At 38.8% G+C, this 72,089-nt stretch overlaps 1 long non-coding RNA gene and 2 gene segments (V, D, J or C); 2 read left to right on the top strand and 1 right to left on the bottom strand.

Annotated features, from left to right (window-relative positions):
• Positions 1-31,239: 31,239 nt before the first annotated feature.
• LOC148005524 (uncharacterized) lies at positions 31,240-39,746 on the bottom strand. The gene is made up of 3 exons (XR_015622622.1): positions 37,815-39,746; positions 35,100-37,734; positions 31,240-31,527 (listed from the first exon to the last, which is right to left on the bottom strand). It is a non-coding gene; the product is annotated as an uncharacterized LOC148005524 (long non-coding RNA).
• Positions 39,747-41,462: 1,716 nt separating this feature from the next.
• Positions 41,463-43,559, top strand: LOC102547474 (Ig heavy chain V region 1-72-like). The segment is given in 2 exon segments: positions 41,463-41,553; positions 41,636-43,559. Coding segments are annotated over 2 exon segments (372 nt in total).
• Positions 43,560-71,050: 27,491 nt separating this feature from the next.
• On the top strand, positions 71,051-71,890 carry LOC299458 (Ig heavy chain variable gene segment). The segment is given in 2 exon segments: positions 71,051-71,141; positions 71,224-71,890. Coding segments are annotated over 2 exon segments (372 nt in total).
• The last annotated feature ends 199 nt before the right edge of the window (positions 71,891-72,089 follow it).

Here is a 72,089-nt window from a genome sequence, read left to right as displayed (position 1 = left end):
ATCTGTTGGTTGCCATTTTGTCCTATTGACAGTGTCCTTGGCCTTACAGAAACTTTTAAATTTTTATGTGTTCACATTTATCAATTATTGATCTTAGAGAATAAGCCATTGGTGTTCTCTTCAGTAAAATTTTCCCTGTGTTCATGTGATTGAAGTTTTACCCACTTTATCTTTTATTACCTTCAGTGTATCTGGCTTTGTGTGCAGGTCCTTGATCTGGTTGGATTTGAGCTTTGTACAGGGCAATGAGAATAGATCAGTTTGCATTCTTCTGCATGTTGAATCCCAGTTGAACGATCACCGTATGTTGAAAACGCTTTCTTTTTTCCACTGGATGATTTTAATTATGTCAAAGTTCAAGTGACTATTGATGTTTGGATTCATTTCTGGAGCTTCAATTCTATTCCATTGATCAACCTGCCATTTTCTGAACCAATGCCATGCAGTTTTTGTCACTATTGCTCTATAGTACAGCTTAGGGTCAAAGATGGTAATGCCTTCAGAAGTTCCTTAACTGTTCACAATAGTTTTTGTTATCCTTGGCTATTTGTTATTCCGTATGAATTTGACAATTGCTAATTCTAAGTCTATGAGGAATTGAGGTGTAATTCTGTTGGGGATTGCACTGAATTTGTACATTACTTTCAGTCAAATGACCATTTTTAAATATATTATCATGGCCAAGATATGAACATGGGGGATCTTTCCATCTAATCAGGTGCTCTTTGGTTTATCTCTTCAGAGATTTGAAGTTCTTGTCATACAGGTCTTTCACTCACCTGGTTAGAGTCACACCAATACATTTTATTTATTTGTTACTTTTGTGAAGGTTTTTGTTTCTCTAATCTCATTCTTGGCCCATTTATTCTTTGAGATAGAGGAAGGCTACTGATTTTTCTGACTTAATTTTATAACCAGCCACTGTGCTGGAGTTGTTTATTAGCTGTAGGAGCTCTCTGGTAGAAATTTGGGGTCACTTATGTATCTTACCATATCATCAGCAAATAGTGATATCTTAAATTCCTTCCTTCCAATTAGTATTTGGTTGATCTCCTTTGGGTTTCTAATTGCTCTGGCTAGTAGGTCGAGTACTATATTAAATAGATAGGGAGAGAGTGAGCAGCCTTGTGTTTTCCCTGATTTTAACAGTATTGCCTTGAGTTGCTCTCCGTTTAGTTTGATGTTGGCTACTATATTGCTTTCATTATATTTAGGTATGGACTTTGAATTCTTGATCTCTCCAGTACTTTTAACATGAAGGAGTGTTGAATTTTGTTAGAGGCTTTAAGCATCTAAAGAGATGACCATGTCATTTTTTCCTTTGAGTTTGTTTATTTAGTGAATTACATTAATGGTTTCGTGCATGTTGAAGCGTCCCTGAATTTCTTGGATGAGGCCTTCTTGATCATGGTGAATGATCTTTTTGATGTGTTTTTGGATTTGGTTTGTGAGAGTTTTATTGAATGTTTTTGCATTGATATTCATAATGTAATTTGTTCTTAACTTTTCTTTCTTTTTTATGTCTTTTTGTGGTCTAGGTATCAGTGTAACTCTGGCTTCATAGAAAGAATTGAGTATAGTTCCTTCTGTTTCTATTTTGTGCACTAGTATTAGAAGTATTCTTATTAGGTCTTTTTTGAAGGTCTGATAGAATTCTGCACCAAAACCCTCTGGCCCTGAGACTGTGCCTTTTTTTTTGAAACTTCTAGTCCCTTCCTCTATTTCTTTAGGGGTTATATGTTTGTTCATATGGCTTATTTGATCCTTATTTAACTTTGGCACCTCTTATGTGTCTAGAAAATCATATCTTTCATCCACGCGTTCCAGTGGATGTGTCCTCTTTTCCAATATCTTCAACTGAATACCTGTATTCAAGATTCATAAAATATTATTAATCTTTCTGAACTTTTCAAAATTTTATTTAAATGCTTTCATATGTCAGATTAATGTACATGTGTAAAAGTAAACTGAAATAAGTCCTTTCAGACTGTATTATAATTATGTAATATTGAGTCTGGCTTCTCTTTCATTGAGTAAGAAAGCTTTAAGAAAAATTATATATTTATTAGGTACTCCCACCAAGTTTGTGCCACCATCCCCTTATCATATTCTTAGGCAGGATAGATTTAAGATCAATAAATATTTTATGGCTGGGTGCTGTTTACATTTCTCTTTTGCTAGCCTCAGATGTAGCAAAAGCCACTGGAATCCATGTTCAATTAGTTGTGTGAATGTTTTCTTCTGCAATGGCTACATGTTCAGAGAACTAGGGTAAAATCAAATACTACTGGTAAAGTAAACACAGTAACATAATTTAATCCTAATTATATTTTACGCTTGACAAAGATTCGTGACTCTTTCAGGCATCAGCAAAAATCTTTCTTGAAGCAAATGTAAAAGTCAAGAGAGACCAACAGCTAGACACTAAGGGAAGAAAATCAGGAACACATAGATGTGAATGGGTTGAATTCATCAAAACCTACCCTTCAGAGCTCAAGGAACCTTGAGAAAGAGGAAGCAGAGAGTATAAGAGCCAGAAGGAATGGAAGACACTAGGATTTTCAGGCCTTAACTCAACAAAGACAGATTTTGCCAGCACCAGGCCACAGTCAGATCTACTGGCCCCTTGTAGGCACATATTTTTTGCAGCTTACCTTTAAAAAAATTCATCCTTTCCTCTGCCCCCCCCAATGGTGGAAATGGTAGAGATTATTTATTAGGTTATGGGGAAATTGAATCTGTTCAGCCATAGTTCTTTGGGGTTGAACTTTATCATTGGGAGCAGTTGAGTTCCATAGCAAACACCAAACACTCAGCAGTGGCAAACCAGTTCTGTAGGCCAGCAGACACCAGACACCTGTAGTTCCAACATGAAGAAATCAGTAGACTCTCCTGGTGGCCTGAGACTGCTGAGGCAGCAAGCAGTTCTTGGAGGCAAATTACTCTCAATGTCAGCGTTATCACAATTTGAGTTCCACAGTGTTATGGTTGGTGAACCAATACATGCCTATTGTTTGATAAGAATAATGATGTGGAGCAAACCAAACAAGGCCCAATGCTTGTCTTCCAATGGATTTGTGATCATGTTTGTACTTTTTCTTCAGAGGTCCTTTCACATGTTTGCTATAATGAAACATTCTTTCTCCTGTGTCTGCTGCAGCTAACCATTTTTTACCTGTGCCTGTTTAAGGAAAAGCTTTTTTTTTTCGTGTATAGTCTTTGTAGGAGTCCTTAGTGTATATGTTATACTTTACAGTTTAGTACTTTTCTGGGTCTCCTGTATGTTTGAACAAATGGGACTCTGACTCTTCTGCTTTTCCTTAGGAGTCTTTACTTTTGTTTATTTATCATATCTAATGTCAGTTTGATAGCTTTTTTTAAAAGCAAATTCTATTTTATTTTGCTCAGTTTTACTTTTGCTTCCTAGAAACTCATTCTTATGAAAGGCAGGAAGGATGTGTATCCATATAGCAGAAGATGTGGCAAGGAACAGAAAGAAGTAGAAATAGAGCAAATATAATAAGAATTTTAGTATATGAGCAAAGAACCTATTCTTAATTAAAAAGTAAAGTAAACAGTAAGAAAAACACACTGCTGTAAAGGGCCCCATATATTTATAGAGGTAGTGGTATAATTCTTTCCTATTTTCTTGCTTGGATTTTTCTTTTTATCTTGTCTAGTTATGCAAATCTCCTTGGCTTCAAACAAGGAGCTCACCACACAGGAGAAGGACCTGCAATTAATCATTTTGCTTTTCAAAATTATTCCAGACCTGATCCTGCAGCTCTGGCAGAGAAGCACTGCTCTGAATTTCCAGGTCCCATTGCTGAGTGATCAACACCAAACACAGACCATGCAATAAGAGGTTGATGTTAAGGTGACATTTTCTGATTCATTTTTATATTCCCTAATTAATTTATTTAGAGAATTTCATGTCAATATTGTCACAGAAGATGCTACATCTATAAATCTTTGTGGTTCCTAATGTTTGTGCCATGTGTTCTAGAAAAATAATCAGAAACTCAAACTGCATAGCTAGGCATGTTGTGAAAATACATGATAAAGTAGCTTACATCCTTGTGGTTCAAGAACAGGTTTCCCCCTTCTTGTTCCTCAACCTACTTAGTCTTATATTAAGAAGACACCAGCGGTTATGATACTGAAGAAGTGGAAGAGCATCCTGACTCCTCTTGCAGGAGTGGACATCATTCAGGAATCTTCCCAATATAACCAAAGAGCTAATTAGAGCAGAGCTGATATTGGTGATGGAGAGAAATTATCTGTATTTCAGGTTTCCCAAACAGTTATAACTCCTGGATTCGTGTGTCTCTGAGAAAGTGGGTGAATGTCATCCTTCCTGATATGATGGTTTTGAACTTACAGTAATCACATATTCTGAAATCCTCACCATATCAATATTCTAAGGAATTTGTTCTAACACCTGCAGGACAACATCAGTGATGATAAAGCAATGACTGTAGAGTTCCTGGACATCCCAAGCCCAAGTTCTCAGCACAAAAATGTTTTGTTTTGCCCATAGGGAGACGGGAAGGGAATATTGTCAGGAGATAAAGAGTTAGGGAGAAGGGGAAGGAAAAAAATGGAGAAGAATTTGTCTTCAAGTAGCAAAGGAAGGATTTCCTCTAGATAGGGAGGAAACAGATGGAACACACAGCAAAATGGCTTTTTAAGAATGTAAAATGGAAGAATTTTCTATTCAATTTTCTGAATATTTTTATTTTTATTGGGACATGTTACATTTGGAGATCTGAAAGACTTCTTTTCCATTTATTTATTTATTTATTTATTTATTTATTTATTTATTTACCTCTCCATTTCTTCATTCATCCATTAATTCATTTTTCTTATATCCTTGTTTGTTGCCCATCCCTCCTTGTTTCCCCTAAACAGTCACTCCTTCCGTTCTCCTCTCTTCTCCTCTAAGAGGATGATGGCATATTGGATATCCCCCAACACTGCTGCATCTATACTCTTCAGGCTTAGGGGGGATCGTTCCTACTGAGGCCATAGAATGCAGTCTAATCAGGGGAAACCATTCTACAAATTGGCAACAGTTCCAGGCACAACAACCACATCAGTTGTGTGGTAATCAAAGAAGACTGAACTGTATATGTGCTAAGTATGTGCTAGGGGCCTAGGTGCAGCCCATGTATGCACTTTGGTTGGTGTCTCAGGCTCTGAGAGCCACTGTGACGATCGACTGATTCTCATTGCAAATCACCAGGATTCACATCTTTTGTTTGATTGTTTCTTTTAATTTTCTCTAGTCAGAATTTTCAATAATTATCCATTCTTTTTTTTCTCTTTATTAACTTGGGTATTTCTTATTTACATTTCTATTGTTAGTCCCTTTCCTGGTTTATGGGCCAACATCCCCCTAACCCCTCCCCCCCTTCTCTATGAGTGTTCCCCTCCCTATCCTCCCCTCATTACCACCCTCTCCCCAACAATCACGTTCACTGGGGGTTCAGTCTTGGCAAGACCAAGGGCTTCCCCTTCCACTGGTGTTCTTACAAGGCTATTCATTTCCACCTATGAGGTTGGAGCCCAGGGTCAGTCCATGTATAGTCTTTAGGTAGTGGCTTAGTCCCTAGAAGCTCTGGTTGGTTGGCATTGTTGTTCATATGGGGTCTCAAGCCCCTTCAAGCTCTTCCAGTCCTTTCTCTGATTCCTTCAACGAGGATCCCATTCTCAGTTCAGAGGTTTGCTGCTGGCATTCACCTATGTATTTGCTGTATTCTGGGTGTGTCTCTCAGGAGAGATCTACATCCGATTCCTGTTGGCCTGCACTTCTTTGCTTCATCCATCTTATCTAATTGGGTGGCTGTATATGTATGGGCCACATGTGGGGTAGGCTCTGAATGGGTGTTCCTTCTGCATCTGTTCAAAACTTTGCCTCCCTATTCCCTCCCAAGGGTTTTCTTGTCCCCCTTTTAAAGAAGGAGTGAAGCATTCACATTTTGGTCAACCTTCTTGAGTTTCATGTGTTCTGTGCATCTAGGGTAATTCAAGCATTTGGGCTAATAGCTACTAATCACTGAGTGCATACCATGTGTGTTTTTCTGTGATTGGGTTACCTCATTCAGGATGATATTTTCCAGTTGCATCCATTTGCCTATGAATTTCATAAAGTCATTTTTTTTTGCTATCAGAGGAATATTCCTTTGTGTAGATGTACCACATTTTCTGTATCCATTCCTCTGTTGAAGGGCATCTGGGTTCTTTCCAGCTTCTGGCTATTATAAATAAGGCTGCTATGAACATAAAGGAACATGCTTGTTTGTTATATGTTGGGACATCTTTTGGGTATATGCCCAAGAGAGGTATAACTTGGTCCTCAGGTAGTTCAATGTCCAATTTTCTGAGGAACCTCCAGACTGATTTCCAGAGCGGTTTTAGCAGTTTGCAATACCACCAACAATGGAGGAGTATTCCTCTTTTTCCACATCCTCAGCAGCATCTGCTGTCATCGGAGTTTTTGAACTTAGCCATTCTGAATGGTGTGAGGTGAAATCTCAGGGGTGTTTTGATTTGGATTTCCCTGATGACTAAGGATGTTGAACATTTCTTCAGGTACTTCTCAGCCATTTTTCATTCTTCTGCTGAGAATTCTGTTTAGCTTTGTACCCCATTGTTTAGTAGGGTTATTTGGCTGTCTGGAGTTTAATGTCTTGAGTTCTTTGTATATTTTGGATATTATCTGTCTATCACATGTAGGATTGGTAAAGATCTTTCCCCAATATGTTGGTTGCTGTTCTGTCCTAATGACTGTGTCTTTTGCCTTACAGGAGCTTTGCAGTTTTATGAAGTCTCATTTGTGAATTACTGATCTTAGAGCAATCTTTGTATTCTTAAGTTAATAAAACAAATACTAAAAACACCCAAGTTTATGTGGATCCTAACACAATAATTCAGTACCCCACTCTTAAATTTAGATGGGTCTTCCAAACTAAAAACAAGAACATTCAGAGCTAAAATGTACTATGAATAACCTTAACTTGACAAATTTATAGAGAATATGCCACCCAATAGGTAGAGAATATACCTTTTTCTCACTTGGAACATTCTCAGTAACTTTCACATCATAGGATACGAGTTAACTCTCAACACATAGGCAGAATTAGGATAGGTCTTCTTTTGTCAGAAAATAATGGATGTTTAGATAGCTCCTCATCTCTCATACTTATATCATTCATCTAAGACTCACATAATACTGTCAAGTGCTAGGGTAGGTGGATGGGGAGAAAGGCTATAAAATGCTATTTTATAGCCATGACATAGAGATTGCAGTTGTGAATTCAATAGCTGTGATAGTTGTTTCCATTGGGACAGAATAGGAACTGATATTCAGTCTTGGATTTTGAAGAATTCAAGATGTCCTACTGTCTCCCTGCTGCACTAATGAATTCTTGTAGTGTCTAGGTAGACAGGGCATTATCTTAAGCTGTATGCTCACTGGTAAACTCTATAGGCTCCATTATAGTCTTACTCCCATTACATACTCCATTAGATAGTCTACTTATGTAGATGGACCTGGTTAGAGTCAGTGGGTCACAAAACAAAAGAAAATGAAATTAAATGAACATTAGACAGAGTCTAATATTTATAGAGGTCAAACCTCTAACCCTAACCTCAAGATGAGGTTTGACAGGGTTAGGAGGAAGCTAAAAGATGCAAGAGTCATCAGGTTATAATATATACACATACGGAATTGTGAAAAATGAAATTTGGTTAGTGAAAATCAAATGAATAAATAAGCAACTAAAATAATTCCTCTTTCAAAAAATTCTGTGATATTAATCCCCCCTGATATCTCAATCAGGGTCAAATCCCTAAAGTATTTGTCTCCCTCCCTGGCATTATCTTTTAACTCTGTAGTGCTGCTTTTTGGCGTTTGTGAGTAGAATGTGAACAAACATATTGTAATCTTAGAAGGCCTGTAGGTTATCTCTGTTTATTCATGAGGAGAAACATGAGGGTCTGGCATGTCTGATAGGGAAGTACTTACCCGTTTCCTCCCCTGGAACATCACCAGCCTGTTGATCCACATAATCCCGTGTGACTGCTGTTGACGTGAAATGGATCTACTGTCTCTATTACTTTACTCAGAACAAATCACTCCATGATGAATGAAATAGGTTCCTTCTCAGGGATTAGGAATGGAGGTGAACATGAGGCTGTGGACAGCAAGGAATAGGCCTTGTCCTTCACCTTTAGGGATATGGGAAAGGATTTAGACAACATAGCCACAAAGGCCAAAAGCCCTACATGCTCCTTTGTCGAAAGACTTTATTGCCATATATGGCCATGAATTTGGAATCATGAAGAGATACCTGTACTCTCTGACCTAACACCTACTGCATTAATTGGCCAGGACAAACTTGGAGACATCAATGATAGAGAGTTAAAATCGTCTCAAGATGAAAAGGGTTGTATTAAAAAAGAGGAATCTATAAAATAGAAGAAAATTTATTTTATAGACGGGAAGCTTGTATATATCCAAAAAGTATGTTGTATATAATTGTATATATCTAGAGAGCACCTTAGGCTATGGAATTGCTAGCATAAAGAAATAAAGCTTAGAGAATCAAAAGGTGATGCACAAGGATACAAAAAGTTTGTAGTTTGTTCTCCTAGTCACTTGTAGGATTGGCTATGACAATGACTAGAGAGATATTAGAGAGAGCTGGCTGCTTTACATGCATGAAATTAAAAACTTAAAAAAAGACATTTCAATGTTAGTAGTGGGTGTGTGACATTTATGTTCTTCCATGAAAATAGTTACTAAGGAATGCTCTCTGCTGTACCAGGAAACCAAAAGACATGTGCCAAGCTACCTGTGAAGAACAGGCTGTGTAAAACTTATAAGGAAATGTGCTTTTGCTTTGTGTTTAATTTCTGTTTTCAGGAAACAGGGGTTGTGATTAATGATCTGGGTTTCATGGAATTTATGTAAATTTAAGGATTTTCAAAAAATGATTATTAATAATGGTGAAAGCCTTAAAGTTGTAACTTTAGGAAATAAAAGACTAGATTCAGGCTCTCTGGTGTGGAGGAAGAAAGAATGAAAGGAGAGAAGGAAAAAGAATGAGAAAATGGGCGACGGCAGAAGCATGAAAGGAGAGGAAGGAAGAGTAATGAGAATCCTTGGGTAAACAGAGATTATTTGAACTGACAGCTTACATCCACTACTGAACCTGTGTCATTATTATATTAGACCCATTCCCATTCCTGCTTTACTTCAATACTCTCCTCAAGGTGAAACTGGACCTCTGCACTGTGTGATGCTGAATCATAAATGTTGGGAGGTGAGAGAGCCTCCTCATGGCTGTTCACCTTCAGGAAGAACTTACGTACCCTAAGAGAAAAGAGAATAAGGTTTGTATGAAGTTTGGAGACTTCCACGAAGAATCCATCTGAATGTCAGTTACTCATTCAAGAATAAGTTCATTCTGAAGCAGAAGTGTGGACAACTAAGACACTGCTTTGTGCTACTGTGCAGGAGACACAGTGAGCAGTTTCCCTGTATGCTCAGAAACAAACCTCTTTGAGGATGCTCAAGACCAGCAGGGGTGGTGTAGATCGAACTTTCATCAGGAGTGAAACAGTAACAGGTACAGAGAAACATCTGGATAGTGAGGAAGTCCTAAGAGACTCTGAGGCTTCCTTTCCTAACAACACACAACTTCAGAGACTAAACAATACATGAGATGTAGCTACGGTGACAAGACTACAAATTTAGCACTGTAAATGTTCTCAAGTAATTGAACATATGTTTTGTTAATTACATATTAACCTTATTTAAAGGACAGAAGGCAATTACATATCTAAATGAAAGAATGATAGAAAATTTCAGTCATGATGTGTTGAATGTTTGGACATCAGCATCAGCATCAGCTGTATCTGTAAATCTTTCTGAAACTTCTTTCCACGGATAGTAGCAAGTTTCTCAGTTGGAAAATATGATTGATTGTGACCTGGGAATACAGTCCTTGATGTTCCATCCTCAATGTTAAGCCCATGCAGTTCTGCTGGGAAAGTTTAGGGGATCTGGTCCTAATGCCATGCGATGCCCTCAGCACTTGTGATGGAGAGACGGAGTAGCTGTGTGTATTTTCAGTCTGACCTTCCTTACATACTTATTTTTATCACTCACTTTTCTTTATACTTTCCCCTAATTTTTTTAAACATTAGTAATATTAAGCACTAATATTTGCTTGTCTTTGACCTGGGGTAAAAGCACTCTGAAGGTAATGCATAGGTGACATCCATAACATACAAATACAAGTTACACATGAACATAGATAATGTTCCTAATAACATTTAGATGCTGAGGTCACCTGTCCCTGTTCAGCTCTGGCACCAGCTTCTTCACTCCCCTTTCTTTTGTTTAAGGGATGAGAGTCTTCAATCTGATGTGATTTTCCAGGTGTGTGCACTGCATTCATCCTCCTCTTCAGATTTACACTTAGGATGTTTTATTAGCCTGTCAAGTACCAGTTATACACTGTTAGAGTTTTAGAATTCCAGCCCACTGAGGATATACCTGGGATTCTTAAAATTTCTGATAAGAGATTCACTCTCTTTCCCCTGGCTGGATGCAATTTGCACCTCATGGGATTAGATCCTGCCTCTGGTAGCAAACTTTACACATCATCTTAAGGAATGTCTGGTTGCTATTTTACTCTGTGCATATCTAGAATCCTATTACTCATACCATCAACATGTAACATGCTATCCTCAAGTAAATTACATGGTAGTATCCTCATTTTCAATCTATGTGCTTGAGAGTTTCTGAAGGATAGATCGATACTTTCACCTTAGCTAATACATGTTCGGTCTGCAGTGCTTTTCTCCTTAAATGTCCGTTGGTGAACATGGAGACACTGCAATGCTTATGGCACTGATTAGAATTACACAAACACAATAGTTGTGTTGGAAATAGGCTCTCTAGCTGAGTATACCTGAGTACAGGAATCGTGAAAGCTGGAATGTTTATCAGTGAAATAAACTAAGTGTATGAGTTAGTGGGATCCACATTTAGAGTAATAAGTTCTAATTTTTGAGCCCTATGTGGCAGAGTGTTTTATATATAAATTTGTATAAAATCTTATTGATTATATTTATGTATTTTCATTTTTGTAACATATCGTTCACATCGCTGTGTGTACATTATGAACTTGGAACCAGAATTACTTCAAGTACATCTGAAAAACTCAGGGAAAATATCTTCATCCATTGAACTCATATCACAGACTTAAGATAACACTTCACTTTTATACCTTCTATGGACAAAACATCTGAAACGCAACATCTGTGTTCCTGGTTAGACTTAATGCACTGTCTTCTGGAGAGTCTGTTGTGTGACTTTTCAATATTCAGGAACCCAGCAATACTGTATCTCTGGCCCTCTGGTCCCTTCATCCAAACCTGGCAACTTAGCCTGGTCATCCATTCCAGGATATTTGCCTTCTTAAAGAGTCTTTCTCCTGCCTGATGAGAAAGTATATGATTATCTTTGAGTCTGTTGGAGACAATGTCAAAAATTCCTTTTCAAGATACACTATTAACTCATATATAAAGAGTCATTTTAACATTGACAGCCCCCTAGAAAAAGAACATAAGTATTATTGTAGGTCTAATTGCCCACTCAAACCTGAAGGTTCATAGCCACAGATGATACTCAACAGTCTGGGATTGTTTTCTCTTTCTTGTGTTGATATAAATTTGTGCTAAGATCTTATTTTGTGGTTTGGACATACCTGGACATTTTTACTTTTCACACATTTGAAAATATGAAGATGTTTTACTCATGTAAGGAACTGTATTGCTTTGGTATAGATTTATTTAATGGAATCAGATTTATAATCAAAATTTTCCACATTCATACCAAGAAACCACTGAATAAAGTTCACCAAACTTAGGAAAATCTTAGTCTCTCTAAGTTCTAAACCATCAATACTGATATGAACAAAGAAGGATACATTGTATTTTAACATTTCTGAAGGCAGCAAAAATAAATGCCCTAACCTTGTGTGCAGTACATTTCAGCATCCTCTGCCCACTGTGCCTTCTTCTAAGATCATCAGCATCTAAGAGAACTGAATAAATTTCTCCATGCTTAGAGTTTATTTTTTATGCTGTTCATTTTCAAGTTGTCACAAATAAAGATCAATATAAAGATGAAGCTCCTGATTGTGAAATAAATAGCAATTTCAAATATTTGAGGGAGGAACTTGACACATCAGTAATGTCAATGAAATCACACTCTTTCATGGAATTACAGTATTCATAATTGCCATCTTGAGATGGCATATACTCTTATACTATGCAAGTAGTCTACTATAACTTTACCAACTTTGTGGAAAATATGTACTGATAAGACTCACTCAGGCCATGAAACAGAATGTTAACAACATAGACACAAAATCTCCCTTTGACCTCTCCAGATATCCTCCATGCAGAAACACAGGGAAATTATTCCTAGATGAGTGAACAGAGTCATGACCCTTTAGTTAGAGTTTCTATCAATTCTAATGAAGCCCAACATGTTTTTGTGTGTTACCTACTCTCTCTGGGAAACAGATATGAACTCTTTTGAGGGCTCCTGTGTCTCCCATCATAGACTGATACCTCTTGAGTCCTAAACCTTAAGTATACCATCAGCACCTGATGTCAGAATGCAAATCTCTCCTGTGTCTGCCAACCTTGGGTGGAAAAGTCAAAGTTGGGCCTGTGCACTCACTGATGTGCAGCCATGGAGAGGCTTACTTCCTCATTCCTGCTGTTAACTGTTCCTGCACATGAGTCCAAGGCTTCCTAAGAGATTAACTTTTCTATCCTCACCTGTTCCAACCTTACCTTCTACCCTATCTTTTTCTCCACAGATGTACTCTCCTAGGTTACTATGATACATTCTGGCCCTGGGATATTACAGTCCTCCAAGACCCTCAGTTTGACTTTCTCTTTCTCTGGATTTTCACTGGACACTTCTGGTATGGGTGTGAGCTGGATTTGTGAACCTGTCTGGAGTGGCTGGCATACCTGTGGTGGAATGATGATAAGCGCTACAGCCCAACTCTGAAGAGCCAGCTCACAATCTCCAAGGACAACTCCAATATCTGAACATTCCTCAAGATCACCAGTGTGGACGTCTGCCCATCTTTGCCAATCAATCTCAGGAGGTTCGCCATCCAGATCTGCACCCAGATCTGAACTGCACTGGTCAACTAGCTCCCTGCACCTAATCCCTTAGTGGGGAGAGCTAGACCTTCTGAGGTGTAGACACTCCTGATAACTCTGCTCACTTTCCCGACTCAAGAGAAAAACACCTAGTGCCATCTGTGCCCCCCGCATACAGGGACTTAGAAGCAGTAGGATCAGAACCCCTCTGGTTGCTGCTCTCATGGAAAGCTGAAAGCCAGCCATCAGGAGTAACTACACACTTGAGAGCAGAGGTATGGCCAACTTTTTGCTCCAAGTGACCTTCTTGGTGGACTCAGGATACACAAAAGCAGAAGTCCTCTGAGACCAGAAACTTCACATTTCTGGCTGTGTCCCGATCTTCTCTGATCCAGACACAGAGCTCCCTGCTCCCAAGTTAAATGGGAGAGAGAGCTGAACACACAGGAGTATCAGCAATCCCACAAAAATCAAGGACTAGACAAGGCTGCCCACTCTCTCCATAATTATTCAATATAGAACTCAAAGTCCTGGCCAGAGTTATCAGAGAGTGAAGGGAGGTCAAATGGATACAAATTGGAAAGGAAGAAATCAAAATATCACTTATTTGCAGATGATAAGATAGTGTACTTATGTGACCCCAAAAGTTCCACCAGAGAACTACTTAACCTGATAAACAACTTCAGCAAAGTGTCAGGGTATAAAATTAACTCAAATCAGTAGCCTTCCTCTACTCAAAGGATATACAGGCTGAGAAAGAAATTAAGGAAACGACACCCTTCACAATAGTCCAAAATAATATAAAATACCTTGGTGTGACTTTAACCAAGCAAGTGAAAGATATGTGTGACAAGAACTTCAAGTCTCTGAAGAAAGAAATTCAGGAAGATCTCAGAAGATGGAAAGATCTTCCAGGCTCATGTATTGGCAGGAATAATATAGTAAAGATGGCCATTTTGCCAAAAGCAATCTACAGATTCAATGCAATCCCCATCAAAATTTCTACTCAATTATTTATAGAGATAGAAAGAGCATATTGTAATTCGTTTGGAATAACAAAATGCCCAGGATAGCAAAAACTATGCTCAACAATAAAAGAACTTCTTGGGAAATCACCATTCCTGACTTCAAGCAATATTACAGAGCAATAGTCACAAAGAATGTATGGTATTGATACAGAGACAGGCAGACTGATCAGTGGAACGGAACTGAAGACTCAGAAATTAACTCACACACCTATGGTCACTTGATCTTTGATAAAGGATCTAAAATCAACCAATGGAAGAAAGATAGCATTTTCAACAAATGGTGCTGTTTCAACTGGAGGTCAGCATGTAGAAGAGTGCAAATTGAACCATTCTTATCACCATGTACAGAGCTTAAGTCCAAGTGGATCAAGGACCTCCATATCAAGCAAGATACAGTCAGACTAATAGAAGAAAAAGTGGGGAAGACTCTTGAATACATGGGCAATGGGGAAAATTTCCTGAACAAAACATCAATGGTTCATGCTCTAAGATCAAGAATCGACAAATTGGACCTCATAAAACAGAAAAGCTTTTGGAAAGCAAAAGACACTGTCATTAGGACAAAACGGCAACCAACATATTGGGAAAGGTTCTTTACCAATCCTATATTTGATAAAGGATTAATTTACAAAATATACAAAGACCTCAAGAAGTTGCACTCCTGAGAGCCAAATAACCCTATTAAAATGGGTTAAAGAGCTAAAAAACTTATTCTCAGTTGAGGAATATTAAATGGCCAAAAAGCACCTAAAGAAATTGATCCTAGACACCGATGGGCCTTGTATGTAAAATCACAGAATCCTGATATTAGATGATCTTCCGGTGGTATAAAGTTTGCTATTCTGACTCCAGCAGGCTCATAATGCTCAGGGATGACCAGTTTTAACACGACCTAGTTATCTTGTGCTTAGTGTACAACCTCACCCTTAGTCATTTTGATACATAGCCAATATAAGTTCAACAACTCTTTTTCACAGTCAACACAATTTTCACCAGTTATTGCAGCTGAACTTTATATACATATTTCTCTAAGAAGAGACATAGAAACCAAGCATCACAAAAGGATCTGAAGATGTGAAAACATTCACATTTCAACAGATGAATAAAGTACAAGGAATAATATTTAAAAAAAATCTGCAACACAACCATCATCCAAGACACAATACCAACCTGCCCATTCCTATCTCAGAGAATTCAAAATTATGGAAAGAGAGGAAATGTCTCAGAAAATATTTGGAGTCTTAATATTCAAAAGAACTAACAATGACACTGGGGAGTCAAACAAATACACATAAATTAAGAGAATCTATTCATGATCTTGACAAGGCACTCTGCAAATTGTATGCAATAGTTAATAAATTGGAGGACAAAGCTCAGATTGTGGAGGAAAAAATAGAAAGGAGATTAAAACATTGGAAAATTGTCAAACAAATGTGCTTCATATGAAGGGGATGTGCATCCAAAAAAAATTACAACAGATGTTATCATTAAAACACAATATCAGGAAGAAGAATGAATCCCTTTGATGGAGGATGCAATTGAGAAAATAATGTAAACATATGTGCATAAGGAAAAAAAACAGTGGCAAGAATGATATTTCTAAGAACTCCAGGATATGTCCAAGAAGCTAAATCTAAGAATTTGCAGAGTAGAAGAAGAAGAGGCAAAATTGAATGAAAAGGATCAACTAATTAGAGAGATTACACCAAATTTACGGGGTGAAGTAAGTTTTCAAATACAAGAGGTATGTAGAACACCGAAAAGTCATGAGTATGGAATATTACAATCAGGATTTAAAATATTAAAAAAATAAACAATACTGAAAGAAGCATACAAAACACCAATTCACATAAAAAGACAGAAATAGCAGAATTATCTCAGACCCTTTCTTAGCAACCATAAAGACTGGAAACATGTAGAATGCAATATTTCATTCTCTGAAAGTGAGCAACTTTGAGCCAAGAATGCTATACCCTCCTAAGTTATCTTTCAAAATTGATGGAAAAAGCTGAAGGAGCTTGTAACACCATAAGAACAACAATGTCAACCATTCAGAGTTTAGAGGGACTAAACCACTACTGAAAGACTATACACGGAGGGATCCAGGGCTCCGACTGCATATGTATCAGAGAATAGACTTGTTGGGGCACCAGTGGAAGGGGAAGGACTTGGTATTGCCAAGATTGGACCCCAAATGCAGGGGAATGTCATGGGGTGGTATGGGTAATGGATGGGGAAAACACCCATATTGGGGAGGGGTGAGGGATTGGGGCTTATGGACAGGAAACCGGGAAAGGGAATACCATTTGAAATGTAAGTAAAGAAATACATCTAATAAAAATGGTCGAAAAATAAATGTATTTCAAGAAAGTACAATCTGACACAGCTCATGATGATCAAGTCAGCACTGAAGAAAGGTCTTAGTGGAATGTTTTATAGGAAGAAGATGAAAGGTAGCTTCAATGCTGATAAAAAACTCGACAATGAAGAGACAACCACAACCAAACACAGCAGCTAATCAAACTCTCAAAATCAGTATGGTAACAGGAAAATAAATAAACAATGCTGTGTGTGATTTTACAAACACACCTTCTGAGGTACTTGGCTTGTGCTGTGATCTCTTCTAGCTGCCTGGTTCTCTTTTTCCATCTGGTTTAGCACAGGATTGAACACAACCATTCTCCAACATGGTAATTATGTTTTCAACCCTTTGTATAGTTAGTGATACTTTTTTGCCTTTCTGAGTAGAATGTGAACAAACATAAGATAATCTTAACCAGCTCTATGAGTTATCTGTGTTGGTTCATGAGGGGAGACATGAGGGTCTGCCATGGCTGAATAGGGGAGTTCTCACCCAGTTTCTGCTCCTGGAACATCACCAGCCATTGATCCACATAATTCCCACGTGTGCTTATGACTGTTGTTGAAATGAAATCAATCTACTGTCTCTACTACTTTACTTACAATCTCTTTTTTTTTTTTTGTGGAATATACTTCCCCCCATTACTCATTGAGGAAGTAACTCTATAATAAATGAAACAGATGTCCTTCTCAGGGATAAGGAATGGAGGTGGTCATGAGGCTGTGGACAGCAAGGAACAGGCCTTCTCCTTGTCCTTTAGGGCCATGGGAAAGGATCTAGACAGCATAATCACAAAGGCCAAAAGCCTACATGCTCGTTTGTAGAAATTGTTCACTGCCAGAGATTGTCTTGAATTAGGAATCATAAGGAGATACATATACTCCCTGGGCCACTGCCTGCTTCATTAATTAACCAGGATAAACGTGGAGACATAGAGGGCAGAGAGTTAAAATGGTCTCAAGAAGAAAAAGGCATGGATTGAAAAGAGGAATCTATAAAATACAAGCAAAATTTAAATTTATATTATAAAAGGAAGACTTGTATATATCTAGAAAATATATTTGAAGGAGCGTTCTTTAGCCTATTGAATCACTAGGATGAGAATATAAAGATGAGAGAATTAAAAGGTGATGTACAAGATACAAAAAGTTTGTAGTTGGTTTTCCTATTCACTTGTAGGTTGGGCTATGACAATGCCCAGAGAGCTTTTAGAGAGAGATGACTGCTTAAATGCACAAAATTGAAAACTTCACAAAAATCATTTCAACCTTAGTAGTGAACGTGGACTTTCTGTTCTTACATGAAAACAGTTACTGAGGGCTGCTGACTGCTGTAGCAGGAAACGACTAGAGCTGTGCCCAGCTACCCATGAAGAACAGGCTGTGTAAACCTATAAGGAAATGGGCTTTGGCTCTGTGTTTAGTTTCTGTTTCAAAGAAGTAGGGGTTGGAATAAATGATCTGGGATTCATAGAACTTATGAAAATTTAAGTATTTTAAAAATAATTATTAATAATGACCAAAGACTTAAAGATGTAATTTTAGTAAATAAAAGACTGTGCTCAGGCTCTCTGGTTGGGAGAAAGAAAGAATGAAAGGAGAGAAGGAAAAAGAATGAGAAACTGGAAGGCATAGGCATGAAAGGAGAGGAAGAAAGAATGAGAATCCATGTGTTAAAGGAGAGCACTTGAACTGACAGCTTGCATCCAATATGACCCTGAGTCATTATTATGTTAGAACCACTCCCAATCCCGTCTTGCTTCCAGACCCTTCTGATGCTGAGCCTGGACCTCTTCATTGTGTGACAATGGCTCATGACTGTCGCAGGTTAGAGCCTCCTTGATGCTGTTCACCTTCAGAAAGAAGCTATGTGCCATGAAAGAAAATAGGATAAGGTCTGGATGGTGTGGAGCTGGAGCTATCCCTGAAGAATCAATCAGAATGTCAGTTTACCCATTCAAGAATGAGGTCACTCTGAAGAAGAGCTCCTCTGCCACTAAGAGACTTCTTTGTGTTGCTGTGCAGGAGACACAGTGAGTAGATTCACTGTGTGGTCAGAAAAAACCTCTTTAAGGATGCTAAAGACCAGCACTGGGTGGTGTCGATCTGTAGAGGGCTGCAATAACATTCGCCTCCACTAGATGGCGCTGGCTTCCACTGCGCCCCACGTGGAAGGCCAGGATAGCCTCCACCATTACAAGATGGCGCTAGCCTTTGCCGCGCCAGCCGGCCCCCTTTCAGGAAGTTAACTGTGCGCATGTGCAAGAGTGCCTTCTTGCCAGGTCTTTGCCCACTCTGGGGCATGCATTATGAGATCATGGGTAAACAACCAATCAGGTGTGGATGCGCCGCACTAGGGTGTTTATAAGCACGCCATGTTGGCCCGGGGCAGCCCCTTCCTCTTCTAAGAATAATGAAGTTGGTCACAGTAAGGATTTCTATGTACCCGCGTGTTTCCTTCCGGCGGGAAGTTGCGCGTGGGACATTTGGTGCCGAGAACCCAGGACACAAAAAAGCCACATCATCGCAGGTGCTACGAGAAGCCTTCGTTTCACGGAAGAAATTCAGAAGTTGTGGGATGCAGGTAAGACTCTGAGAGACTATGTTTAGCCTTGATCTGTTCCAGCTCAGTCCTCTGCCGGACGAGGCAGGAGCCACTATGGTTGCTCTGGCAGCCCTCGGGTTGTTTCTATTGACCTTTGAGTTTCTAGTTACCGCCAAATGGCGTCAGAGGTCGTGTGGGAACTGCCCAGCTGTAACAGCAAAGTGGAGAGTGTTGGGGGAAGGGCGAAGCGTGTCAGAAAAGGGGGTAGTAAAAAGTTGCAACGAGGGCTGGAGAGATGGCTCAGCAGTTAAGAGCACCGACTGCTCTTCCCAAGGTCTTGAGTTCAAATCCCAGCAACCACATGGTGGCTCACAACCATCTGTAATGAGATCTGATGCCCTCTTCTGGTGTGTCTGCAGACAGCTACAGTGTACTCATAAAATAAATAAAGCTTTGAAAAAAAAAAAAAAGTTGCAACGAGAAAAGGATCCTGACCGATCTCAAGCACCAGGCCCCTCTGTGGTCTTACCACCGCCGGAGGCGAAAGATTGGGGAAAGAATGCCCTGCGTGAGGAGAAGGGAGGAGATAAAAGGAACACAACATATTGGGAGAAAAATTTTGTCTTTGTGCCTGTAAGAAGTGTGCTTAAGCTCCGGCTTTGCAGAGTCATACTGATTAGGCTTGAGAGAGGCAGACCGCCTGAAAATTTATTCAGGAGAATCAAACAAAAGGACATCTCAGTGCCCGTGCACAGCTTGATGGAGTTAATGTAATTGGGTTGTGAGTAAATATATTCAGGGCTGTGTTTCACTTCCATACCATTGGCGAATGTCAGTCATTCTGCTCAGATAATATATCTCAGTATCTTACAGGAATTGGGTTTCAACACGTTGATGGACTAGTCCAGGAATTGAGACAATCCATTGCCCATATCGACTCCACTCGAGTGGATAGTCACCGTGAACACCATCTGGTTTTTTCCCTCTTTGTCTGTTGTTTGTCTCTGGTGCACCAGGATGTCCCCATGTCTGTCAGTGTATGACTGTGGTTTTTATTTCTCGTTGTTTAAATGTTTTATGTTTCATGTTCAAAAGAAAAAATGGTAAAAACTTTATCTGCCGGTCATTCACACCTTGACTTGGTTTTAACTCGTTTCAAAAGGGAACAAATGAATAAAAAACAGTTTCAATCAGGTCTTTGAAGCCCTGTGCCTAGAGCCAGGTGTCTAGACTAGCTGGAGAAGCTGCCCAGAGGCTAAGCGTCTACAAGAGCTGATCTTAAAGGCACCAACAGCTTCTCAGCTTCTTTGATACAAGAGTTGATAGCTGTTTCTCTTAGAGAGATCCCTGACTTATTATTTGACTCAACAGGTGACAAGGTGCTTCTCTTAAAATCATAGCTAAAAAGGTAAAAATGGTGTTTGGTCTAAATATTAAAGATATGTGTAGCCACTTCAATTTTGTTTCTCATCGGTTTTAAATGTATAAATATGGTCTACTTGCCTTGGTTATGGACTATTGGCTTTCAAGTTATTGGATACGGTTAAAAGGGTATAATATTGGTAACAGAAAGTTGACATAAAGCTGGTAATCTGGATGGAGTCATTCTAGATAGCGTGTGATATGGGCCAACCTAGGGAGACAAGTCTAAATTGAAATAATATTTTTATGGAATTCTTATCCTAGAAACCAGGCTTCTCAAAGAATTTAGGACATTGTCTCTTTGTTGAGGTATTGGAGACTGCACCATGGTGCATTCATATATAAGAATTGGCAGTCAAACTTTGTATCTGTATTTTAATGCTAATTCCACTGCCCCAAGAACAGTTGCCTAGAGAGTTCTGCTCTCCAAATTTGTGGTTTGCCCTACAGCTATGGTATTTTTATGCTAATTTCCACTGCCCTAAGGACAGCTGCCTAATCACATACACAGAACTCAGGTGACCTTGTGGCTGTGTTCTGGTGTTACAAAGAGAACTTAAAGATTGTGATTTAGGATTGCCAGTGTTACATTGACTAACTCAAACTTATTTTTAATTAAGGAAAAATCATACAGGTAGAGATTGTTACAAGATTTACGAAGGATTGATGAGGTTTTGGAACTTGTGAGAACATTACAGCCAGTTTACTTACTCCAACTGCCATTTCAGGATAGATTTTGAGGATTGCTAACAGCCTTATATTAGGTAATTTTGTTGTTTCTTCAGTGTAAGAAATTAGAACTTAAATCTTTCTATGTATATGAAAATTTTTACTACAAACCTTTGCTCTCAAAATGAGCTTTGATATTTGGGGAGTAGCTGTTACACTACTCCAGATAAGAATATTTAAAGCTAATTTTAAGCTTCTAAGAATATGTTAATTGGCTAAGTACCTCACCCTACCAGAGGACTTAGGTCTTTGTTATGCACATTGGAGATAAAGCTTCAGCTGTGATAGTACAGAGTTGTGGACTGGAGTCATAGCAGTATTTTGAAAAGAAACCTGGTAAAACATATCTTATTCCAAACAACAGTTAATTGGTTATTACAAAATACTGATATTTGGCCTATTGCATATACAAATTTTTCAGATGAAATTGATAATTTTACTCTTTACATGCTTTTATACTTCCTGTGTATTTGTGCATACAACCCATAGGAAATGCGCTTACTGTATTTATAGGTGGTTCATCTAATGAAAAGGCTACATGTATGATTGGATCACTTGTTTATTCTCTTGAGTTTCTATTGCTTCAACACAGATTATTAAATTCTGTAGTTTAGCCACTGTTTTTAAATCAAACTTTCAATTCACATACTGATAGCCAATGTGTGGCTTGTGGTTTACAATTGATTTCAATTACTTAATGCTTTATTAGAGACAGGTTTTCTACTTAAAATCAGTGAGTGATTTCAGTGTAAATTGTCTGACAACTCACTGTCCTTTCAGTGCTCTGGCTCAGACAACTAAACAAAACCATAGACCCAGCTCTTTAAAAATGATAATGGAGTTGGTAACACACCCTCACAAAAAGAGGAAGACTCCATTTGCTTGTTTTCATTTCCCAGCGTCACCCTGCCAGCTCAGGGATTTCTAGTAAGACTGAATCTAGACGATATTTACAAGATTCAACATTTCTAATTAATGCTTATGTTTAGGTAAATAAAGTTTGTGAGGTGCTAGAGAAATGGCTTAGTGGTTAAGAGCACTAAATACTGTTCCTTTATAGGACATTTAAGAACTCAAACTGGATTGCCTGGGCTCTTTAACAAGGGAGGACAAGATACCAGACAGATTATAGGCCTTACATAGGAACAATTAGTCAAAAAATCTCATTCTTTATATATCCAAAACAATAATGCTAGAGACAATAATTTGGTATACAAGTCAATTTATAAATACAAGTGCTCAGTGTCCTCAATTTAATCCTCAAGGACTTGCCTTAATAAATAATATCTTTACTATATCTTAATAAATAAAAAGGGGGAGTTATCCCTGTATGCTAAATAATGCTCCTTTTATTTCAATTTTAAAATTTTGGATGCCAAAGTTTATGGCACCCTACAACTAGGCATACTTCTGCCTAGGTGAAATAGAGAGATCCACTTATTGACATGATCCTGTCCAGATATTTTATATGGGGAAGAGGGAATGTTTGTGTTTTTTCTACAGGATGCTACAAGAGTGTGCCAGCTGCCTGAGTGGTTGCTGAGACTTGCCGATCCTATTTGCATAAAGATTCAGCTCTCCTGGTTCGGGTCCCTGGAGTCATTCCTCTGCCCTGAGAGGAAGATAGAAGATCCCCCTTCATCCTTTGTCATCACAGAGATTTTGCCATTGCTGCAGTCAGTGTTACCGCTGTGTGTGCCCCGTCCCACTATTGCCTGCTCTCTGACCCTCTGTACACTGCTGCTTGCTGGGGAAGACTGGACTCCAGCCGTTGCTGCCCCCTTCATTTTCCCTGATGACTCTTGCTGCCTGAACTGGTCATTTTACAGACTGTAGCTTTACAGGAATGCTACCTGCGTAAAGCTACAGTGGACTGGGGAACTCTGTCCTGGTTAGACAGATCTCAGAAATGGTTCCATTGTCTGCTGGTTGTTCCAGAGAAAAATGACTGATCCTGAACTGTCCTGGAAAAGACCTTGATACTTTCGCTGCTATTGTAGCAGCCATTACTGCTGCAGACATTGTGTCTGCAGTGTCTGGAGTTATCCTCCCCCAATCTATTGTTAGACAAGTACAGTGGGTGAACTTTCTGGAGTAGTTACTAACAATTGGGAATTCTAAATTTTATTATAGGAGCGGCTTGACTACGGCCCTTGGTAACAGCTGAGGAGGACCAAATGAGGTGCCCACTACTTATCGGGAGTGGCTCTGTCTGGTGCAGCCCTACGCTGTGGATCAGTGTTCATACTTGGTTGGTTTGCAAACTCAGATCTCAACAGAAACGTGACAAGGCCGTTATCACTCAAACACTTGTGGCCATTGTACAAGGGTCCTCCTCTGGAATTTGGTTATCTTGCTCAGGACACTCTCTGTATCTGAGTTCTCTGCTCCTGCACCCCATGGAACTGTGGATCCATTACACTGGGATGAGGGAGACTCATTGTTCCTTTGATCAGCCCTTCCACATCGCTGAGGTTTCCTCATTGCACGCGATAGGGTGATCATGACTGCTATAAAATAATATAAATTATAAGGGTGAGATGTAGAGGGCCACAATAACATTCGCCACCACTAGATGGCACTGGCTTCCACTGCACCCCACGTGGAAGGCCAGGATAGCCTCCACCATTACAAGATGGCGCCGGCCTTTGCCGCGCCAGCCGGCCCCCTTTCAGGAAGTTAACTGTGCGCATGTGCAAGAGTGCCTTCGTGCCAGGTCTTTGCCCACTCCGGGGCGTGACTTATGAGATCATGGGTAAACAACCAATCAGGTGTGCATGTGCCACACTAGGGTGTTTATAAATGCGCCATGTTGGCGCGGAGGCCCCTTCCTCTTCTAAGATTAATGAAGTTGGTCACAGTAAGGATTTCTATGTACCCTCATGTTTCCTTCCGGCGGGAAGTCGTGTGCGGGACATCGATCCAACTTCCACCAGGAGTGAAACAGTAACAGGTGCAGAGAAACATCTGGAGAGTGAGGCAGTCCTAGGCGACTCAGAGGCTTCCTTTTCTAAGGTCAAACAACTTCTGAGACCAAATGATGTCTGTGATATAGCTGCTATGACAAGACTACAAATTTAGGACAGTAAAAGTTAAGTAATTGAGCATATGTTTTATAATACATACTAACCTTATTTAAGGAGAAAAAACCAATTACATATACAAATTAAAGAATGATAGAAAATTTCAAATGTGTTATGTTAGAACATCATCTTCATCGTCAGGTGCATCTGTAAATCTGTCAATAATTTCTTTTCACTGACAGGTGGAAGGTTCTCAGTTGGAAAATATGATAGATTGTGACTTGGGAATACAGTCCTTGATGCTTCATCCACAATGTTAAGCCCATGCAGCTCTGTTGGGAAAGTGTAGGCGATCTGGTCCTCCTGCCACGTGATGCCCTCAGCTCAGGTGAATGAGAGAGGGAGACTCTGGGTGTATTTTTATAACCTGGCCTTTATTACATTTTTTATTTTAATCACTCACTTTTCTATATAATTTTCCTAAAATGGTTAAAGGGTAATATAAAGCCCTAACATATGGTTTTTATGACATGGGAAAAAGACTGTGAAGGAAGAAAAAAGGTGACATCTATTCAATCCTAATATCAATTACATATGAGTATGGACAATGTTCCTTACAACATGTGAATGCTGAGTCCACCCTTCCCTGATGACAGCACTCCTGAAACCAGCTTCTTCACTCACATGTCTTGTGTTTAAGGGATCAGAGTCCTTCAATCTTATGTGATATTCCAGGTATGTGCACTGTATCCATCCTACTCTTCAGATTTATCTTACGATGTTTAACTTGTCATGAACCAGTTGTCCACTGTTAGAATTTTAGAATTCCAGCCCACTGGGGCTATAACTGAGATTCCTAATATTTTCTGATAAGAGATTGACTTTCTTTCTTCCAGCTGGATGCCATTTGTACTTCAAGATCCTGCCTGTGGTATGAAACTTTACACATCATCTTCAGGAATGTCTGGTTGCTGCTCTACTCTGCATATCTGGAATCCTATTACTCATTCCATCAACAAATAACACACTCTGCTCAAATTAATTGCAAATAGTATGGTTATTTTTAATCCAATGCTCGAGAGTTTTGGAAGGATGGATTGGTAGTTACACATTAACTAATACATGTTCATTCTGCAGTGATTTTTCTCCTCACATGCCTTTGTGATGAACATGGTGACTCAGGAATGATTATGGAACTGATTAGAAATACATAAACATGATAGTGGAGTTGGAAATAGGTTCTCTAGCTGACTATACCTGAATACAGAAATTTTGACAGCTGTAAAGTTTATCACTGAAATAATTTGAGTATGAGTTAATCTGATCTACATTTAGAGTAATACGTTCTAATATTTGAGCCCTCTGTGCCAAGATGCTTTATATATAAATCTGTATGAAGTCTTATTGGATTATATTTATGTATTTTAATTTTTGTACCATGTCGTTCACATCTCTGTACATTTGTGGACTTGGACCAAGTATTATGTTAAATACATCTGAAAAATTCAGGAAAATGTCTTCATCCATTGAAGCTTATATCACAGACTTAAGAAAACACTATGCCATTATGCCCTCTACAGACAAAGTATCTGAAATGCAACATCTGTGTTTCTAGTTAGATATGACACATTCTTTTCTGAAGAGTCTGTTGTCTGACTTTTCAATATTCTGGAACCAGCAATACTTTTATCTCTGGCCCTCTGTTCCCATCATTCAAACCTGACAACTTAGCCTGTGGTCATCCATTCCAGGATGTCCGCCTTCTTGTAGACCCCTTCTCCTGCCTGATAAGGATGTATATGCTGATCTTTGAGTCTCATGGAGACAATGTCAGAAATTCTTTTTCAAGATACAAAATTTACTCATACATAAAGAATCATTTTAACATTGACCACCCCCTAGAAAAAGGATTCAAGCATTAGCACAGGTCTTATTGCTCATTCTACCCTGAAGGTTCAGGCTGCAGATGGCACTCAGCATTCTGGGATTCTTTTCTCTTTCTTCTGTTGATGAAAATTTGTGCTAAGATTTTATTTTATCCTTTAGACACATCTTAATATTTTTTACTTTTTAAACATTTGAAAATATGAAGATGTTTTACTCGTAAAAGGAACTTGACTGTTTTATTGTAGACTTATTTACTGGATACTCAAGCTTTTTTCTCTCTGTATTCAGGCACATACATGTCAATAAGCCACTGCATAAAGATGACCAAACACAGGCAAATCTTACTCTCTCTAAGTTCTAAACCATCAATACTGGTATGAACAAAGAAGATTACATTGTATTTTAACATATCTGAAGGCAGAGAAAAAAAATGCCCTAACCTTGTTCATTGTAATTTTCAGCATCCTCTGCCCACTGTGCCTTCTTCCAATATCATCAGCATCTAAGAGAATTGAATAAATTTTCCCACGCTTAGAGTTTATATTTTCTACTGTTAATTTTAAAGTTGTCACCAATACAGGTCAATATAATGATGAAGTTACTGATTGTTGAATAAATATCAATTTCAAATATGTTATGCAAGAACTTGCCACATCAATAAAGTCAATGAAATTATTCTCTTTCATACAATTACATTGTTCATAATTGCCAGCTTGAGATGGCATATACTTGTATACTATGCAAGAATGCTATAATCACTTTACCAATTTCGTGGAAAATATATATTGATAAGACTCACTCAGGCCCCAGAAACAGTGTCAACAATGTAGGAGTAAAATCTACCCTTTGAGCTACCCATCTGTCCTCCATGAAGAAATACAGGGAAATGATTCTGAGATTAGTGGGCATAGTCAGGACCCTTTATGTTATAGTGAGGATTTCTATCAATACTACTGCAACCCAACATCACTCAGCAGAAGTGTTGTATATTGAGGAAACTGATCTTGTGTGTTACATATACTCTGTGGGAAGCTTTTAAGAATTCTTTTGAGGGATACTGCATCTCCAATCATAGAATAATATCTCTTAAGTCCTACAACTATAGCGCATCTTCAGAGTCAGCACCTGATGAGGGAATGCAAATCTCTACTGACTCCACTCAAACTTTGGTTGAAAACCCAAAGCAGGGCCTGTATACTCATTGGTGTGCAGCCTTTGACAGGCTTACTTCCTCCTTCCTGCTGCTGATTGTCCCTGCATGTGAGTGCCAAGGCTCTCTAAGGGATGAACTTTTCTATCCTCAACTGTTCCAAGCTTTCATTTTTCCCCTTCCTTTCTCCAAACATGTCCTATTCCAGGTTTCTCTGAAAGAGTCTGGCCCTGGGATATTGCAGCCCTCCCAGACTCTCAGTATGACTTGCTCTTTCTCTGGGTTTTCACTGAGTACTTCTGGTATGGGTGTGATCTGATTTGTCCGGTTTCAGGGAAGGGTCTGGAGTGGCTAGCAACTAGTTTGAGGGATGATGGTAAGGGCTACAACCCATCTCTGAAAAACTGGCTCACAATCTACAAGGACACCTCCAACAACTGAGCATTCCTCAAGATCACCAGTGTGGTCACTGCAGATACTGCCACATACTACTGTGCTCGGAGAACACACTAACACAGCCTCAGTTTTCAGCTGTACAGTATTTCAGGATAGTTCTCAGCTCTCTTTCTTCCTATTTCATCATAAGAGGGTATGCTCACAGCTTTCCTTTTGCCCTCTGGTTTCCTGTTCGATCTTAGGTTAAGATGTTTCTATTCCTGTTTTTCACCCTAAGTCTCTATTAAGATGTTTATAAATTAATCTGTCTGTGATTTGTTTTATAAAGCTCATGAATGTTTGGTGCCTAAACCTAGTGGTTCATAGCTATGGTTCCATTCAGTCTTACACTTCAAATTCCCACAGTTGAGATTTCAAATTATCATAATATTCACCATCGGTGAACAACTGTATATGGTGAAGATGGGAATTGCTTGATGAATATTCTCAAATTGAGTCATTGACCAAAGTGTGTCGATAGATACTCACAAGTAATTCAGGCTGTTCTGAAGTCTATTGGTTTTCATGCACAAACTAATTTTGAAACCATGTTGTTCAAGACAATACTTATCTACCTCACTGAATACAGAGAAGTCGAGCTTGTGCCCAAGTAGTAGCTTCACTCCTGCTGATTAGTGTTCATAGAACTCTGCATCCTTTCTATGGTATCAGTTGAGAAAGGTCATTATCAATCTAGCTATACACCTTGTCATCGAAAACAGTTACCTGCCTCTGGGTTACGCTGGCACAACAGGTGCACAATCATTTTGTGATTAATAATTTATTTTTTGATGGAATTTAAGGACTTGAAATTAGGGTTAAGAGGGTTAAGCTTAAGGTAAGCAATGGCACACCCAGCTAGAATTGCCAAGAAACTGATATTGCATAGGCTATGATCCTAAGGGAAAATCATATGCCATTGTTCTAGTAGAGGAACATATCAATGAAATGATTTTTATGTACATAATCATTCACTTAAACAAGTAACTCACCTAACCATCATCCAAGACATGTTTTGCAGTAGATAGGAAGCAAGAGAGAACCACAAATGGATAATTTGTAGAATGAAAAAAACTTAGGAGCACTGGTAATTAGTTGGTTGACCTCATCAAACCTTCATCCCAATAATAGTGGATCATTGCAAAGGAAGATTGTAAGAGCCAGAGAAAATGGATGATGGTAAAGAGGCAGTCTCATCCAGACACAATAGGACTGATGCACATATTAACTCACATAGACTGTGTGAACAAGCACAGTGCTTAGATAGGTTTAAGCCAATGATACCATGTACATAACAGGGGAAGTGGAGATGTGCTCCCACCATTGGCCAAGAATCTATCTGCAGTTTGTATTAGTTTAAAATGAACATTAATCTTCTTCAGTGGAGTCTTACTTTCTGTATTAACAACAGTATAAGACAGGCCATATGCCCTGTAAGTGGACAAACAAAACCAATACAATGGCATGTTTGCAGAGTGTTTGTCTTAAATAGCTTTATTTTGTCATTTTTTGTCTTCGTATTTTTTTCATGTACATTTGGTTTCAGATTTGTGGTTTTCTGATTGTGTGTGTGTGTGTGTGTGTGTGTGTGCATGTGTGTGTGTGTGTTGTGTGAGTGTGTGTGTGTGTGTGTATGTAACAAGAGAGATAGGATGGATAGTAACAGAGAGAAAGAGATAGAAATCGATTCTTCTTTTACATTTTTGTTTGTGTTTGGTTAAAGAGTGAGAGAAAGAAGGGTTATGAATTTTGGTTGAGTTGGGGAGAGAAAAATATGATTGTACCATATTGTTTATAAGTTTTTTTAATTAACAAAGGTAATTTGGATTGAACAAACTGAGTAAAGGCCCCAAATCTAGTGTAATTCTTACATTTCTATAAACTAGAATATCATGGAAAGAGAAAACATGTTCGTTTATTTCTGTAGTGCTCATGTTTATCCTGAGTGCAAAGTTTATAGGCATTTCTGGTCAGTTGCCTATTGCCCTATTGACCCAACTCGCATCATTTCTGTCTTCCTGTACTGGCAAAAATCAGTTAAGAATCAAGAGACCATTAAATATTTCACTGCTCAGACGTTTTATATTTAAAAAATTATTTATTAAGCATTCCATTCGTAACATCTCACATGATAACTCATTCCCAGGTTACCCCTACATAAATCCCACACCCCACATCTGCTCTCTCTTCACTCTCTTTGACTAAATGAGGTTACGCCCCCAACCACCCAACCTCTCACACCCCACCTCTCCAATATCCCTTTACACTGTGGCATCAAACATCCAAACAAAGAAAGTCCTCCACGCCCAATGATGAGCAACAAGGCCATCCTCTGCTACATATGTATCTGGAGCTATGGATCCCTCTGTACACTCCTTGATTGGTGATCTAGTCGATGGGAGCAATGAGTGGTCTAGGAAGTTGATGTTGTTCATCCTATAGGGTTGCAATGCACCTCTACTCCTCCAGTCTTTCACAAGTTCCCCAACAGTGGTCCCTGAACTCAGTCTGATAGTTGGCTCCAGCATCCACATCTACATTGGTCAGTTGTTAATGAAACCTCCTAAGAAACAGCCTCACCAGGTTTCAGGCAGCAAGGGCCGCTTGGCAACAACAGTTTTCGACTTGGTGTCTACAGACAGGATAAATCTCCATGTGTGGAAGTCCTTGGATGGCCCTTCCTTTAGTCTCAGCTGCATTTTTGTCCCTGTTTTTTCTTTGAACAGAACCATTTTTTAGCTTAAAAACTTTGAATTTGAGAATTGCAAATTCTAAGTCTATAAGGAATGAGCAAACCAAACAAGGCTCAGTGCTTGTCTTCCAATGTATGTGTGGTCATATTTGTACTCCTTCTTCAAAGGTCCTTTCACATGTTTGCTATATCAAAACATCCTTTCCCCTGTATCTGTTCCAACAAAGCATTCTTACATGTGTGTCTTTTTCAGGAAGTTTTTTTCATGTATTTGCTTTAGCAACAGTCCTTTCCATATATGTTATACTTTCCAGTTTAGTACTTTTATGGGTCTCCTGAGTTTTTGAGCGAGTGGACCTCTGACTCTTGTGCTTTCTTTTGGGAGTCTTTTCCTCTTATTTATTTACCTTTTCCAACTTCAGTGTAATAGCTTTTGTTTTAGCTAATTGTATTTTATTTTGCTCTGTTTTATTTTTCCAACCTAGAACCTCAATCTTATGAAAGACAGGAAGGATCTGAATCCAGATAGCAGAAGAATTGCAAAGGAAAAGAAATGAGTAGAAGTAGGTCAAATATAATAAGATTATATATTATATGAGCAAAGATTCTATTCTTAATTAAAAAGGAAAGTATACAGTAAGAAAAGCAAACTGTTGTAAATAACCCCAAACATCATGTATAAGTAGAGATAGTGGTATATTTTTTCCTATTCTCTTGTTTTTTTTTTTTTTTTTTTTTTTTTTTTTTTTTTTTTTGCTTTTTTTCTTGTCTAGGCAAGCAAATTTCCTAGACTTCCAAAAAAGAGCTCGACATAAAGGAGAAAGATTTGCAATTAATCAGTTTCCTTTAGAAAATCATTCCAGACCTGATCCTGCAGCTCTGGCACGGGAGCACTGTCCTGCATTTCCAGTTCCCATTGCTGAGTGTTCAACAGCAAACCCAGAACTCTCAACAAGAGGTTGATGGTAAGGTGACATTTTCTTATTCATTAAGTTTTCTAATTAACTTTTTTAGAGAATTTCATGTGAGTGCTGTCACAGCAGATACTTTATCTATAAATCTTTGTTGTTACTGATGTTGTGCTATAACTCAAACTTTACTGTTATGCATGTTGTCAAAATACATAACAAGGTAACTTATATCCTTGAGGTTCAAGAGCTGGTTTACCACTTCTTGATCCTCAACCTAATGAATCTTAAGGCAGGCAGACCCTAGTAGCTATGATACTGAAATAGTGGAAGAGCATCCTGACTCCTGGTGCAGGAGTGGACATCATTCAGGATTCTTCCCAACATAACCCCAGAACTGTTTACAGCAGTGTTGAAATCAATGATGGAGATAAATCATCTGTATTTCACATTTCCCAGAGTTATAGCTACTGCATTCATTTATCTTTGAGAAAGGGGATGAATGTCATCCTTCAAGATATGATGGTTTTTGAACCTACACCAGTCACTTAAATCTGAAATTCTCAGCATTTCAATATTCTCTGAAATTTCCTCTAACAGCTGCAGCACAACAGTGGTGGTGGTAAATTAATGGTGTAGAGTTCCAGGACATCCCAACCCCAAATCAGCACAAAGAAGTCTTCTTTGCCCCAGAGAAGCAAATATGCAGGGAATAAGAGGAAGTCAGGAGATAAAGTATGTGGGAGAAGGGGAAGGGAACAAGGGAGAAGGAAGACTTGTTTTTGAGTAGCAAAGGATGTCTTACTCTAGATAGGCAGGAAACAAGTGCATCACACAGGGAAATGGCCTTTTGTGAAAGTAAAATGGAATAATCTTTTCTTGCTGAGGGGTATATTTTTAATTGGACATGTTACATTAGGAGATCCAAAGGAGATTTTTTTCAATTATTTATTTATGTATTTATTTATTTATGTATTTATGTATTTATTTATCTATCTATCTATTCATTCATTTATTTACCCATTCATCCATTCATTCATTTTATAGTTTATTTGTTGCCCCTCTCTCCTCATTCCCATAAACAGTCCCTACATCTATTCTGCTGTCTTCTCCTCTGAGAGGGGGATAGCATATTGGATATCCACAACCCTGTTTCATCTAGTCTCTACAGCTTTAGGTGAATCTTATCCTTCTGAGGCCAGACAAAGCTGTCTAGTCATGGGAATACATTCTACAGATAGGCAACCCCTTTAGGCATAACCCCTACTCCAGTTATTGGGGAATACCAAAGATGATTGAACTGTACAGGTGCTAAATATGTGCTAGGGGCATAGTTCTAGCCCATGTATACTTTTTGATTTGTAACTCAGTCACTGACAGCCCTTGCAACTATGTAGTGATTCCCATTGCAAATTTGTAGGATTCAGATCTTTCGTCTGGTTGGTCCTTTTGATATTTTCCCTGGTCAAAATTTTCACTAATAATCCACTCTTGTTAATACAAGCCTATAGCGCACTATGTTCAAAATGGTTTCAGCTCCTAAAAGTTACCCAGGTCCTGAACTGCATCATCATTTCAGTTATTTATGTCAACATTCTCAGTCCTATGTACAGCTATTATATAAGTCCTTTAATTTTGTCTACTATACAGTGTAGGGTGAGTGATTTACACTCTGAGCACAGGTTCTCTGCCCCAGCTGTCGCCTCATGAAGACAGGAAAGAAGCTGTTATCTCCTGTCATTGCGTTTTTAGAAATGGGAACTGCAAGAACTGGATCCAAATGTCATCAAGGTGGAATCTGGTTTGGGGAACGATACTATAGTAAAATCTCTGACGTATAAGTCATTATGCCCATGTAATCTAGAACCATTTCTCCCTTCAGTTGAGTTACATGAACACTGAAATTGCAGGGATAAATTATTTGAGAAGCCAGACTGCAATTTCAGTATAAGACATGACAAATGTACTTGTGTGGGAGTCCATGATCAGCAGGGGGCACAATGAGGCCAATAATCTCCAAATGTAGATGAAAAGGCTGTGGAGGGGATTCTGTTTCCTCTGTGGTTCCTTTCTTAAGTATATTAACTGATCTGGCCTACTGTGATTGACATGTGATTTCTCCATGCTTGAACACCATGAAGATTCTTTCTGAAACACTTCCCAGAAATTCTACCATGAAATTCTATGTTCAGGGATTGAACTGTTCTTACTGTAAAAACAAACTCTCAGTAGCTAGCTATATTTACCACCAGCACAACACACACACACACACACACACACACACACACTTCAAACCAGTAAAAATTACCACATTGGAGATTTTGAAATGGCTGAGCAATAAAGTTATCTTCTGGAAAGTTACCAGTCTCCTGTAAGTCTGTTGGAATTGAATTAGGCAAGTAGTCCCCACAGGTTAATTTATCCATCTTGGTGTATATGTAATCTTTTCTCATCACAAAATAATATAACATATTAAATAAAACAAAATGTCATAACATGGATGCGGAGGAAATATTGAGGGCCCACACCAAGTTGAATGTCTTTTGACATTTGATGATAAAGGTAAAAATATATTCACTATTGGCAGGGAAGATTTCTAGAGATTCACTATTTACTAGTGATTATTTGTATATGCACAGTACATTTACTTTTAGTCATTGTAGTGTATTTCGAAGTATATAATCTGTTATAAAGTCAGATATTAATTCCATATATCTGAAAGAAGGTACTGAATTAGAAAATATTAGCCATATTTCGAGTATTGTGTCCATTTCATCATCATCATCATCATCATAACAAACATCTTTAGAGCAATTTGATGACATTGTGTCAAAGTGGAGCAACAGAATCATGGCAAAAATCTTTTGAGAGCTTAGTCTCTAAAGTTAAAGCATCTGCTCAGAGTGCAAGTGTATGGGATGCATTTCCTCAGAGAGGATTAGTACTTGGACCTGAGCATCCTGTGGCCTGACCTATGTGTCTTTTCAGTCTTTCGTCTCCAGTTTTTCTTCAGGTAGACTAGGTTCTTAGTCCCCTGGTCATTAATATACAAATTACCTAAGTCTCTGAATGTAAATACATAAATGTCCACACTCTGATAACAACCTATGATCAGTGTTCTCTCCATAGTCCCTGAACACAGTGACTCTAACCATGGAGTGGAACTGGGTTTTTCTCTTTCTCTTGTTAGTAATTGCTGGTAAGGGGCTCACAATTTCCCAATCTGAGGAGACAGGGCCTGAGGTGAAAATTACATCCACTCTGCCTTACTCTACAGAGGTGTCCACTCCCAGGCCCAGCTGCAACAGTCTGGAGCTGAGCTGGTCAAACCTTGGTCTTCAGTGAAACTCTCTCCTAAACCTTTGCCATCTAAGCTATGCACTGGGTAAAGCACAGGCCAGGACAAGACCTGGAATGGGTTGGAGATATTGTTCCTGGAATTGGTGTTACTGTCTATAATGAGAAGATTAAGGGCAAGGCCACACTGACTGCAGACACATCCTCCAACACAGCCTACATGGAACTCAGTGGATTGACATCTGAGAACTCTATGGTCTATTACTGTGCAAGACACAGTGTTGGAACCATATCCTGAATGTGTCAAAAACCCTGGAGAAACAGCAAGCTTCCACAGATCTGAAATGACAGAAAAGACTAATCTTTAGACTTGCTCAGAAATAGTAATATTGAATTTCCATTCATTGCCTCCTCCTTACTGACCTATAGTGCCTTTGTCATCTTTATAAATGAACATCTATGAATAAAGCTATGCATTTGCATAAACCTACAATTCACCATAACTTGTGAATCACTTCACCAGTTACCACTTCCATAGCTATGTATCCTACTCAATAAAACAATAAGGAGTGAAAAGTATGGTGATGCATGTTAAAAATATCACTGGATTCTGAGAGACCAGGGTTTGTAATTGTTGGAAATAATGTATAATATAAATTTCACCTATAAAATCTGACATAGGGAAGCAAACACTCCTTCATAATCTCAATGCCCTCAGGTGTGTTGTTATCTTTTGCCCTGTGTTCCATTACAAATTCCAATCTCTTAGAAGGTGAGAAATATTTATCAGAATACACAGGCATGAAAATATAATTCCTGTACACTGGTCAAAATATTATCAAAACACTTTGCATCAAACTGCTTAATTAACACATGTATATACTTGTTGATTGAGGTAGGTTCTGAGATTATAGATATGTTTTTGGTCCCATATTTATTTCCTATATTTATTTCTTCCCAGTCCCAGTAATCATACATAGTCACTGCCCTCTTTAGACATGGACATATACAGATACAGCATCAACTCTCATAGTTCATTACATATCTTTGGCCCAGCTTTCTTCTACAGAATATTTGTGAGTATGTGTCTCTCCATGCACATGTGCTTCCTATATATTGTGTTTGATTATTTTTCTAATGTTTGTTTGTTTTGTCCTATTTTCATTTGTTTGCTTTTCCTCTTCATCATATTTAGATTCTGTTTGTTTTCTAATTTTATAAACAGAAGAGTGCTGGGAAAAGATTGATAATATGTTGGGGATGGAAACCAGTAATCAGAATATATTGCATGAAGCAATCTATTTTCAGTAAGTTAAAGAAAAAAGAATTGAAAAGAATTAATAAAGAGAAATTTCTGATAAGTTATCTGTTGTGCAAATTTCTCATATGCTCAAAATTCTCTTGTCTTCATTTAAATCTTTAAAGTGTATTTAAAAGTCAGGACTGAACGGATTTAAACGATGAGGAATGTGTAAAAAGTGTAATCCTTAGGTATAATCAAATAATTAAGTAAAATGTTTGGGTTTTAGTCCATCTCAGCCTCTCTCTCTCTCTCTCTCTCTCTCTCTCTCTCTCTCTCTCTCTCTCTCTCTCTCTGTTTTTGTGTGTATGAGTGTGTTTGTGCGTGTGTGTGTGTGTGTGTGAGTGTATGTATTTTTCTGTTATAAATCTCTAAGAGCACAGAATAATTTCTCCTAGGAAAGCTTTAATTTCTTGAGGTCATTCCTGCAGGTGTCATAGAGGGAAACAAACCATTTGAAGATAGGAATGAGAATATGGTGCTGATTGCCTTGTGAGCCTGGATAGGACTTTGCAGGGTCTGAGCACAAACTGTTCATTGTAGGTATATTTAACATAATAATAGAATTAGGAAAAGGGTCTGTGGCAGCACCAATCTGCATAATTCCTAATCCAGTTGCACAATAAAGCTTAAGGTGTGGCCATATAGAAAGTCTTTATGAAGTTCTTGTGACTATGGGTGTAGATCTACTGCTAAAGCCTAGAGTCTAGTGTGGTATCTGACTAACAGCATCCAGTTCAGCAGGCTATAAAGTACATGTTACACCTCCCATAGGATGGGTAAGAGTCTAATAACAGAAGAGTCTGGGATAATCATTCTAGGTAATTAGGATGAGTTCTGTGCCCACAGAGAGCAAAAAGCTCACCAGTTTGTTAAGAACCTCCACACTTAGCTTTCTGAATAGAGTACAGATATTTACTTTTTTTTCCCCTTCCTTGAGGAGCCATCCCTTCGTGACTAAAATTTCTGTAATAAAAACAGTGGGATGTTGGAGTGAAATGAGAAAGATTGATAAATGGAATTGAACTAAAAATCCAGACATGGTAAACCCATACAACTATGCTTCTCTCTTAGTAGCAGGCCCTGATTCCCTCTGCAATCTTTCTTTAAATGTCATCAATAATATTGAAAAATACTTGCTGCATATGCCAGTGAAAGAAAAACAACTGAATTAATTAGCTGTGCAGAACTTGAGGAACAGGTGTGTAGGGCTCTGATACCTGGGGCTCTTCCATGGAGATCTCTCACCTGACTATGTGCATGGGTTCAGGCAAGTGAGAGAGAACTCAGGCAGGGAGGGAGAACAGCCTCTGCTGCTCCTTCTGCCTGTTCTTCCTCCTTCCACTGCTGCCTGCCACTTCATTTGGTCAGGTTAAGCCAGTAGGAGACTGACTAGCTGGCAAGGGGTGCAGGTAAGCTTCTGGAGGTGATAATTTCAGGGAGAGCAGATCTCTTTCCTAAGATGCATTGTTACAGCTATTATGCCCCAAGTTCTCAGAAGATGGAATAGTTCCTGCACAGCTTCAATTCTGAATAGGACACTTACATACAGTTTTGTGGATGGCTCAGTGACTGATAGTCTATTGGTTTGGCCTGAGAACTTGGGAAGACCTCATCTACATATTTGTAGGCATGATCCTGTTTCTATGACTGATCTGTCTTGAGCCTACATGTCCTGTGGTCACATCTTCACCTGTGGAGGAGGTGCGTAGGGTATTGCCTTGAGCCTTTGTAACCTGTGTTTACTTCCTCACCTGTGGGGGAGGACTTTGGGGTATTGGCTTCTGTGACTGATCTGTGTTGGGCCTATGTAACTTGCGGTAACTTCCTCTACTGTGGAAGAGGGCTTTGGGGTACTGTCCTCTGTGACTGATCTGTTTTAGTCTTATGTAACCTGTGCTTAAATCCTCAACTGAGGAGGAGGGGCTCGAGGAATTTCCCTACATGACTGTTCTGTCACAAACATCTCTGTAAGGGTCTTTGGGAGACACAGCTACATGAGGTCCTGGTATGCTGAGAGTCTATTAATTAATCATTAATTAATCCCTGCCCCTTTTAGGGTCTCCCAGGGATTTGACCTATCTTGATCAGGAATCAAGGTACCTTTCACTGCCCACTGCCCCACAATTCCCCCAATTACCTTTTTAAACGAGAGGTATCGTATGTGGTGAAAATTTTGGGTGGGAGTTAAGAATCATAAGTAAACATTAAATAGGGTGGCAGGGTAGTAAAACTAAGCTAGAGTGATAACAGGGGATGAAGGTGGGGTTTGGAGGACAGAGGATCATTTATTGAAGTATTAGCTCTATTCGTTGTAGGGTTTGAGGGTATTAACATTGGTTTTTAACAATATTAGATTAATCTAGCTAGATATCATTTTTTTTCTTACTATCATCTAACTTTCCCCAAGTTCAGTAGCCATTTGACTTTGGAAAGAGGGTTCATTTGTAGCTGGAAGGTCCCAAGTTGTGGGTATCAGCTGTCATCTGTGGATCTCAGTGTGGACCTCAGGGAGTCATCAGTCAGATGTGGTGTCTGGATAAAGGCAGCTTTGTTGTCCCAAACAGGTCTAAGGAGATGGTGTTTGGTCTTGGCTGGATCTGTGGGAGAAGCACTGTAGAAAAACCTGTAGGGTGAACACAACGGAGGAGCAGAACCCCAGCAGGGGAATGTCTGCATAGGATGGGTGTCCTGTGTTAAGCCTGTGTTGGTTTGCTTGGGAGCACATCATGGTCTGTTGTTATGATTCTAAAAAAACAAGTGTGTTTGAGGAGTTTAGTCATGGAAGGCATCTTTTACCTCTCCTTTAGATATCTGAGGAAGAAAATATCATGTTAATTATGTATCTGGGATAGGCAGTAACAGTTTCTCTGTGAAAAAAACCTGGTTGTTAATAAAGGATTAAATTTTGGTCATCAGTATAATTAGTTTGACCTGTGGGAGTAGATTAGATAGATGATTTTTAAACCTTAAAGGATAATTGGAAACATTTTTGGATATAAGTCATGAATGTTAGGGAGAAAATAAACACTTAAATAAAGAGGCATGATAATTTTAGGTTGAGAAGCAGGAACATTGTCTTAGATGTTCCTGTCAACGAGAACAAGCATTTAGGCAAAGTGTGAAAACTTTTGGGTTTCAGTTGTGTTTTTCCATTCTCTTTGGCCAGTCTAAGATGTAATTGGGGAGGGGCTTTCTCTGCCATGCTACATACTTAGGCTGTGTGCTCTAAGCAGGCTGATCTGTATGTTTTCCTCACTTGATTTTTCTTGGCTGGTAAATCCTAAATGAAGATTGGAAGGAGATGAAAAGGGTAACTTTGAAAAAAAGCTCAAAGAAAGAATAGAATCTTGATCGCACAGTCCGGGGGGGGCAGAGGGAGTGAGAAGAAGCTGTTGGGTTAAAGGTGGGGTGTGCTGCATCTGCTCTGCTGCTGGGCATGGCCTCTGGGGAGGCAGGACAAGGGGAAATTTGCTCCACTTTCCCTGTGCAGTTACCAGGCAGGTATAAGGTTGTGGGAAGATCAAGGGGTTGGGAAGCACAGTCTGAAGCAAGGGGACAGACAGATGGAACTGGCATGGGGGTCCCTGGGCCTGGAAGAGACCTGTGGCCATTTGGTTCCCAGAATCTTGATTGCCCAAATGTCACTGGGTGCCAAGAAAGAAGTGAAAATGGAGTTGGGGTCACAGGCGGGTTTTGCCCAGGGCCAAGGGAAAAGGGGGTGGGGGACACTGGCTTAGCCTGTGATGGGAGTCCTTGACTTGTCACCTGTTGGTTGTGGGCTTGGGATTAATGGCTTCTACAGCCGAGAACATAGAGAGGTCTTCCACTGAAGAATAGAAAGCGGCTTTGTAAGGAAAAGACTTCTTTACAGCCTCCAACACAGTGGGGATTCTCAGGATGGGCCTGAGCTTAAAACCTTTGCAGTCAGGAGTGTCTGGGAAGAAAGACAAATTGGCTAAGCTTCTAGGCCTTTAGGTACCTCATGAAAATGAAGATCTGCTTATTGCTAATAGGTTGGCATTATCTTTTTCTGGTTGGGTGGTAAGATCTACCTCTAAGGCTTGTAAGATACCTCTTTCTGTTTGGATGGAAAACAAAAATGTCATGGAATATCCTGTCTACTCTTATCAAATTTAATTGAGACATATGCAGGTTGGGAAACAGATTGAGGTGCAGAATACATGTGCTTGCGTTCTACTTCCTTATCAATGTGGAATTTTTTGGACTATTAGCTTTTCTGTGAGTATCTCGGTGGTTCTTCCTCTTTTTGTTGTATATGACTGTTCCATGAATTCATACATGGATACATGGGGCAATGCATCTGGGCTTGAGCTTCACTGCTCTTCTGCTGTCCTCAGTTGCTCTTACCCAAGTATAACCTGATGAAGGTAACAAAAGACCCGATCTCTCCTGTTAACACCTATTGACAAATCATAACTGATAGTTCTGGATCTGCCATTAAAAAAGACGATGACTTTGAGAGTGTCATTAATGTAGAACCAACTTAAATTCACACACTGAGACATCAGTTATCTTCTCCAAACAAGCCATAGCCATTTCTCCCTGCACCTGAACCCTGAAAACACACTAGGTGCAGGGTTATGTTACTACTCAAGTGAGACTGGAGAACTTTAGAGTAAACAATGGGAAATATACCTACAGGTAAGTTCATGACCAGCAGGGGTCACAGTGGGACCAAGTATTTCCAGCAGAGAGATGAGGTGAATGTTGTGGGGACACTCTAGCCTCTGTGATTTCTTTTCTTAACATACATGTACCTCTTGTGATTGACATGTAATATTTCCATGCTCAAACACTGTGAAGATTCTTTGAAAACTCTCCAAAGATTTACATTTTTGGTATATCTGTATCAATCAACATCTATCACCTGTCTTTCTACCATGTTTTCTTGATGCAAACTTCTGTTGAAATATACATAGTTTATTTCCAAAATTTAGTTATTGTGATGGTTCTGGAATAATCATTCATGTACGTATGTTTCTGAAGTATATATATTGTTGGTCATTTGGTTGATATTTTTAGTATATAGCAAATGTTTTAGTATAACACAAATGTTAATTGTATGTTTTGAAAGAAGGCTGTAAATTCTAATAACTTAGCTGTTTTTGAAAGTTGCTATCAGTATTGTCATCCTTTAACCACCTGGAAATCTATCTCTTAACCTTGTCAGAAGAGGGGACACTGTATCAGGAAGCAAATATTTTTAAAGCACAGGCCTTGATGTTACATTCTCAGCCTTAGCACAAGGCTCATCAATGAAGTAAGGGATGGATTTCCTCAGATAGAGTTAGGACTTGGGCCTCAGCAACCTGATTTCTGACCGAGGTGTCCCTTCCCAAGCAGTACTAGCACCTCTTAAATGTACTAGGTCCACATTTCAAATGTATCCTGCTCATGAATATGCAAATTATGTGAATCTATAGTCGCAAATAAAGGGATGTGTACATCCCCCGAAACCATAAGATCACTGTCCTCTCTACAGTCACTGAGTACACAGGACCTCACCATGGGATGGATCTGTATCATCTTTCTTGTGGCAACAGCTACAGGTAAGTGTCTCAGCCTAGCAAATTTGAGGTCTGGTCACATATTCAGCTGACAATGACATCCACTATATTTTTCCCTCCACAGGTGTCCACTCCCAGGTCAACCTACTGCAGTCTAGGGCTGCACTGGTGAAGCCTGGGGCCTCTGTGAAGTTGTCTTGCAAAGCTTCTGGTTATACATTCACTGACTACTATATACACTGGGTGAAGCAGAGTCATGGAAAGAGCCTTGAGTGGATTGGGTATATTAATCCTAACAGTGGTTATACTAACTACAATGAAAAGTTCAAGAGCAAGGCCACATTGACTGTAGACAAATCCACCAATACAGCCTATATGGAGCTTAGCAGATTGACATCTGAGGACTCTGCAACCTATTACTGTACAAGACACAGTGTTATAACCACATCCTGAGCATGTCAGGAACCCTAGAAGAAGGGCAGCAGGCTGCCCTGGGACTGAGAAGACTCATTTCCTATTTTTGTATATCTTTCTAAGAGACCAATTTTGCTTTTGTCATCTCTGCAAAAGGACATCTATAAATTATATAATGTTACTCTATGATGATCCTAGATTAACCAATACTTTGTCAAAATCACTATCATTAACCACCGCCACTGAAATGTTTCTTTAAAAAAAAACAACAGAAAGGGAAATCTGTGATTATGCATCATAAAAATATTTCTGGTCTCTGACAAAACCTAGAACTTTCTTTGGAATAGCTGGGAATAAAATATAATATGAATTTCCAACAGAGAGATGTTGGGTGTGTAGATGGAACTATGTATAAATTTGACCTGTCAAACACCAACGTGTTTTTGGCAATCTAAAAGCACTTTCTCAGTCTTAAGTCTTAAATGACATCTACTTGTTTTGCTAACTCCACTTGTGTGGTCAGCAGAAGTTCTAGGGACTTAGAATGTAAGAGTATTTATATTTGTATATATAGCTTCATTGTTCTTGCAGATGCAAAGAACTCGAAAATTCCTCTCAGGAGGGAATGGGGAAAGGTGTAAAAGAAGACTCTGAGATAAAGATTAGATTAAACAGAAGGAAACAGTGAGAACTTTGCCAACACCAAGTTTAATTCTCATAGTCTTTATATACTTTACAGAATCGTGGGAAACAAAGTCACAAAACCATCTGAGACAATGTCTGACATACATTGAATACCTATAGCCATTGGGAAGCCTCCCAGTTCCTTCCTGCAAGATTAGCAGAACATTCAGCACTTCTGCCATGACTCTGTATCACAGGCAGGCTTTTATTGAAACAGACAAAATGGCTCCTAACACAAAGTCACAAAGGATAATTTCTATATGATGAACAAAAATATTATTAAATCACTTTTCACAGAACTCATTTACAAACTCTGAGGTTATATGTTAGTATCTGGTCCTATAAAAGTGGCCCCAATCTCAATAATCAGTTCTGCAGTCAAGTGCCTTTAGAGAGCATGGACCTTTTCTAAAAAAGCATCAATTATGACAGTTTCTTGGATAATTGGTACCCATCATTGTCCTGTAGAATATTTATGGTTGTGGTTTTCTCTGCATCTATGTGTGTTTCTTGTGCTTGATTTTTGATACCTTTCATTCATATTGTTTTTTTGTTTTGTTTTGCTTTGTAATATTTCAGTTTGTTTGCTTTTCTTTTATCTTATTTTGTTTTTCTTTTGATTAATTTTAGGTTCTGTTTGTTTGCTAAGAAATGGAGTTGAGGTGGCAGATAATCTATAAGGAGTTGAAAAAGACAAATCAGTAATCAGGATATATTATGTGAAAATTTTATTTACAATAAAATAGAAAATGTTTTATAAAATAAAAAATGGTACCTTTGTTGTGTAATTATCACATATGCTCCAGTGCCCATACTTTAAGACTCCTATCTCTGATTAAAATGTTTAGAAGGGTTTCACTGGTCAGGATTTAAAGAAATTAAGAATAAGGCATATATAAAAAGCATAATGCCAAGAAATAAAGAAATATCTAATAAAATGTTTAGGTTTTAGCTAGTTTGTGTGTGTGTATTTATTTTAATAATAATTTTCCCATTATTAATCATTGAGTGCATAGAGTAAATTCATTCTGGGAGAAATTTTTTATGTAGGAGTCCTTTTATTGCTATAATTCTTTAGAAGAACAATGTTATTGTTTGCCTCTACATCCCTGGACTATGTGATTGCAGGTTCTTGATTAAAAAACATTTTTCAGTATCATTTTCATTTAGTAGATTAGTCCCTGAAACAGATCAGATCTTGGTTGATTACTCCCACAGAGTTCTACTATTATTCATATAGTGTAACTTTCAGGAAAGAGGCAGGACTCTATTTAGATCAAAGTTGTTCTTCTGTTGTTTTCCTGTTTAAATTTCTCCATAGAATATATGTTGAGTGCCATCCAATATCCTAAATACTAGGCCATACATGAGAAGACTCTAGGTAAAAGCCAGTTCACCATGTGCAGTGAGTTGTTTGGGTATTGAATGTGATCCATGAAATTGTCAGTCAGGGAATCAAACCATGAGAAGAGATGAAACTTAGAAGTTGGTGTTCATAGACACCTTCAACTTTGATGAGACTTCAGGGAGTCTAAGAACAGGTAATTTATTTTAGTTATATTTGAAGAAAATAGAAATAGAAAAAGGGTCTTCATTCAACAATAATTTTCATAATTTTTCCAATTCCAGTTATACAATGAAGCTTAAGATGTGACTATGTAGAAACTGTTTTTACAAAGCTCTTGTGACTTTGAGAGTAGGTTATACATATAAAAGGCTTAGAAATTAATGTGACCTCTTACAAAATTCAGAAGGCCATAGGGTACATGCGAAATCTCCTATAAATTTTCACAATTGTCTATAGAAGGAGCATTCTGGGATAGTCATTCTGGGGAAAGAAGGTTAGGCTTGTCCATACAGGATGGAAACAGGACACCAGATTGTTACAGACCTCTGTTCTAATCTCACTTGATAAAGTGCTAGTATTTGATTTATCGTCTCCAATGAGGAGACACTCCCATGATTAAAATTTACTGTTCTCTTTGTGTTCCTCTCTGAGTGCAAGGCTTTTATGCCCTCCACAACTACTATGTCACTGTCATCTGTAATATTGATCATATTGATTGTCATGGGTCAATGAAAGTAGAGATCTATATAAATTGGTTGTGGAGACTTTGAGGAGCAGATGCAGAGAGCTGTGTTTCTGGAGGCTGCTCAGTGTTTGTTCTTCTCAGTTAACCACATACAAAACCATGGAAACTCCTATCTCCTATGTCAGTTAGTCCTTGCCTTGAGTGACAGGAAATCTGAAGAAGATCACTTCAGACAGTTCCTAAAATCCATGTCATCCCCTGAGAATGCTACAGAAATAGAAATGACACAAGACCTTTCCAGTCACCATGAAAATAGTTTCTCTAACAGCAGAAGGAATTTCACAATAGGAATATGAGAACCTCAGTTAACTCTAACAAAGGAAGTGAAAGATTTGTGTGACAAATCTTCATATCTTCAAACAAATCATTGAAGAAGATATTGCCAAACGAAAAGATATCTCTTGCTGGTGTAATGATAGGGTAAACATGGTAATAGAAATATGCATCTTACAAAAAGCAATCTACAGATTCAATTCCATTCCAAACAAATTTCTAAGACAGAACTTTACAGGTATTGATAGACCATTACTCAACATCAGATATAAAGCCAAAAGAAGAACAGTGAAAATGATGCAGTCATCACCATCACAGGGAAAATAAAACTGTACTATATACCAGTAGTAATAAAAACACCATGGTATTGGCATAAATATAAACAAACTATCAAATAATAGAATGAAAAATCCAGACATAAACCCACACACCTAAGGAAACCTAACTTTTGATAAAGAACCCAAAATACCCAAAGAAAGAAAGTGTCTTCAACAAGTGTCAGTGATGTAACTGAATCTTTGCAAGGAGAAGAAGGAAAGTAATTCATATCTATTAATCTGCATAAAATTCTAGATCAACTGGATCAAATATCTTAACACAAAGCATGCTATCTTGAGACTAATAGAAAAGAAAGTGCAAAATAGTGTAGAACTCACTGGGGTTCCTGAACAGAACACCAATAGCTCAGTTGCTAAGAACAACAGTCAATAAATGTGACCTAATGAAGCAGAGAATGTTCCAGATTGCAAAGGAGTCTGAATATTGTACAAACCTAGAGGATGGGAAAAACCTAGAGGATGGGAAAAGATTTTCATGAACTCTACATCTGACAGAGGTGAAAAGTAGAAATCTGTATAAAAAACTGAAGAAACTAAAAATCAAGAAAACCAGTAACCTAATTGAAAAATGGGTATAGAAATAAACATTATTCTCAACAGAGGAATCACATATGACTGAAAAGCCCTTAAAGAAAGGTTCACCATCCTTAAGTAACAGGGAAAAGCTAATCAGAATCACTGTGAGAGCGCATGATATAGCAGTCTGAATAGATGAGTTCACAAATAAACTGTTAAGAATGTGGGCTAAAGGGAATTATCCTCCAGAGCAGGTAGGAGTGAAAACTTGTGTAGTGTCTTTGGGAACCATTATTGTAGATTCTCAGGAAATGTGGAATAGATCTACCTCTAGACACAGATATACTACTCCTTGTCATATACAAAAAGGAAGAGTAGATCCTACCACAAAGAAAAAAGTTGTTCAACTATGTTCATAGGTGCTTTAATTGTAATATCCAGAAACTGGAAATAACTCATCTGTCCCTCAATAAAAGAATGGATTCAGAGCCTGCCCCACATGTGGTCCATACTTATACAGCCACCCAATTAGATAAGATGGATGAAGCAAAGAAGTGCAGGCTGACAGGAGCCAGATGTAGATCTCTCCTGAGAGACACAGCCAGAATACAGCAAATACAGAGGCGAATGCCAGCAGCAAAACACTGAACTGAGAACGGGACCCCCGTTGAAGGAATCAGAGAAAGAACTGGAAGAGTTTGAAGGAGCTCGAAACCCCATATGAACAACAATGCCAACCAAACAGTGCTTCCAGGGACTAAGCCCCTACCCAAAGACTATACATGGACTGACCCTGGGCTCCAACTTCATGGGTAGCAATGAATAGCCTAGTAAGAGCACCAGTGGAAGGGGAAGCCCTTAGTCCTGCCATGACTCAACCCCCAGTGAACGTGATTGTTGGGGGAAGGGTGGTAAATGGGGGAGGATTTGGAGGGGAAGGCCATATAGAAGGGGAGGGGAGGGGTTAGGGGGATGTTGGCCCAGAAACCGGGAAGGGGAATAACAATCAAAATGTAAATAAGACATACTCAAGTTAATAAAGATAAATAAAACAAAACACACACCTAAACAGACCAGAAAATAAAAAATAGATGTAGATGCATTACACACATTTGTATAAAACCATAAAGAAAAGAATGGGAATATGGTGACAATTGCCTTGTCAACCTGGATTGGAGTTTGAGGATTCTGAACATTGACTGTTCATGTAGTTACATTTCAACATAATAAGAGAATTTGGGAAGGGTCTGTGGGCAGCACAAATTTGCATAATTATTCCATATCCCATTGCACATTAAAGCTTAAGGTGGGACTATACAGAAAATATTTACGGAGTTCTGTGGCTATGAGTGTAGATCTATTGCTACACCCTAGATTCTAGTGTAGTCCCTGACCAACAGAGTACATTTTAGCAGGACATAAAGTACATGTGACACCTGCTTTAGGATGAGTAATATTCTAATGATGGAAGAGTCTAGAATAATCATTCTGGGTATAGGGTGCTCTTTTGTCCCCACAGATTAAAAAAAAAAAACAAAAAACGAAAAACAAAAAACAAAAACCAGCAGTTTGTTAAGAACTTCCACTCTCCTCTTTCTGACTGGAGTATAGATATTTGATATTTTCTCCTTCCTTGAGGAGTCATCCCTATATGACTAAAATTCCTGTAATAAAAACACCAGGATATTGGGGTTAAATAAGCATGGTTGATAAATCACATTGAACCAAAAATCCAGACAAGGTTAACCTATACAACTATGATTCTCTGTGAGTACTAGGCCCTCATGCCCTCTAAAACCTTCATGTCAATGTCATCAATAATATTGATAAATACTTGTTGCATGTTTCTGTGAAAAAAAATCTGAAGAAATTAGCTGTGCAGAACTTGAGGAATAGGTGTGTAGGGCTCTGATACCTGGGGCTCTCCCACTGATATCTCCGGCCTGACTAGGGGCATGTGTTCCAGCAAGGAGAATAGAACTCAGGCAGGGAGGGAGAACAGCTTCCCCTGCCCCTATTGCCTGCCTCTTAGTTTGCCTGGTCTGAGACAGTAAGAGGCTGACTAGCTGGCCAAGGTTGCAGGGGAGCTTCTGGGTGCAATGATATAGGGGAGAGCAGATCTCTTTCCAAAGCTGCATTGTTACAAACCTTATGACAGAAGTCCTCAGAAGATGGAATATTTCCTGCACACCTGCAATTCTGAACAGAACACTTAAATCCAATTTTTTGAATGGGTCAGGTTCTGACAGCAGGTACTTCCTGTTGGTTTAGCCTGAGAGCTTGGAAAGACCTCATCTACATATTTGGAGGTGTGGTCCTGTTTCTTTGCCTGATCTGTCTTGGGCCTACATGACCTATGTTCACATCTTTTGTGGAGGAGGTGCTTAGGTCATTGTCTTGAACCTTTGTAACCTATTGTTACTTCCTCAACTGTGGAGGAGGACTTTGGGATATTTTCTTCTGTGACTGATCTGTCTTGTGCCTATGTAATCTGTGGTCACTTCCTCACCTGAGGAGAAGGGTCTTGAGGCATTGTCCTACATGACTGGTTGGTTTCAAAGCTCTCTACAGGGATCTTTGGGTGGGTGCATCTATGTGAGGCCCAGATATTTTGGGAGACTAGTAATGTACCTGCAGCCCCTTTTAGGGTGTCCCTGGAATTCTGCCTATCTCATCCTGGAATCAGGGTACCTTTCACTGCCTGCAGCTCCACAATTCCCCCTTTTACTTTTTTCTTTCTTTCTTTTTTTTCTTTTTTTTTTTGTCGGGGCTGGGGACCGAACCCAGGGCCTTGTGCTTGCTAGGTAAGTGCTCTACCACTAAGCTAAATCCCCCTTTTACTTTTTTAAAGAGACATGTCATTCTGATTGAAAATATGGGGTGAGATTGAAATATCAAAAGAAAACACTAATTAGGCAGAAGGGGTAGTGCTACTAAGCTAGCTTGGTAACAAGGGAACAGGGTGGGGTTGGGAGGTCAAAGGATCATTGAATGAAGTAATAGTTCCATGTATAGTTTGAGGGTATTAACATTGGTTTTAAACAACATTAAATGAATTTAGCTAGATAACATGTTTTCCTTACTATCATGTAACTTTCCCCAAGTTCATTAGTCATTTGGCTTTGGCAAGAAAGTTCATCTGTAGCTGGAATGTTCCAAGTCTGTGGGTGTCAGCTGTCATCTGTGGATCTCAGTGTGTGTCTCAGGGAGTCATTAGTCAGATGAATGTCTGGATAAAGGCAGCTCTGTTGTCTCAGGTTAGGGTGGGTAGGGTGGGGACATCCTTTTGGAGACTGGCACATTGCGGAGGAGATATGAGATGTGAAAAAGGAGGGGGTAGACTGGGAAGGGAATCAAATCCGGAGTGTAAAAATTAATAAATTAAAAAAAAAACAAGAGTTAAGTGAGGTAAGTGGGTTTATTGAAACACATAGCAGTTAAAAAAATTACATTGGACAGTGCTTATTTCCTCCAGTGACTATTTAAGTACAAAGAGCTAATTTTTCAGTGCTAATTGAAGTACAGGATGGTAATAAAGTGTTAAGTTCCCAGTGTTTAATAGAGCACAGAGAGTTAAGGAGAAAAAAAAACAGTGGTTTTCAGGCACAGAATAAGCAAGAGAGTGTTAAGATTCCAGAAGCCCTCAGCATCTAGTCCCCCCACCCCAGTAGAGCTAGAGATTGTTACAAGGCAAGAGATCATCAGTCTTCCATCCAAATCTCTGTTCCACCTTAGCTCCAAACCTCCAAAGGCCAGGGTAGCCCTTGGCACTATTTATGTTATTTATGGAAATTAAAAATACTTCCAAATGAAGACTAGATAGCATATGTGATGTGCATGAGCATGGAACATGTGAGGAAAACCCCCACAAAGGATCAATAAAAATGCTTTCTCTAAGGTATTGAGTTCTTTGATTAGATCTGTTGAGAGTTATTGAGGGACAATGACAGGATCATGTATACCATTCTGAAATAATATGATGGGAAGTTTCAAGCTTTATGAGACTTCTGACTTCTGAAAGACAGGACCTCATAGTGTGATCAGGTTTCTAGCCTGATCAGTGCAGGGCCAAAATGTTGACTCCAGTGTGTTCAGGGTCCACTGACAGAATGGAGCTTTGGTTCTAGTGGTATCTGAAGTCAATACAGGTATCAAATTCTGATATCTTTAGTTTAAAATATCATTGCAGAACCTGGTGTCTACATTTCTGTGATCCTAGACACATTTGGGCCTTGTATGTCAAATGACAGAATCCTGATATTAGATGATCTTCTGGTGGTATGAAGTTTGCTATTCTGACTCCAGCAGGTTCATAATGTTCAGGGATGACCAGGTTTAACACCACCTAGTTACCTCATTTTTAGTGTACAACCCTACCTTTAGTCATTTTGATACATAGCCAACATAAGTTCAACAACTCTTTTTGACAGTCGACACCATTTTCACCAGTCCTTTCAGTTGAAATTTATGTACATATTTCACTAAGAAGAGACATAGATACCAAACATCACAAAAGGATCTGAAGATGTGAAAACATTCGCACTTCAACAGATGAATAAAGTACAAGGAAATAATATTAAAAAAAATCTGCAACACAACGATCCTCCAAGACACAATACCAACCTGCCCATTCCTATCTCAGAGAATTCAAAATTATGAAAAGAGATGAAATGTCTCAGAAAATACTTGGTGTCTTAATATTCAAAAGAACTAACATTGACACCGAGGAGCCAAACAAATACACGTAAATTAAGGGAATCTATTCATGATCTTGACAAGGCACTCTTCAAGCTGTATACAATAGTTAATAAATTGGAGGACAAAGCTCAGATTATGCGGTAAAAATAGCAAGGAGGTTAAAACATTGGAAAATTATCAAACAAATGTGCCTAGTATGAAGGGGATGTGTATCCAATCAAAAATTTTAACAGATGTTATCATTAAAAGACAATACCAGGGAGAAGAATGAATCCCTTTGGTGGAGGATACAGTTGAGAAAATAATATAAACAGACATGTATACGGAAAAAAATCAGTGGCAAGAATGATATTTCTAAGAACTCCAGGATATGTCTAAGAAGCTAAATCTAAGAATTCACAGAGTGGAAGAAGCAGAGGCAAAATTGAATGAAAAAGATCAACTAATTAGAGAGATTACACCAAATTTACAGGAAGAAGTAAGTTTTAAAATACAAGAGGTATGTAGAACTCCAAAAATTCATGAGTATGGAATATTACAATCAGGATGTAAAATATAAAAAACAAAGAAACAATACTGAAAGAAGCATCCAAAACACCAATTCACCTAAAAAAGACATAAATAGCAGAATTACCCCAGACCCTTTTTTAGCAACCACAAATACTGGAAACATGTGGAATGCAATATTTCAAGCTCTGTAAGTGAGCAACTTTGGGCCAAGAATGTTATACCCTGCTAAGATATCTTTCAAAATTGATGGAAAGAGCTGAAGGAGCCTGGAACCCCATAAGAACAACAATGTCAGCCATCCAGAGTTTAGAGGGACTAAACCACTACCAAAAGACTATACACAGAGTGACCCAGGGCTCCAACTGCATATGTATCAGAGAATAGACTTGTTGGGGCACCAGTGGAAGGGGAAGGCTTTGGTCCTGCCAAGGTTGGACCCCCCAGTGCAGGGGAATGTCTTGGGGCAGGAAGGGTAATGGATGGGAGAAACACCCATGTTGGGGTGGGATAAGGGACTGGGGCTTATGCACAGGAAACTGGGAAAGGGAATACCATTTGAAATGTAAGTAAAGAAATATATCTAATAAAAATGATGAAAAAATAAATGTATTTCAAGAAATTATAATCTGACACTGCTCATGATGATCAAGTCAGCACTGAAGAAAGGTCTTAGTGGAATGTTTTACAGTAAGAAGATGGAAGGTAGCTTCACTGCTGATAAAAAACTCGACAATGAAGAGACAACCACAACCAAGCACAGCAGCTCATCAAACTCTCAAAACTAATATGGTAACAGGAAAATAAATAAACAGTGCTGTGTGTAATTTTACTAAACACACCTTCTGAGGTACTTGGCCTGTGCTCTCATCTCTACTAGTTACCTGGTTCTCTTTTTCCATCTGGTTTAGCCCAGGATTGATCGCAACAATTCTCCAACCTGATAATTATGTTTTCAACCCTCTGTATAGTTAGTGATGCTTTTTTGCCTTTGTGAGTATAATGTGAACAAACATAAGATAATCTTAACCAGCTCTGTGAGTTATCTGTGTTGGTTCATGAGGGGAGACATGTTGGTCTGCCATGGCTGAGTAGGGGAGTTCTGACCCAGTTCCTGCTCCTGGAACATCACCAGCCTTTGATCCACATAATTCCCAAGTGTGCTTATGACTGCTGTTGAACTGAAATCAATCTACTGTCTCTACTACTTTACTTACGATCTCTCTTTTTGTGGAATATACTTCCCCCTATTACTCACTGAGCAAGTAACTCTATAATAAATGAAACAGATGTCCTTCTCAGGGATAAGGAATGGAGGTGGTCATGAGGCTGTAGACAGCAAGGAACAGGCTTTGTCCTTGTCCTTTAGGGCCATGGGAAAGGATGTAGAAACATAAGCAAAAAGGCCAAAAGCCTACATTTTCATTTGTAGAAATTGTTCACTGCCAGAGATGGTCTTGAATTTGGGATCATGAGGAGATATGTATACTCTCTGGTCCACTGCCTGCTGCATTAATTAGCCAGGATAAATGTGGAGACATAGAGAGTTAATATTGTCTCAAGAAGAAAAGGCATGGATTGAAAAGAGAAATATATAAAATACAAGCAATTTTTAGATTTATATTATAGAAGGAATATTTGTATATATCTACAAAAAATATTTGAAGGAGCATTCTTCAGTCTATAGAATCACTAGGATGAGAAAATAAAGATTAGAGAATTAGAAGGTGATGTACAAGATACAAAAAGCTTGTAATTGGCTTTCCTATTCACTGGTAGGTTGGGCTATGACAATGACTAGAGAGCTATTAGAGAGACATGACTGCTTAAATTCACAAAATTGAAATCTTCACAAAAATCATTTCAACCTTAGTAGTGTGTGTGGACTTTCTGTTCTTATATGAAAATAGTTATAGAGGACTGCTGACTGCTGTAGCAGGAAACCACTAGAGCTGTGCCCAGCTACCCATGAAGAACAGGCTGTGTAAATCTATAAGGAAATGGGCTTTTGCTTTGTGTTTAGTTTCTGTTTCAAGGAAGTAGGGGTTGGATTAAATGATCTGGAATTCATAGAAATTATGTAAATTTAAGGATTTTAAAAGTAATTATTAATAATGATGAATGACTTAAAGATGTAATTTAAGTAAATAAAAGACTGTGCTCAGGCTACCTGGTTAGGAGAAAGAAAAAAAAATGAAAGAAGAAAAGGAAAAAGAATGAGAAACTGGGGAAGGCAAAGGCATGAAAGGAAAGGAATAAAGAATGATGGGAATCCTTGTGTTAAAAGAGAGCACTTGAACTGACAGCTTGCATCCATTGCTGACCCTGAGTCATTATTATATTAGAGCCACTCCCAATCCCGCCTTGCTTCCAGACCCTCCCCATGCTTAGGCTGAAACTGCACTGTGTGACAATGGCTCATGACTGTCTCAGGTGAGAGCCTCCTTGTGGCTCTTCACCTTCAGGAAGAAGCTAATTTCCATAAAAGAAAACAGGATAAGGTCTGGATGGTGTGGAACTATCCCTGAAGAATCAATCAGAATGTCAGTTTACCCATTCAAGAATGAGCTTCACTCTGAAGCAGAGCTCCTCTGAGAGTAAGAGAATTCCCTGTGTTGGAGACACAGTGAATAGGTTCCTCTGTGCTGAGAAAAATCAGTTTTAAGGATGCTAAAGACCAGGACTGGGTGGTGTCGATCCAACGTTCACCAGGATTGAAAGTGTAAGAGGTGCAGAGAAACATCTGGAGAGTGAGGCAGTCATAGGAGACTCAGAGGCTTCCTTTTCTAAGGTCACACAACTTCTGAGACCAAATGGTGCATGTGATGTAGCTGCTATGACAAGACTACAAATTTAGAGCAGTCGAAGTTAAGTAATTTAGCATATGTTTTATTAATACATACTAACCTTATTGGAAGGACAAAAACCAATTACATATACAAATGAAAGAATGACAGAAAATTTCAAACACGTGTTATGTTAGAACATCATCTTCATCATCAAGTCCATCTGTAAATCTGTCAGTAATTTCTTTTCACTGACAGGTGGGAGGTTCTCAGTTGGAAAATATGATAGATTGTGACTTGGGAATATATTTCTTGATGTTCCATCCACAATGTTAAGCCCATGCAGCTCTGTTGGGAAAGTGTAAGACACCTTGTCCTGGTTTCATGTGATGTCCTCAGCTCAGGTGAATGAGAGTAGGACAACCTGGGTGCACTTTTATAGCCTGGCATTTATTACATTTTTATTTTAATCACTCACATTTCTATATATTTTCCCTAAAATGGATTTTTCAAATTAGTAATCTTAAGCCCTAATACCTGCTTTTTATGACTTGGGAAAAAGACTGTGAAGGAAGTGCAAAGGTGACATCTGTTCAATACTAAATATCAATTACATATAAGCATGGAAATGTTCCTTAAAACATGTAGATGATGAGGCCACTCTTCCCTGGTCACAGCACTCCTGACACCAACTTCTTCACTCTCCTGTCTTGTGTTTAAGGGATGAGAGTCCGTCAATCTGATGTGATGTTCCAGTTGTCTGTACTGTACCCATCCTACCCTTCAGCTTTACTCTTAGGATGTTTTATTAGCCTGTCAAGAACCAGTTGTTCACTGTTAGAATTTTAGAATTCCAGTCAATTGGGGATATAATTGAGATTCCTAATATTTTCTGATAAGAGATTGACTTTCTTTCCCATGGCTGGATGTCATTTGCACCTCATGATCCTGCTTGTGGTACGAAACTTTACACATCACCTTCAGGAATGTCTGCTTGCTGCTCTACTCTGCATATCTGGAATCCTTTTACATATATCATCAACATATAACACAATCTCCTCAAATGAATTGCAAATAATATGGTTATTTCTAGTCCAAGTGCTCGAGAGTTCCTGAAGAATGGATTGGTAGTTCCACTTTAGCTAATACATCTTTAGTCTGCAGTGCTTTTCTCCTCACATGTCCTTTGATGAACATGGAGACTCAGAAATGCTTATGGCATTGATTAGGAATACATCAACACAGTAGTGGAGTTGGAAATAGGCTCTCTAGCTGAGTACACCTGAATACAGAAATTTTGACATCTGTAAAGTTTATCAGTGAAATAATTTGAGAATGAGTTAATGTGATCCACATTTAGAGTAATACATTTTAATATTTGAGCCCTATGTGTCAGGATGCTTTATATATAAATCTATATGAAGTCTTATTGGATTATATTTATGTATTTTAATTTTTGTAACATGTTGTTCACATCTCTGTTCATTTGTAGACTTGGATCCAGTATTACTTCAAATACATCTGAAAAATTCAGGAAAAATGTCTTCATCCATTGAAGCTCATATCACAGACTTAAGAAGACATTATGCTATTATGCCCTCTACAGACAAAGTATCTGAAATGCAACATCTGTGTTCCTAGTTAGATATGACATATTCTTTTCTGAAGAGTCTGTTGTCTGACTTTTCAATATTCAGGAACCAGCAATATCTCTTTTATCTCTGGCCCTCTGTTCCCATCATCCAAACCTGACAACTTAGCCTCTGGGTCATCCATGCCAGGATCTTTGCCTACTTGTAGACCCCTTCTCCTGCCTGATGAGGATGAATATGATGATCTTTGAATCTTATGGAGACAATGTCACAAATTCTTTTTCAAGATACAAAATTTACTCGTACATAAACAGTCATTTTAACATTGACAACCCCCTAGAAAAAGGACGTAAGCATTAGCGCAAGTCTTATTGCTCATTCTACCCTGAAGGTCTAGGGCTGCAGATGGCACTCAGCATTCTTGGATTCTTTTCTCTTTCTTGTGTTGATGCAAATTTGTGCCAAGATTTTATTTTATGGTTTGGACATATCTTGATTTTTTTACTTTTTAAACATTTGAAAATATGAAGATGTTTTACTCATAAAAGGAACTTGATTGTTTTACTGTAGACTTCTTTACTGGATACTCAAGCTTTTTTCTCTGTATTCAGTCACGTACATGCCAACAAGCCACTACATAAAGTTGACCAAACACAGGTAAATCTTACTGTTTCTAAGTTCTAAACCATCAATACTGGTATGATCAAAGAAGATTACATTGTATTTTAACATATCTGAAGGCAGCGGGGGGGGGGGGGGAAAGCCCTAACCTTGTGCGCTGTGTCTTTCAGCATCCTCTGCCCACTGTGCCTTCCAATATAATCAGCATCTAAAAGAATTGAATAAACTTCTCCATGCTTAGAGTTTATGTTTTCTGCTGTTAATTTTAAAGTTGTCACAAATACAGGTCAATATAAAAATGAAGTTCCTGACTGTTGAATAAATATCTATTTAAAATATGTTAGGCAAAATTTGACACAGCAGTAAAGACAATGAAATTATTCTCTTTCTTAGAATTACAGTATACATAATTGCCAGCTTGAGATGGCATATACTTGTATACTATGCAAGAATTCTATAATCACTTTACCAATTTCATGGAAAATATATAGTGATAAGACTCATTCAGGCACCCAAAACAGAATGTCAACAATGTAGGAGTAAAACCTCCCCTTTCAGCTACCCATTTGTCCTCCCTGAAGAAATACAGGGAAATGATTCCAAAATTTGTGGGCATAGTCAGGACCCACAAATAATAACTTTATGTTATAGTGAGGGTTTCTATCAATACAACTGCAACCCAACATCACTCAGCTGAAGTGTTGTATATTGAGGAACCTGGTCTTGTGTGTTACATAGACTCTGAGGGAAGCTTTTATGAATTCACTTGAGGGGTCCTGCATTTCTAATCATAGACTGAAACCTCTTAAGTCCTACAACTATACTACACCATCAGAGTCAGCACCTGATGAGGGAATGCAAATCTCTACTGACTCCACTCAAACTTTGGTTGAAAACCCAAAGCTGGGCCTGTGCACTCATTGGTGTGCAGCCATGGACAGGCTTACTTCCTCCTTCCTGCTGCTGATTGTCCCTACATGTGATTGCCAAGGCACTCTAAGGAATGAACTTTTCTTTACTCAACTGTTCCAACCTTTCATTTTCCCCCTTCTTTCTCCAAAGATGTCCTATCTCAGTTTGCTCTGAAAGAGTCTGGCCCTGGGATATTACAGCCCTCCCAGACTCTCAGTATGACTTCCTCTTTTTCTGGGTTTTCACTGAGCATTTCTGGTATGGGTGTGAGCTGATTTGTCAGGTTTCAAAGAAGGGTCTTGGGTGGCTGGCAACCATTTTGTTGGATGATAATATGGGCTACAAACCATCTCTGAAAAACTGGCTCACAATCTCCAAGGACAACTCCAACAACTGAGTATTCCTCAAGATCACCAGTGTAGGCACTGCAGATACTGCCACATACTACTGTGCTTGGGGACCACATTGAAACAGCCTCAGTTTTCAGCTGTACAGTATTTCAGGCTGGTTCTCAGCTCTCTTCCTTCCTATTTTATAATAAGAGGGTATGCTCACGGCTTTCCTTCTGGCCCCTGTGGTTTCCTGTTTGATCTTAGGTTAAGATGTTTCTCTTCCTGTTTTTCACCCTAAGTCTCTATTAAAATGTTTATAAATAAATATATCTGTGATTTGTTTTACAAAGCTGAAGGATGTTTAGTGCCTACACCTAGTGGTTCAGAGCCATGGTTCCATTCAGTCTTATGCTTCAAATTCCCACAGCTGAGATTCCAAATTATCATAATGTTCACCATCAGTGGACAACTGTGTATGGTGAAGATGGGAATTACTTGATGAGTATTCTCAAATTGAGTCATTGACCAAAGTGTGTCGATAGATACAAGTATTTCAGGCTGTTTTGAAGTCTATTGGTTGTCATGCACAAACTAATTTTGATACCATATTGTTCAAGACAACACTTATCTACCTCACTGAATACAGAGAAGTCGAGCTTGTACCCAAGTAGAAGCTTCGCTCCTACAGATTAGTGTTCATAGAACTGGGCATACTTTATATGGTATCAGATGAGAAAAGTCATCATCAATCTAGCTATTCACCTTGTCATCTAAAATAGTTACCTGCCTCTGGGTTACGCAGGTACAACAGGTGCACAATCATTGTGTGATTAATAATTTGTTTTGATGGAATTTAAGGACTTAAAAGTAGGGTTAAGTGGGTTAAGCTTATGGTAAGCAATGGCACACCCAGTTAGAATTGCCAAGAAATTGATATTGCATAGGCTATGACCCTAGGGGAAAATCATATGCCATTGTTCTAGTAGAGGAACATATCAATGAAATGATTTTTATTTACATAACCATTCACTTATACCAGTAACTCACCTAACCATCATCAGAGACATGTTTTGCAGTAGATAGGAAGAAAGAGATAACCGCAAATGGATAATTTGTAGAGTGAAAAAAGTTTGGAGCACTGGTAATAAGTGGGTTGTCCTCATCAAATCTTCATCCCAATAATAATGGACCATTGCAAAGGAAGACTGTAAGAGCCAGAGACAATGGATGATGGTAAAGAGACAGTCTCATCCAGACACAATAGGACTGATGCACATATGAAGTCACATAGACTGTGGAAACCAGCACAGGGCTTAGATATGTTCAAGCCGATGATACCCTGTACATAAAGGCGCAAGTGGTCATGTGCTCCCACAATTGGTCAAGAATCTATCTGCAGCTGGTATTCATTTAAAATGAACATTTAGTCTGCTTCAGTGGAGTCTTACTTTCTGTATTAACAACAGTATAAGACAGGCCATATGCCCTGTAAGTGGACAAAGCAAACCAATACAATGGCGTATTTGCAGAGTGTTTGTCTTAAATAGCTTTATTTAGTCATTTTTTTTCTCTTAGTAGTCTTTTCATGTATATTTGGTTTTAGATTTGTGGTGTTCTGAGTATGTGTGTGTGTTTTTGTGCGCATGTGTGTGTGTCTGTGTGTGTGTGTGTGTGTGTGTGTGTGTGTGTGTGTGTGTGTGTATGTAACAAGAGAGATAGGATGGATAGTAATAGAGAGAAAGAGATAGAAATTGATTCTTCTTTTACATTTTTGTTTGTATTTGGTTAAAGAGTAAGAGAAAAAAGGGTATGAATTTGGGTTGAGTTGGGGAGCGGAAAAGTATGATTATACTATATTGTTTATAAGTTTTTTAAAAATAAACAAAGGAAATTTGGATTGAACAAACTGAGTAAAGGCCCCAAATATTTTGTACTTCTTATATTTTTATAAACTAAAACATCGTGGAAAGAGAAAACATGTTCGTTTTTTTCTGTCGTGCTCATGTTCATCCTGAGTGCAAAGTTTATAGTAATTTCTGGTCAGTTGCCTATTGCCCTATTGACCCATCTCTTACCATTTCTGTCTTCTTGTACTGGCAAAAATCATTTAAGAATCAAGGGACAACATTAAAATATTTCACTGCTCAGACATTTTATGTTTAAAAAAATATTATTTATTAAGCATTCCATTCATAAAATCTCACATGATATTTCATTTCCAGGTTACCACTACATAAACCCCACACCCCCATCTGTTATCTCTTCACTCTCCTTTGACTAAATGAGGGTACTCCCCTAACCATCCAACCTCTTACACCCCACCTCTCCAATATTCCTTTACACTGTGGCATAAAACATGCAGACAAAAAAAGTCCTCCATACCCAATGATGGGGAACAAGGCCATCCTCTGCTAAATATGTATCTGGAGCCATGGATCCATCCATACACTCCTTGGTTGGTGATCTAGTAAATGGAAGCAATGGGTGGTCCAGAAATTCGATGTTGTTCATCCTATGGGGTTGCAATCCTCCTCTACTCCTTCAGTCTTTCACCAGTTTCCTCACAGTGGTCCCTGAGTTCAGTATGATAGTTGGCTCCAGCATCCACATCTACATTGGTCAGTTGCTGATGAAACCTCCTAAGGAACAGCCTCACCAGGTTTCAGGCAGCAAGGGCCTCTTGGCAAGAACAATTTCTGGCTTGTTTTCTATAGACAAGATATATCCCCATGTGTGGATGTCCTTGGATGGCCCTTCCTTTAGTCTCAGCTCCATTTGTGACCTTGTTTTTTCTTTGAACAGAAACATTTTTGGTTAAAAACTTTGAATTTGAGAATTGCAAATTCTAAGGCTACAAGGAATGAGCAAACCAAACAAGGCTCAGTGCCTGTCTTCCAATGTATGTGTGGTCATATTTGTACTCCTTCTTCAAAGGTCTTTCATGTGTTTGCTATATCAAAACATCCGTTCCCCTTTATCTGCTCCAACAAAGCATTCTTTCATGTGTGTCTTTTTCAGGAAGTTTTTTTTCATGTATTTGTTTTAGCAACAGTTCATTCCATATATGTTATACTTTCCAGTTTACTACTTTTATGGGTCTCCTGAGTTTTTGAACACGTGGGCCTCTGACTCTTGTAATTTCCTTCGGAAGTCTTTTCATTTTGTTTATTTACCTGTCCAATGTCAGTGTAATAGTTTCTGTTTTAGCTAATTGTATTTTATTTTGCTCTTTTTTATTTTTCCAACCTAGAACCTCAATCTTATGAAAGACAGGAAGGATTTGGATCCAGATAGTAGAAGAGTTGCAACAGAAAAGAAATGAGTAGAAGTAGGTCAAATATAATAAGATTATATATTATATGAGCTAAGATTCTATTCTTAATTAAAAAGGAAAGTATACGGTAAGAAAAACAAACTGTTGTAAATAACCCCAAACATGTATAAGGAGAGATAGTGGTATATTTTTTCCTATTTTCTTGTTTGTTTGTTTGTTTTGCTTTTTTTCTTGTCTAGACAAACAAATCTCCTAGGCTTTCAACAAAGAGCTCAACATAAAGGAGAAGGACTTTCAATTAATCAATTTCCTTTAGAAAATCATTCTAGACCTGATCCTGTGGCTCTAGCAGAGGAGCACAGCCCTGAATTTCCCAGTCCCATTGCTGAGTGTTCAACACCAAATCCAGAACACTCAACAAGAGGTTGATGGTAAGGTGATCTTTTCTTTTTCATTTTTAAGTTTTCTAATTGATTTTTTAGAGAATTTCATGTGAGTGCTGTCATGGCAGATACTGTATCTATAAATCTTTGCTGTTCCTGATATTTGTGCTATGTGTTCTAGAACAAAAATCAAGAACTCAAACTTCACTGTTATGCATGTTGTCAAAATATATAAGGTAACGTATATCCTTGAGGTTAAAAAGCTGGTTTACAACCTCTTTATCCTCAACCAAATGAATCTTATGGCAGGCAGACCCGAGTGGCTATGATACTGAAGCAGTGGAAGAGCATCCTGACTCCTGGTGCAGGAGTGGGCATCATTCAGAATTCTTCCCAACATAACCCCAGAACAAATTACAGCAGTTTTGAAATCAATGATGGAGATAAATTATCTGTATTTCAGTCTTCCCAGAGTTATAGCCACTCTATATATGGAGCTTTGAGAAACGGGATGAATGTCATCCTTCCTGATATGATGGTTTTTGAACTTACACCAATCACTTAAATATGAAATTCTCACCATTTCGATATTCTCAGAAATTTTCTCTAACAGCTGCAGCAAAACAGTGGTGGTCATAAATTAATGGCTATAGAGTTCCAGAACATCCAAACCCCAAATTCTCAGCACAAAAACGTCTTGTTTGCCTCAGAGGAGCAAGTGGTAGGGAATAAGTGGAAGTCAAGAGATAAAGAATGAGGGAGAAGGGGAAGAGAACAAGGGAGAAGGAAGACTTCCTCTGGATAGGGAGGAAACAGATGCATCACACAGGGAAATAGCCTTTTGTGAATGTAAAATGTAATAACCTATTTTTGCTGAGGGGTTTATTTTTATTTGGACATATTATATTAGGAGATCCAAAGGAGATTTTTTCAATTATTTATTTATTTATTTATTTATTTATTTATTTATTTATTTATTTTCTTCTTTCTTTCTTTCCTTTCTTTCTTTCTCTGTTTATCTATTCATTCATTTATTTACTCATTCATCCATTCATTCATTTTATATTTTTATTTGTTGCCCCTCTCTCCTCGCTCCCATAAACACTCCCTACATCTAATCTGCTATCTTCTCCTCTGACAGGGGGATGGCACATTGAATGCCAACCAATCCTGTTTCATCTAGTCTCTGCAGGCTTAAGTGAATATTATCCTTCTGAGGCCAGACAAGGTGGTCTAGTCATGGGATTGCATTCTACAGATAGGCAACCCCTTTAGCCATGACCCCTACTCCAGTTGTTGGGGGACACTAAAGATGATTGAACTTTAGAGGTGCTAAATATGTCCTAGGGGCATAGTTCTAGCCTATGTATGCTCTTTGATTGGTGACTCAGTCTCTGACAGTCCTTGTAACTATGCAGTGATTCTTATTGCAAATTTGTAGGATTCAGATCTTTAGTTTGGTTGGTCCTTTTAATATTTTCTCTACTCAAAATTTTCACTAATAATCCATTCTTGTTAATACAGGTCTATAGCAGCACTATGTTCAAAATATTTTCAGCTCCTAAAAGTTACCCAGGTCCTGAACAGCTTCATCATTTCAGTTATTTATGTCAACATTCTCAGTCCTATAAACAGTTATACAACTCTTTTAATTTTGTCTAATATACAATGTAGCGTGAGTAATTTACACTGTAAACACAGGTTCTCTGCCCCAGATGTAGCCTCATGAAGACAGGAAAGAAGCTGTTATCTCCTGTCATTTCATTTTTAGAAATGGAAACTGCAAGAGCTGGATCCAAATGCCATCAAGGGGGAACTTGGTTTTGGGAATGATACTACAGTACTACTGGGAGAATGTAAAACCTCTGATGTATAAGTCATTATCCCCTTGTAATCTCGAACCATTTTTCCCTTCAGTTGAGTTTCATGAACACTAAAATTACGGGGATAAATTATTTGTGAAGCCAGACTGCAATTTCAGTATAGGATATAACAAACGTACTTGTGTGAGAGTTCATGATCAGCAGGAGGCACAATGAGGCCAATAATCCCCAAATGTAGATGAAAAGACTGTGGAGGGGATTCTCTTCCCTCTACGGTTTCCTTTCTTAAGTATATTAACTGATCTGGCCTGCTGTGACTGACATGTGATGTATCCATGCTTGAACACCATGAAGATACTTTGTGAAACACTTCCCAGAAATTCTACCATGAAATTCTATGTTCAGGGATTGAACTGTTCTTACTGTAAAAACAAACTCTAAGTAGCTAGCTATATTTACCACCAGCACAACACACACACACACACACACACACACACACACACACACACACACACACACACTTCAAACCAGTAAAAATTAACACACTGGAGATTTTGAAATGGCTGAGCAATAAAGATATCTTCTGGAAAGCTTATCAGTCTCATGTGAGTCTGTTGAAATTGAATTAGGCAAGTAGTCCCCACAGGTCAATATATCCACCTTGGTGTATATGTACACTTTTTTCATCACAAAATATTAAAACATATTAAATAAAACAAAATGTCAAAACATGGATGTGGAGGAATCATTGAGGGCCCACACCAAGTTGAATGTCTTTTGACATTTGATGAGTGATGGTAAAGATATATTCATTTTTGGCAGGGAAGATTTCTGGAGTTTCACTATTTACTAGTGATTATGTGTATATAAACAGTACATTTACTTTTAGTCATTGTAGTGAGTTTTGAAGTATATAACCTCTTATAAAGGCAGATATTAATTCCATATATCTGAAATGAGGCAGTGAATTATAAAATATTAGCCATTTTTGGAGTATTCTGTCCATTTCATCATCATCATCATCATCATCATCATCATCATAACAAACCTCTGTAGAGCAATCTGATGACATTGTGTCAAAGTGGAGCAACAGAATCATGGCAAAAATCTTATGAGATCTTAGTCCCTAAAGTTACATCCACAGCATCTGCTTAGAGTGCAAGTCTATGGGATGCATTTCCTCAGAGGAGATTAGGAATTGAAGCTGAGCATCCTGTGGCCTGACCCATGTGCCTTTTCAGTCCCTAGTCTCCAGTTCTTCTTCAGGTAGACTAGGTTCTTATGTAAGAAGTCCCCTGGTCATTACTATACAAATTACCTAAGTCTCTGGCTGTAAATACAGGGATGTCCACACTCTGAAAACAACCTATGATCTGTTTTCTCTCCACCGTCCCTGAACACAGTGACTCTAACCATGTAATGGGACTGGCTCTCTGTCTTTTCCTGTCAATACTGCTGGTAAGGAACTCACAACTTCAAAATCTGAAGAAGACACAGGACGTGAGATGAAAATTACATCCACTCTGCCTTACTCTACAGAGGTGTCCACTCCCAGGCCCAGCTGCAATAATCTGGATCTGAGCTGGTGAAACCCTGGTCTTCAGTGAATCTCTCTTGCAAGGTATCCAGCTACACTTTCACCATCTATGCTATGCACTGGGTAAAGCAGAGGCCTGGACATGGCCTGGAATGGTTTGGAGATATTGTTCCTGGAATTGGTGTTTCTGTTTATAATGAGAAGTTTATTTTGTTTATTTTTGAGAAGTTTATTATGGCAAGACCACACTGACTGCAGACACATTCTCCAACACAGCCTACATGGAACTCAGCAGATTGACATCTGAGGACTCTGCAGTCCATTACTGTACAAGACACAGTGTTGTAAACACATCCTGAATGTGTCAAAACCCTGGAGAAGCAGCAAGTTTCCATAGATCTGAGATGAAAAAAGAGACTAATCTTTAGACGTGCTCAGAAATAGTAATGTTGAATTTCCATTCATTGCCTCCTCCTCACAGACTTATTGTGCCTTTGTCATCTTTATAAATGAGCATCTATGAATAAACTGATGCTATTTGCATAAACCTACAATTCACCATAACCTGTGAATCACTTCACCAGTTACCCCTTCCATAGCCATGTGTCCTACTCAATAAAACAATAAAAAGAGAAAAGTATGGTGATGCATGTTAAAAATATCACTGCATCCTGAGAGACCAGGGCTTGTAATTGTTGGAAATAATGTATAATATAAATTTCACCTATAAAATCTGACATAGGGAAGCAAACATTACTTCATAATCTCAATGCCCTCAGGTGTGTTGTTATTGCTTGCCCTGTGTTCCATTAGAAATTCCAACCTCTAAGAAGGGGAGAATTATCAGAATAAACAGGCATGCAAATATAATTCCTGTATTTTGGTCAAAATGTTGATTGAGGTAGGTCCTGAGATAAGAGATAGGTTCATGGTCCCATATTTATTTCTTCCCAGTCCCAGTAATCATACGTAGTCACTGCCCTCTTTAGAGCATGGACCTATGCAGATACATCATCAACTCTCATAGTCAATTACAAATCTTTGGCCCAGGTTTCTTCTACAGAATATGTGTGAGTATGTGTCTCTCCATGCACATGTGTTTCCTATAGTTTGTGTTTGATGACTTTTTTTCTGTTTGTTTGATTTGTCCTATTTCCATTTGTTTGCTTTTCCTCTTCACGATATTTAGATTCTGTTTGTTTCCTAATTTTGTAATCAGAAGAGTGGTGGGAAAAGATTGATAACATGTTGGGAATAGAAACCAGTAATCAGAATATATTGCATGAAGGAATCTATTTTCAGTAAGTTAAAGAAAAAAGAATTGAAAAGAATTAATAAATAGAAATTTAATAAGTTATCTGTTGTGCAAATTCCCCATATGCTCAAAATTCTCTTGTCTTAGTTTAAATCTTTAAAGTGTATTTAAAAGTCAGGACTGAAAGGATTTAAACGATGAGGCATGTGTAAAAAGTGTAATCCTTAGGTATAATGAAATAAGTAAAATGTTTGGGTTTTAGCCTATCTCAGCCTCTCTGTCTCTCTGTCTCTCTCTCTGTCTCTGTCTCTGCCTCCCTGTCTCTCCCTCTCCCTCCCTCTCTGTTTTTGTGTGTATGAGTGTTTTTATGCATATGTGTGTGTATGTGTGCAAGTGAGTGTAACTGTATGTTTGTGTATGTATTTTAAGTTTGAAGTTTCCTGTTATTAATCTCTAAAAGCACAGAATAATTTCTCCTAGGAAAGTTTTTATCTCTTGAGGACATCTCTGTAGGTGTCATAGAGGGAAACAAACGATGTGAAGTTAGGAATGATGATATGGTGGTGATTGCCTTGTCAACCTGGATTGGACTTTGAGGGGTCTGAGCACAGACTGTTCATTGTAGGTATATTTCAACATAATAATAGAATTTGGGGAAGGGTCTGTGTGCAGAACCAATTTGCATAATCATTCCTAATCCAGTTGCACAATAAAGCTTAAGGCGTGGTCATATAGAAACTCTTTATGAAGTTCTTGTGACTGTGAATGTAGTTCTATTGCTAAAGCCTAGACTATAGTGTGGACTCTGACCAACAGCATCCAGCTCAGCAGGCCATAAAGTACATGTGACACCTCCCTAGGATGGGTAAGAGTCTAATGACAGAAGAGTCTGGGATAATCATTCTAGGTTATTAGGATGAACTCTGTGCCCACAGATAGCAAAATGCTCACCAGTTTAAGAACCTCCAGTCTTAGCTTTCTGAATGGAGTGCAGATATTTAATTTTTTTCCCATTTCTTGAGGAGCCATCCCTTTGTGACTAAAATTTCTGTAATAAAAACAGTGGGATATTGTAATGAAAGAAGAAAAGTTGATAAATGTTAAACCCATACAACTATGCTTCTCTGTGAGTACCAGATCCTTATTCCACCAGCACTCTTCCTCTCAATGTCATCAATAATATTGAAAAATACTTGTTGCATATGCCAGTGAAAGAAAAGCAACTGAATAAATTAGCTATGCAGAACTTGAGGAACAGTTGTGTAGGGCTCTTATACCTGGGGCTTTCCCATGGAAATCTCTCACTTGACTATGTGACTATGTTCAGGCAAGGGGGAGAAAACTCAGGCAGGGAGGGAGAACAGCTTCTGCTGCTCTTGCTGCCTGTTCTGCCTCTTTCCACTGCTGCCTGCCACTTCATTTGCTCAGGCTGAGCCTGCAGGAGACTGACAACTGGCAAAGGGTGCAGGTGAGCTTCTGGAGGTGATAATTTCAGGGAAAGCAGATCTCTTTCCCAAGATGCATTGTTACAGCTGTTCTGCCCAAAGTTCTCAGAAGGTGGAATAGTTCCTGCACAGCTTTAATTCTAAATAGGACACTTATATACAGTTTTGTGGATGGGTCAGTGTCTGACAGCAGGTACTTCTTATTGGTTTGGCCTGAGAGCTTGGGAAGACCTCATCTACCTATTTGGAGGCATGGCTCTATACCTATGACTGATCTGTCTGAGCCTACAAGACCTGTGGTCACATCTTTACCTGTGGAGTAGGTGCAAAGGACGTTGTCTTGAGCCTTTGTAACCTGTGGTCACTTCCTTACCTGTGGAGGAGGGCTTTCGGGTATTGTCCTCTGGAACTGATCTGTCTTGGGCCTATGTAACTTGTGGTAAGTTTCTCACCTGTGGCGGCAGGCTTTGGAGTGTTGTCCTCTGTGACTGATCTGTTTTGGTCTTATGTAACCTGTGTTCAAGTCCTCACCTGTGGAGGAGTGGCTTGAGGAATTTCCCTACATGACTGGTCTGTCATAAGGATCTCTATAAGGGTATTTGGGAGGCACGGGCTATTTGAGAAACTAGGAATGCCCCTCCTATACCTTTTAGGGTCTCCTAGGGATTTGACCTATCTTGATCAGGAATCAAGGTACATTTCACTGCCCACTGCCTCACAATTACCCCATTTAGCTTTTTAACCAAGAGGTATCATATGTACTGAAAATTTTGGGTGGGAGTAAAGAATCATAAGAAAGCATTAAGTAGGCTGGCGGTTTAGTACAACTAAGCTTGAGTAGAAACAGGGGATGAAGTAGGGTTTGGAGGACAAAGGATCATTGATTGAAGTAATAGTTTCATTCATTGTAGGGTTTGAGGGTATTAACATTGGTTTTAAACAACATTAGATAAATCTAGCTAGATATCATGTTTTTCTTACTATCATCTAACGTTCCCCAAGTTCAGTAGTCATTTGACTTTAGCAAGAGGGTTCATTTGTAGCTGGAAGGTCCCAAGTCTGTGGGTCTCAGCTGTCATCTGTGGATCTCAGTGTGGACCTCAGGGAGTCATCAGTCAGATGTGGTATCTGGATAAAGGCAGCTTTCTTCTCCCAGGCAGGTCTGAAGAGGTGGCCTTTGGTATTGGCTGGATATGTGGGAGAAGCGCTGTAGAAAAACCTGTAGGGTGAACACAACAGAGGAGCAGAACCCCAGCAGGGGGAAGTCTGCATAGGATGAGTGGACTGTGTTAAGCCTGTGTTGGTTTGCTTGGAAGCACATCATGGTCTGTTGTTATGATTGTAAAAAAGAAGTGTGTTGAGGAGTTTAGTCATGGAAAGCATCCTTTAACTCTGCTTTAGATGTCTGAAGAAGAAAATATCATGTTAATTATGTATCTGGGATAGGCAGTAAGAGTTTGTCTGTGAAAGAAACCTGGTTGTTAATTAAGGATTAAATATTGGTTATCAGTATAGTTGGTTTGACCTGTGAGAGTAGATTAGAGAGATGACTTTTACACCTTAAAGGAAATTTAGAAAGTTTTTTGGATATAAATCATAAATGTTAGGGAGAAAATAAACATTTAAATAAAGAGGCATGATAATTTTAGTTTGAGAAGCAGGAACATTGTCTTAGATGTTCCTGTGAGAGAAAACAAGCATTTAAGCAAAGTGTGAAAACTTTTGGGTTTCAGTTGTGTTTTTTTCCATTGTTTTTGGCCAGCCTGAGATGTAGTGGAGGAGGAGCCTGCTCTGCCAAGTTACTTAGGCTGTGTGCTCTAAGCAGGATGATCTCTGTGTTTTCCCCACTTGATTTTTCTTGCCTGGTAAATCCTAAATGTAGATAGAAAGGAAATGAAAAGGCTAACTTTGAAGAAAAGCTCAAAGAAAGAATAGAATCTTGATAGCACAATAAGGGGTGGCAAAGGGAGTAAGAAGCAGCTGTTGAGTTAATGGTGGGGTGTCCTGCAACTGCTCTGCTTTTGGGCATGGCCTCTGCGGAGGCAGGACAAGGGGAAGTTTGCTCCATTTTCCCTGTGCAGTTGCCAGGCAGGTGTGGGGCTGTGGGAAGATCAGGGGGTTGGGAAGCACAATCTGAGGCATGGGGACAGACAGGTGGAACTGGCATGGGGGTTCCTGGGCCTGGAAGAGACCTGTGGCCTTTTGGTTCCCAGAATCTTGATCACCCAGATGCCACTGAGTGCTAAGAAAGAAGTGAATGGGATGGGGGTCACGAGCAGGTTTTGCCCAGAGCTGAGAGAAAAGGGGCGGTGGGGGGGAACGCTGGCTGGTCCTGTGATGGGAGTCCTTGGATTGTCACTGGTTGGCTGTAGGCTTGGGATTTTTGGGCCCTGCAGTTGAGAACATAGAGAGGCCTTCCACTGAAGAATAGTATGCGGCTGTGTAAGGAAAGGACTTCTTTACAGCCCGCTACAGTGGTGAGAATTCTTAGGATGGGCCTGAGATTAAAACCTTTGCAGATAGAAGTGTCTGGGAAGAAAGACGAATTGGCTAATCTTCTAGGCCTTTAGGTACCTCATGAAAATGAAGACCTGACTATTGCTAATAGGTTGGCATTGGCTTTTTCTGATTGGGTGGTAAGAACTACCTCTAAGGCTTGTAAGATACCTCTCCTGTTTGGATGGGGAACAACAATGTCATGGAATATCCAGCCTACTCTTATCAAATTTAATCGAGGCATATGCAGGTTGGGAAACAGATTGAGGTGCAGAATACATGGGCTTGCTTTGTACTTCCTAATCAATGTGAATTTTTTTGAACTATTAGCTTTTCTGTGCATACCTCAGTGGTTCTTCCTCTTTTTGTTGTATAGGACTGTTCCATGAATTCATACATGAATACATGGGGCGATGCATCTGGGTTTGAGTTTCACTGCTCTTCTTCTGTCCTCAGCTGCTCTTATCCAAGTACAGCCTGATGAAGGTAACAAAGGACATGATCTCTCCTGTTAACACCTTTTGACAAACCATAACTGATAGCTCTGGATCCTACTGCCATTAGAAAAGATGATGACTTTGAGAATGTCATTAATGTAGAACCAACTTAAATTCACACACTGAGACATCAGTTATCTTCTCCAAACAAACCATAGCCATTTCTCCCTGTAGTTGAACCCTGAAAACACACTAGGTGCAGGGATATGTTACTACTGAAGTCAGTCTGGGCAACTTCATAGTAAACAATGGGAAATAAACCTGCAGGTAAGTTCATGACCAGCAGAGGTCACAGTGGGACCAAGAATTTCCAGCAGAGAGATGAGGTGAATGTTATGGGGACTCTCTAGCCTCTGTGATTTCTTTTCTTAACATACATGTACCTCTTGTGATTGACATATAACATTTGCATGCTCAAACACTGTGAAGATTCTTTGAAAACTCTTCAAAGATTTACATTTTTGGTATATCTATTTCAATCAATATCTATCATCTATCTGTCTGTTTACCATGGTTTCTTGATGCAAACTTCTGTTGAAATATACATAGTTTATTTCCATAATTTAGTTATTGTGATGGTTCTGCAACAATCATTCATGTACATATGTTTCTAAACTATACGTATTGTTGGTCATTTGGTTGACTTTTTTAGTATATAACATACTGGAAACACAAATGTTAATTGTATGTTTTGAAAGGAGGCTGCAAATTCTAATAACTTAGCTGTTTTAGAAAGTTGCTATCAGTATTGTCATCATTTTACCACCTGCAAATCTATCTCTTAGCCTTGTCAAAAGAGGTAACACTGTCTGCGGAGGCAAATATTTTTCAAGAATAGGCCATGAAGTTACATTCTCAGTCTCAGCACAAGGCTCATCAATGAAGTTAAGGGGTGATTTTCCTCAGACAGGTTTAGGACTCGGGCCTCAGCAACCTGATTTCTGACCCAGGTGTCTCTTCTCAAGCAAGACTAGGTCCTCATCTCAAATGTATCCAGCTCATGAATATGCAAATTATGTGAATCTATAGTGGTAAATAAAGGATGTCTACACCCCACAAAACCATAAGATCACTGTCCTCTCTACAGTCACTGAGTACAAAGGACCTCACCATGGGATGGATCTGTATCATCTTTCTTGTGGCAACAGCTACAGGTAAGTGTCTCAGCATAGCAAATTTGAGGTCTGGTCACATATTCAACTGACAATGACATCCACTATATTTTTCCCTCCACAGGTGTCCACTCCCAGGTCAAGCTGCTGCAGTCTGGGGCTGCACTGGTGAAGCCTGGAGCCTCTGTGAAGATGTCTTGCAAAGCTTCTGGTTATACATTCACTGACTACTGGGTGAGCTGGGTGAAGCAGAGTCATGGAAAGAGCCTTGAGTGGATTGGGGAAATTTATCCTAACAGTGGTGCTACTAACTTCAATGAAAAGTTCAAGGGCAAGGCCACATTGACTGTAGACAAATCCACCAGCACAGCCTATATGGAGCTCAGCAGATTGACATCTGAGGACTCTGCAATCTATTACTGTACAAGACACAGTGTTAAAACCACATCCTGAGCATGTCAGAAACCCTGGAGGAAGAGCAGCAGGCTACCCTGGAACTGAGAAGACACATGTCCTATTTTTATATCTCTTTCTTAGAGACCAATTTTGCTTTTATCATCTCTGCAAAAGGACATCTATAAATTATATAATGTTACACTATGATGATCCTATAATTAACCAATACTTTGTCAAAATCACTATCATTGACCACCTCCACTGAAATGTTTCTTTTAAAAAAACAACAAAAAGGGAAATCTGTGATTATGCATCATAAAAATATTTCTGGACTCTGACAAAACCTAGAACTTTCTTTGGAATAGCTGGGAATAAAGTATAATATGACTTTCCAGATGTTGGGGGTGTAGATGGAACTATGTATTAATTTGACCTGTCAAACACCAATGTCTTTTTTGGCTATCTAAAAGCACTTTCTCAGTCTTAAGTCTTAAATGACTTCTACTTGTTTTGCTCACTCCACTTGTGTGGTCAGCAGAAGTTCTAGGGCCTTAGAATGCAAGAGGTATTTATATTTGTATATACAGCCTCATT

This window comes from Rattus norvegicus, chromosome 6, assembly GCF_021556685.1.
Source record: "Rattus norvegicus strain SHRSP/BbbUtx chromosome 6, alternate assembly SHRSP_T2T, whole genome shotgun sequence".
NCBI lineage: Eukaryota > Metazoa > Chordata > Mammalia > Rodentia > Muridae > Rattus > Rattus norvegicus.
The sequence above is the reverse complement of the archived record's forward strand: the minus strand, read 5'-3'. Positions and strand labels throughout refer to the sequence as shown.